General features: G+C 38.2%; 1 protein-coding gene across 1 annotated transcript; it reads left to right on the top strand.

Annotated features, from left to right (window-relative positions):
- The first annotated feature begins 32,717 nt into the window (after positions 1–32,717).
- Positions 32,718–61,037, top strand: TMEM47 (transmembrane protein 47). The gene is made up of 3 exons (XM_027533262.1): positions 32,718–33,482; positions 48,771–48,911; positions 57,706–61,037. Exons 1-3 carry the CDS (start codon positions 33,257–33,259, stop codon positions 57,882–57,884), a joined length of 546 nt encoding a protein of 181 aa, XP_027389063.1. The 5' UTR covers positions 32,718–33,256; the 3' UTR covers positions 57,885–61,037.
- Positions 61,038–72,089: the final 11,052 nt, after the last annotated feature.

The following is a 72,089-nucleotide window of genomic DNA, read 5'->3' as shown; positions in this document are numbered from 1 at the left end:
GTCATAAAGACGGACAAATAGACCAATAGACTAGAACAAAGATCCCAGTATCAACCTCCACATACATTATCAAATGATCTTCAGCCAGGGTGCTAAGACCACTCAATAGGGAAAAGACAGTCTCTTCAACAAATGGTGTTGGGTAATGGATATCCACATTCAAAAATGGAAAACGGACCTTTTTCTTACACTATATACAAAAGTTGAATCAAAGTAGATTATAGAACTAAACATAAGACTTATAAAACTAGAAGAAAACATTGGGAAGCTTCATGACATTAGACTTGGCAATGAGTTCTTGAATATGATACAAAAAGCACAAACAAAAAGAGCAAAAATAGACATTAATCTAAAACCTTTGTGCATCAATGGAAACAATCAACAGAGTAAATAAGAAACATCTAATGGGAGAAAATATTTACAAATCATATATCTGATAAAGGATTGATATCCAGAATATAGATAGAACTACAACTTGACAACAAAACATAAACCAATTAAAAATGGAACAGGACATTAATAGATATTTCTCAAAAGGGGATATTTTGTTGTTGTTCAGTAGCTAAGTTGTGTCTGACCATTTGCAACCCCATGGACTGCACCAGGCCAGACTTCCTTGTTCTTCACTATCTCTCAGAGTTTGCTCAGATTCATGTCCATTGAATCAGTGATGCTATCTAACTATGTCATCCTCTGCCACTCCCTTCTCCTCAATCTTTCCCAGCATCAGGGTCTTTTCCAATGAGTTGGCTCTTCGCATCAGGTGGCAAAAGTATTGGAGCTTCAACTTCAGTATCAGTCTTTCAAATGAGTATTCAGGATTGATTTATTTTAGAATTAACTGGTTTGATCTCCTGGTGGTCCAAAGGACTCTCAAGAGTCTTCTCCAGCACCATAATTCAAAAGCATCAATTCTTTAGCGCTCAACCTTCTTTATGGTCCAGCTCTCATATCTGTACATGACTACTGGAAAAGTCCATACCTTTGACTATACGGACTTTTGTCAGCAGAGTGATGTCTCTGCTTTTGAATAGCAGAGTGATGTCTCTGCTTTTGAATACATCATCTAGGTTTGTCATAGCTTTCCTTCCAAGGAGCAAATGCCTTTTAATTTCATGGCTTCAGTCACTGTCAGCAGTGATTTTGGAGCCCAAGAAAATAAAATATGTGTCTGCTTCCACTTTTTCCCCTTCAATTAATATTTACCATGAAGTGATGGGACCGGATGCCATGATCTTTGTTTCTCGAATGTTGAGTTTCAAGCCAGCTTTTTCACTCTCCTCTTTCACCTCCATCAAGAAACTCTTTAGTTCCTCCTCACGCTCTGCCATTAGAATGGCATCATCTTCGTGTCTGAGGTTGTTGATGTTTCTCCTGGCAATCTTGATTCTAGCTTGTAATTCACCCAACCTGGCATTTCACATGATGTACTCTGCATAAAAGTTAAATAAACAGGGTGACAATATATGGCCTTGTTGTAGTCCTTTCCCAATTTTGGACCAGTCCGTTGTTCCATGTCTGGTTCTAACTGTTGCTTCTTGACCTGCATACAGGCTTCTCAGAAGACAGGTAAGGTGGTCTGGTATTCCCATCTCTTTCAGAATTTTCTACAGTTTGTTGTGATCCACAGTCAAAGGCTTTCATGAAGTCAATGAAGCAGAAGTAGATGCTTTTCTGGAATTTCTTTGCTTTCTCTATGATTCAACAAATGATGGCAATTTGATCTCTGGTTCCTCTGCCTTTTCTAAACCCAGCTTGTACATCCAGAAGTTCTCAATTCATGTACTGCTGAAGTCTAGTTTGAAGTATTTTGAGCATAACCTTGATAGCATTGAAATGAGTACAACCAGATGGTAGTTTTGGCATTTTTTGGCACTGCCCTTCTTTAGGACTGGAATGAAAAGTGACCTTTTTCAGTCCTGTGCTCACTGTTGAGTTTTCCAAATTTGCTGATATATTGAGTGCAGCAGTTTAATAGTGTCATCTTTTAGGATTTCAAATAGCTTAGCAGGAATTTCATCACCTCCACTAGCTTTATTTGTAGTAATGTTTCCTAAGGCCCACCTGACTTCACACTACAGAATGTCTCACTCTAGGTGAATGACCACATCATTATGGTTATCCTGTTCATTAGGATCTTTTTGTATAGTTCTTCTGTGTATTCTTAATCTCTTCTACTTTTATTAGGTCCTGTTTCTGTCCTTTATCATGCCCATTCTTGCATGAAATGGTCCCTTGATAATTCTAATTTTCTTGAAGAGATCTCTAGTCCTTCTCATTCTATTGTTTTCTTCTATTTCTTTGCACTGTTCATTTAAGAAGGCCTTTTTATCTCTCCTTGCTATTCTCTGAAACTCTGCATTCAGTTGTATATATTTTTCAATTTCTCCCCTGCCTTTCACTTCTCTTCTTTCCTCAGCTATTTGTAAAGCCTCCTCAGACAACCACTTTTCCTGCTTGCATTTCTTTTTCTCTGGGATGATTTACCGCCTCCTGTATAATGTTATGAACCTCTGTCTGCAGTTCTTCAGGCACTCTATGAGATCTAATCCCTTGAATCTATTTGTCACCTTCACTGTATAATCATATGGGATTTGATTTAGGTCATGTCTGGATGGCCTAGTGGTTTTCCCTTTTTTCTTCAGTTTAGCCCTGAATTTTGCAATAAGGAGCTCATAATTAGCTCCAGGTCTTGTTTTGTCTGACTGTATAGAGCTTATCCATCTTCAGATGTAAAGGTGCATATATAAATGGCCAAGTATGAAAAGATGATAAACATCACTAATCATTCAGGAAATAGAAATTAAAACCACAATGAGATATCGCTCCACATTTCTTTACTATCAAAAAGGTAGAAATAACATGTGTTGGAGAGGATGTGGAGAAAATGGAACCCTTGCAGATTGTTGTGGGATTGCAAAATGGTGGAACTGCCATAAAAACCAGAATGGAGGTTTCTCAAAAAATTAAAACTATAACTACCATATGATTCAGAAATCTCCCTTCTGGATATATATCCAAAAGACTTGATAGCAAGGTATCAAAAAGATATTTGCACCCAAATGTTCATTGCAACATGATTCACAGGAGCCCAGAGATGGAAGAAACCTAATGTTTGTTGAGAAATACACAGATAAATAAAGTGTAGTATATACATACACTGGAATATTATTGAGTCTTAGAAAGAAGGAAATTTTGTCACATGCTACAACATAGATGAACTTTGAGGATACAATGCTAAGTGAATTAATCCAGTCCCCAAAATATAAGTACTGTATATTTAACTTAAATGAAACATCTAAGTAGTCAAATTCATAGAAACAGAAAATAATGGTTTCCAGGGGCCAGGGGAAAGCAGGAAAGGGGAGCTGCTGATTAATGGGCATAGAGTTTGAGATTTACAAGATGAAAAAGTTCTGGAGATCTGTTTCACAATAAAGTGAATATACTTAATGCTAGTGAACTGTGTCTTAAAAATGGCTAGGATGGTAAATTTATGTTATGTGTTTTTTTACTGCAATTAAAATAATTATAACTAGATTAGTTCAACAAGAATATTGTCAATTTTATTTGTTCTCTTAAAAGAGAATATATAGTTGACTCAAACAACATGGGAGTTAGGGGTGCTTAGCCTCGCAGTCCAAAATCCACATATACCTTTACAGTTGGCACTCTGTATTCATGGTTCTGTATCCCTGGATTCAACCAACCATGATGGATTGTGTAGTGCTGTAGTGTGCACTTATTGAAAAAAATCCATGTATAAGTGGACCCTGACTGTTCAAATTTGTGTAGTTCAAGGGTCAACTGTAGTTCCTACTAACATTTAACAAGTTTCTCCTACAGCACTCACCTAGCCTGTGAAATATATATTTTAGAGCACTGATCTGAGGAAATGTACTTTCAAACAAAGACTGAATGGTAATTACCTTCAGTCTATACAGCAGAACCACAACAATACTCATAGTGATTATTTGGCTGTCAGTAGCACCAAAAGTAATATTTAAGATCAAATTCCATATAATTTCAGCCATCTTAAGAGAAAGAATATTGGAGTGTGGCCATCTTTGTCTTTATGAAATATACTTAAAATTTAAATCCGTGTGGAATGATCATTACAAATAAGGCTACTAATCTTATTCATGTTGCTGCTGCTAAGTCAACTTCAGTCGTGTCCGACTCTGTGCGACCCCATAGACAGCAGCCCACCAGGCTCCCCTGTCCCTGGGATTCTCCAGGCAAGAACACTGGAGTGGGTTGCCATTTCCTTCTTCAATGCATGAAAGTGGAAAGTGAAAGTGAAGTCGCTCAGTCGTGTCCGACCCTCAGCGACCCCATGGACTGCAGCCTACCAGGCTCCTCCATCCGTGGGATTTTCCAGGCAAAAGTACTGGAGTGGGGTAGGTTTGCTTTTCACATTGTGACAAAAAATAAGCCCTTCCTACATACAGGACCATTTTCCTAGGTCAGAAGACTCTACCTGCCAAACTGCCAGTAAACAAAATACTATTCTGTCATTGAACTATTTCATATTTTAGCTCTTTGGATCCAAGTTTCTTGGAAGAAATTAGTGTAGTTCAGGGATTCATTTCTTTTATTACAACCATAGGGATAAAATAAACTCCAGAAGCTTTTTGTTTTTGTTGTTAAATGTCTCTTAGCAACATTTTGTGCAATGAAGAGTTTTCTCTTTTAAAAATACTGCTTATAAATGTGCATCTAACCTTTTACCTATGGTAGAAATGTTAGAGTCATCCTTCACATTTTCCTTTTCCTTAGAAAAAAATCACCATGATTTGCTTATTTTATCAAATAATGTAAACAAATCTATTCTTTTGTTATCAACAGCCAGTGTTGAGCTTATTAAGAATGTAAACTCTGGAACAACATATCCTGGGTTTATTCCAAGCTCATCTAACTCTTAAATCTGATCTTCAACAAAGTACTTAAGCTTTCTCCATTGTGGTTTCCTAAAAATGCACATAATAATAATTTCCGTTCATATGATATTTGTATTAAATGACTTATTACACTAAAAATTATATATTTGGCACATTTGTTGTTGTTGTTGTTTAATTGCTAAAGTGTCCGACTCTTTTGTGATCCTATGAACCTCTCAGGCTCCTCTGTCCATGGGATTCCTCAGGCAAGAATACTGGAGTGGGTTGCTATTTCCTCCTGGGATCTTCTTGACCCAGTAATCGAACTTACATCTCCTGCTTGGCAGGCAGATTCTTTACCACTGCACCACCAGGCTGACATCTAAATAATGTTAACTTTTATCAGTATTATCTCTGTTACCATTGTCATAGTTTCAACTCCTGTGGTCTCATCACTGGAGAGCTATAACAATCACTGAATTGTTCCACTTCAATTCCATTCTCCAAATACCATCTAGAGTGACCAGTCTAGAGTACAAATCTGACCACATCACTTCTACACTTAAAATCCATCCACAGTTTTCTACCACTGACAAGACTGAAAGACAAAAGGTCCTCATATGGCAAAGAAGAGCCTCCATGATTGGATGCCATGTTATCTCTTCAGCTTTATATGATGCCTTATAGCCTCTCACATGACACTTCCCAGGATATGGCATGTTGTATTGTGCCTTCATAAAAGTGAAACCATGCTGTGCCCACCTGCATTTCTTTGAGAGTTTTCTCTGACCATCAAAGCCCATTTTCTCACCTGTATGTCAGGCAGAAAGTGCTGGGAAATCAACACCTCCCAGGAGAAAACTTTAATCAATGACTAACAGAAGCTGGTGCATAAAAACTCACACTCCCATCATCCTCTAGTAATCACTTAGGAATAACTCTGAAATGCATAGTCCATACTCTCCTTCAGAATTCTCCAGCAGGATGAAACTCAAGCTACCCATAGCAAATACTTGAAAGCAAACTTTTTTATTAAGACCATCTCCTCACCATCTTGGGGCTTCCCTTGTAGCTCAGTCAGTAAAGAATCTGCCTGCAATGCAGGGGACCCGGGTTCGATCCCTGGGTCAGAAAGATCCCCTGGAGAAGGAAATGGCAACCTGCTCCAGTATTCTTGCCTGGAGAATACCATGGACAGAGAAGCCTGGTGGGCTTCAGTCCATGGGGTTGCAAGAGTTAGACACGACTGAGTGACTAAAACATCACCACTACCACCTCACCATCTTACTTCCTCACTGGTGTGTCCTGGTGTCACCTGCCAAATAAACCACTCCTTCTCAAATCCCACTGTTGGGATCTGATTTGGTGGATCACAAATTATGACCTTGGTAATTAACGTTACCTGCAGCTATAGCCAGATATCTCATAACTAAACACATTTTTTTTTTCACTTTTGTGAAGTCTAATGAAGACTGGTCAGACCTTCTCCATATTGTTGCCACACCATCCAGACCACACAGGCTAGGTCAGCAGGAAAAGCAGGATGAAAGAGGCACCCCCACTCTTGACTGCCTTAGCTAAGTGGAGACTTACACTACTTTCACGCATTGTCCATTTACCAGAACCTGTCTACAGCCTAACTTAATTACAAAGCAGATTATAAATTATAGATGGGATAATTGGTGAGTTCTCACCATTTCTCCCCTACTCAGTTTCTCATTGTTCTACAAAGTACATCATGGTTCAACACTTCAATCCTCTGATATTAGATCAGAGATATTTCCCATGTGATATCTTAATGCTTTTTATAAATGCCTATTCATTATACCAATGTAATTTATGTTTATGTTGGTTAGGCTGAACAACCACCCAGTGAGATCCTTGAATATAGAGATAATACTTTGCTTTTCTTTACTCCAACCTCTTAATAGAAAATAAGCTTCTCTTTGTCAAGGAACTTATCATCAGTATTTTAAAAGTTTCCAATTTTTGATAATCAAATTCCATAAACTTTTAAGTATAAAAAGTTCCATAAGCTTTTAAGTATTCCATAGTTGTTGAAATAGAAATTAATGTCTAGGGAGAAATCAGAAAGAAGTTAAGGGTAGTGTATTCTCCATGTCTCTGTCACATTACTTGTCAATTTCCTGGTATATTCAGAGAAAGTGAGAAGAAATCTAACCTTAAAATAGAGAATAAACTGAGTGGTTTTTACCTCTAGTTTTCAGACTATCAATTTGAAAAATGGTTGTCCACATTTTATACTAATAACTATGTTAATACTTTGCTGATTTCTAGTAGACACAGATGAAAGTATAATTGGATATTTTCCCGTGACATACTAAAATATTGTTTATCTCTAATTTTCACAAAGAATTATCAAGTTAAACTTATTACCACAGTTACCTCTTTCTTTGTAGGGTATAATCTTTTGGCAGGGGATCAAAATGAAACTATATATTTCATATTTACATATGAAATACATAAAAGAGAAAAACAATATACAGATAGAGAAGGAGAGCATCTGTGAAGTGGCTTTTATTTGAAGCAATATGACAGACTTGAGACCTTGAACATTCCTTCTAAGGAAAATAAGAAAAAGTAGCATAGAATATAAACATCTTTTTTAAACGTTACCACTGATCTAGCAAGAAATAAAGAATAGACAAAAGACAAAAAAGGTAAAATGAAATGAAAATAGAATTCCCAAGATGTAAGAGAAATAAAGGTAAGATTTATCCTCAGGGCATCTGTAAACCTTGATGACCTTGAACAGAGCATTCTCTGCTGCTATGAAAGTCACAGGGACAGGAGCAGAGCCTAAGGCTTGCCCAAGGCTGGAGTCTAATACAACTCTCAGGTTAAAGCTAGGATCCAGAAAGGACAGATGTTCCACATAATGGTAATGAGAAATAAACCTGGCACACCAAAGGGACAACAAGTAAAGTTGTCTGTGTTGACATTCACCTTGTATGGAGGGGGAATACAATCTGCCCTGAGAATATTTAACAAAAGCACTCCTCACATATGTCTGTAGCCCAAATTCACATAACCAGAAACTTCAAGAGAAGCCTTTAAGATAGGCTCTGGACCCCTAGATTACTGGCAGAATAAAAAAAATCCTTCTTGGGGGAAACAACTGTAACCCAGTCCTCAAATAATTCCCAAAAATAACAATCTAAGGGACATGAGATCACAGAAAAAAAAAAAATACAAAAGCCACAGAAACTAATTACCATAATTAAGAGGCAGAACCCAGTGTGCAAAGAATTCCAATATTGGAATTCTTAGAAACAGAATGTAGAATAACTATGGTTATATATTTCAAAATTGGGCTTCCCTGTAGCTCAGATGGTAAATAATCTGCCTCCAATGCAAGAGACCTGAGTTAGATCCCTGGGTCAGGAAGATCCCCTAGAGAAGGGAATTGCAACCCACTCCAGTATTCTTGCCTGGAGAATTCCATGGACAGAGGAGCTTGGGAGGCTACAGTCCATGGGATAGCAAAGAATTGGACATGACTGAGAAACTAACACTCTTACATATTTCAAAACATGAAATAGAGGTTTAAAATTTTAAATAAGAAATAAAGAAAAATAAAAAATAAGAATGCAGATCTAAAATAGAATCAAGAGATTTGTAGAAATGAAAACTAAAATAATTAAAATCAAAATTTTGATGGTGAGTTAAACAACAAATTAAACAGCTTAAGAGAAAAGAAGAAATGCAAGATGGATCCATAAGAATTCTCCTGAAAGCAGCTCAGAGAGACAAAGAGTTGGAAAATGTGTAAGAGACTAAATAAAGTATGCATGTATAAGTAGCTTGAATAAATACCAAAAGAAATAGGGTATTATATCTAAAATAGTGAGCAAAATTTGCTTAGTCATGTCCGACTCTTTGCGATCCCATGGATTATACAGTCCACAGAATTCTCCAGGCCAGAATACTGGAGTGGGTAGCCTTTCCCTTCTCCAGGGGATCTTCCCAACCCGGGAATCGAACTCCGGGAGTTGGTGATGGACAGGGAGGCCTGGTATGCTGTGATTCATGGGGTCGCAAAGAGTCGGACACGACTGAGCGACTGAACTGAACTGAACTCAATCTCTGAACTGTACACAGGTTGTTTCTTCTGTCAGGTTCCTTCCTGTAGATATTTTAACACTTTCTCCATCTCCCTGAAGTCACCTTACAAATATTACTTTTTTCACTGAGGCCTTCAACACTGTATCCATAACTCATTCTTTATCCCTTTTCCCTACTTAATTTTTCTCTAAATCATTTCATGCCATCTAAAACATTATTTATTTTATAATCTCTCTCACTTCACTAGAATGTAAACTCCTGGAGCGTGTAACCTTTACTCTGCTTTATTTATTGTCATATGGTTAGTGACTAGAGCAGTTCCTGGTATTTTGTGACAAATAATGGTTGGATGAGTAAAGAATGAAAGAATCTGGAGATTTAAAAGTATTTTTTAATATAATCTTTAAGTCAGAAAAAATCATAATAAAATTATAAAATATTTCAATCTATATGACAAAATTACACATACCTAATTTGCAGAATATAGCTGAAGTGGTACTTAGAGGAACTTTATAGCCTTCAGTATGTTTATTCAAAAAGATGAATCATTTAAAAATAATTAACCAGGCATCCAACCTAAGAATAAAAAAAGAATGACATAATAAACCTCCCCAAAACAGTGAGGAATACATAATAAAGATTATAAATAAATAAAATAGGAAAAGAGAGGCCAACAAATCCCCACAAAACAATTATTTGAAAAGACTAATTACTTGCACAGATCTCTGATCATATTAATAAATAAAACAAAATAGAGGAGGCAATATTAGGAGTGAAAGAGATGACACAATTACAGATACAATTACACTGTAGAGTGATTAAAAAGATAAAACCATGTTCTGAATAATTTTGTTAACAAATTTAAAATATTAGGTGAAATGGGAAAAAAAAGTTTTTAGAAAAATGTAACCTATCTAAACTGGTTCAATTAGACAAACAGAAACCCATGAAATACAAAATCAATAGTTTAAGTTATCCTATCAGAAAACATACTAGAACCAAATGGCTTTGTAGGGAAGTTGCAGAAAATGTGAAATAACAAAGAATTCCAATAATCAAATTTTCCAGTAGAGGAAAAGAAGGAATATTTCCTCCAGTTTATTTGGTGATAGCATAATAACCTTAATAGCAATTTTTAAATAGTGTATTAAAAAGTTATAGAACTGGGCTCATTGGAGAAATAGCTGATTCTAGGACTGGGGTCGAAAATGTACACAATAAACCATTTAATACCAGAAAGAAAGTGTTTGAAAAAACAATGAAACAAAACAAAATAGTTCAATGGTTTGGGTATGCCAAAGGAACACAGAAGCCAGCATTTGAGTAACAAAATAAATAACATAGTATTGAATTATAACTCAAAATATAAAATAAGTATACATGAGTCCACAGTGATATTAATAAATAAATAATTAGTGAATTCCTTGGTGGTCCAGTAGTTAGGACTTGGCACTTACAATGCTGTGGGCCCAGTTTCAATCCCTTGTTGCAGTAACTAAGATCCTGCAAGCTGCAGGGTGTGGCAGAAAAAAAAAAAAGAAAAGTTAAGGGAGAATAAAAAATCTTTTGTGCAGAATTCCAAATAATTTATGTAAGTCTTCCTCCTTTAAGGAGGGAGAGCGTAAGTCTCCACTCCTTAACTGTGGACTTGCATAATAACTTCCTTCCAAAGAGAACTCTATGAAAAGTTATAGGAACAATTCACGAATGAACATGGACGCACTACTCATCAACAAACTAACAACAATCTAAATATAGTCTTGTTAAAAAAATCGTCATTACCAAATTGGTATTATCCCAAGAGTTATTTTAATATTACTAAAAATGCTAATAAAATTTACTACATTAAGAGACTATAGGAGAGAAAAATGGTCGTATAAATAGATCAACAAAACACATTTGATAAAATTCAGCATCCTTTCCTAATAAGGATTTTCCGAGAACTAGAAATAAAAGGAAATCACTAACCTCTTCCCTGGTAGCTCAGTCGGTAAAGAATCTGCCTTCAGTGCAAGAGACACAGGTTCAATCCCTGGGTCAGGAAGATCCCTTGGAGAAGGAAACAGCAACCCAATCCAGTATTCTTGCCTGGAAAATTTCATGGACAGAGGAGCCTGTTGGGCTACAGTCCATGGGATCACAAGGGTCAGACATGACTTAGTGACTAAACCACCAACCATAATTAACTATGGAAGGCAGATCAGCAATTGCTAAGGCCTAGGTGACAGGGGTAGGGGTGGGGTTGGGGTGAGGAGGGATTGACTGCAAAAGGAACATGAAGGAACATATTGGAGTGATGGAAGTGTTTTATATCACAATAATGGTAGAGGTTACACTAATATCTGCATTAGTCAAAAGTCAGATCAGTGTTTTCATGTTCTTTGGATAAATACTCACAAGTGGGATAGTTGGAGATAGATGCATGCCTATGTTCATTGCAGCATTGTTTACAAGAGCCAAGATATGGAAACAACTTAAGTGCGCGTCAACAGACGAATGCATAAAGAAGATATGCTGTATATACACAATGGAATACTTCTCAGCAATAAAAAAGATGAAATATTGTCATTTGCAACAATGTGAATGGACCGTGAGGGTATTATGCTATATGAAATGTCCGATGGAGAAAGACAAATAGTGTGATTTCACTCATATGTGAAACATAAAACAACAACAACAACAAAAAATGAACAAAGCAAATGTATAGCTATAGAGAACACAGGAGTAATTACCAGAGGGGAAGAGGGAGAGTGTAAAATGCATAAAGTGGGTCAGCTCTAGTGAAGAGGGGAAACTAAATTTTTGGTGGTGAGCACACCACAGTTTATATAGAAGTAGAAATATAATGTGGTACACATGAAATATATAATGTTATACACCAATGTTACCTCAATAAAAATAAATTTTAAAAATCATCAAACTGCACATTTAAAATTGGTGAATTTTACTTTGTGCATATTTTACTTCAATAAAGCTGACAAAACTAGAACAGGAACTATCAACTTGATAAAGGACATCTACAAGAACAACAACTTACAAAAATTATAAAACTTCTTGTGTGTTAACTCTTATTTTGTCTCCTGCTTCAGCAACCACTTCCATGCTGCTTCTAATGAGTTTGTTCACAGTTACTTTCAGAAGTAACTTCTCCTGGGGCTGCATCCTCTACCTGTCCCTTTCTGGAAGGGGCTGGCCAGGGTTACATGCATGATCCCACTTGCACTTATACATGTAAAATGTAAAAATACAGAGAAACTAACACTAAAGTTGAGTTCATCTTGGCCAATAGTGCAAAAAAAAAAGAAAAAGATATATCAATCAGTGCTTTCTTACTTCTTCCCACAGCTGAACACTTTTGATGTGTTTTTCCCAGGTTGCCTCAGAAATTTCAAGCACTCATGAAGAGATGGAGCAGTAGAAAATATATTTCGTTTTAGTTCGCAAATGGGACCCTGTTCACAAAGGGCAAAGAGAGACTGAAGGAACTGACCAATCCATACTGGTAGGCGGCTGCAAGATGAGCAGATCTCTGCATTCAACCACCAGAATCTGAAAAGTCTACACCGAAGCTTTAACAGGGTTTAGTCACATATACCATCCAAATGATCTCAACGACACATTACTATCTCAAGGCTGTCTCCTTGAAACAGCTCCTAATGTGGGAACAGTGGGCGTAAGTCCAAGGACACTAGGAGTCGGTGAGGAGTCTTTCATTGAACCGGGTCCAGCTTGCAGGTCAACCAGTAACCATGTCTGGGTTTTAATGCATACATTAAGGCACTGCTGGTAAAAGTACAAATCCAATAAAAGTAAACAAGTGCATACTCAACCCACAGTTCCACTCCTTAGCACATTACACTTGCACATAGGCCTTAAGCAGTGCTTACAGAATGTTCTGAGCACTATTCTTAAAGTCAAAATATGAAGCAGTCCAAGTGGTACTCCACAGAAGAACAAATATTCATTCATTGTATAAATATGCAGTGGAATATTATGCCAGAGAAAAAAATGAAAGAATAGCAGCTACATGCATTGGCATTCATGCAGTTCAAAAAAAAGTCACAGAAAAAGACATGCTGTAGGATTTTATTCATATAGCACTAAATGTGATAAAGCTAAATACTAGATTATTTGTGTGGTAAAAATATAAAGTAAAAGAAAGAGGATAATATAAATTTTTGGACCATGGTATTTAGGCTGAAGAAAGGAAGAGGAGATCAGTGAGGAGCATACATGGGGCTCTGAGTTGCTACTATTCAATTCTAAATATGTGTTGTTGTTGTTCAGTCTCTAAGTCATGTCCAGCTCTTCTCGACTTCATGGATGGCAGCATGCCAGGGTTCCCTGTTCTTCACTATCTCCTGGAGTTTGCTCAGATTGATGTCCACTGAGCTGGTGATGCTATCTAACCAAGAAGAAGTCACCTTCTTTTTCTCTTTCTTTCAATCTTTCCCAGCATCGGGGTCTTTTCCAGTGAGTCGGTTCTTCACATCAGGTGGCCAAAGTACTGGAGCTTCAGCATCAGTCCTTCCAACGAGTATCCAGGGCTGATTTACTTTAAGATTGACTGGTTTATTTATTTATTTATTTACTCTAAATACGGTGTCAGGTAATTTGCTACTGGTTAAATTGATATACCTCCCTTTTGCAAATATGCTATATTTCATAATAAAAAATGTGACTATGAAGAAAAATAGTTTTACAGTTGGTACTTTGCTCAGAGGTAGACTGTAAGATGTAGACCTGCTTCTCTAGAGTACAGGAAATAGTTTACAATATTTATGGTCATTTGGACAAAACCCCTTCTAGGGACCTAGTTAAACTGAGCTCCAATATCTATCCTCACCTCACCCATGCTCAGTAGTGTCTCCACAAAGTTAGAATAATGTACACAAACTCAATGGAAACTGAAAAATATGTTTTTAGCTGAGAAATAATCCATGAACTTTAGGCCATGGAAGAGCCTATGAAAGCTCTTAGCCTTAGTTGGTTATCCATTTTACATACAGCAGTGTGTACATGTCAATCCCCAGAGAAGGCAATGGCACCCCACTCCAGTACTCTTGCCTGGAAAATCCCATGGATGGAGGAGCCTGGAAGGCTGCAGTCCATGGGGTCGCTGAGGGTCGGACACGACTGAGCGACTTCCCTTTCACTTTTCAGTTTCATGCATTGGAGAAGGAAATGGCAACCCACTCCAGTGTTCTTGCCTGGAGAATCCCAGGGACGGGGAAGCTTGGTGGGCTGCCGTCTATGGGGTCACACAGAGTCGACACGACTGAAGTGACTTAGCAATAGCAATTAGCGACATGTCAATCCCACACTCCCTAACTATCCCTTCCCCCTAACCTTCCTCCTGTGGTAACCATAAGTTCATGTTCTCAAAGTCTGTGAGTCTGTTAATGTTTTATAACTAAGTTCATGTGTGTCATTGCTTTTTAGATTCTGCATATAAGTATATAAGGGGTATCATAATGATATTTGTCACTCTCTGACTTACTTCACTCAGTATGACAATCTCTAGGTCCATCCATGTTGCTGAAAATGGCATTATTTCTTTCTTTTTAAAGGAAACCCTTCTACACTGTTTGTGGGAATGTAAACTGGTACAGCCACTAAGGAGAACAGTATGGGGGCTTCTTTAAAAAAATAAAAATAGAGCTACCATATGATTCTGCAATCTCACTCATGGGTATATATCTGGAGAAAAACATGGTCTGAAAGGATTCATGGACCCCAGTATTCATTGCAGCACTGTTTTCAATAGTCAACACATGGAAGCAACCCCTTTGTCCATCAATAGAGGAATGGATAAAGATGTGGTACATATGTACAATGGAATGTTCCTTAGCTTAGCTTTTTAACTACATATCCTCATCATTTTTGTGATGCAGAAAACAAGTAACCTGGATGGAACTGAGTGTAAATATTGGTCCAACTGCAATATCAGAACAATAAAGTTAATATTACAACTATAAAGAATTTTTCTAGGATATGTACCTCTTAAGTGAAATTAGAGTGAGCTGAGGTTACTCTGTTCATGGGGTTCTCAAGGCAAGAATACTGAAGTGGTTTGCCATTCCCTTCTCCAGTGGACCACATTCTGTCAGACCTCTCCACCTTGACCGTCTGTCTTGGGTGGCCCCATACAGCATGGCTTAGTTTCGTTGAGTTAGACAAGGCTGTGATCCATGTGATCAGATTGGCTACTTGTCTGTGACTGTAGTTTCAGTCTGTCTGCCCCCTGATCCCCTCTCTCAGTGCCTACCATCTTACCTGGGTTTCTCTTACCTTGGACACGGGGTCTCTCTTCATGACTGCTCCTTACCTCCGATGCAGGGTAGCTCCTTTGGGCCATGCTCATGCCCGTCGCAGCCGCTGTGTTTCTGCACCATTGCAGCTGCCATGGCACGTGTAATCATGATGGTATGATCATTCACCTAGAGCCAGACATCCTGGAATATGAAGTCAAGTGGGCCTTAGGAAGCATCACTATGAACAAAGCTAGTGGAGGTGATGGAATTCCAGTTGAGCTATTTCAAATCCTGAAAGATGACACTATGAAAGTGCTGCACTCAATATGCCAGCAAATTTGGAAAACTCAGCAGTGGCCACAGGACTGGAAAAGGTCAGTTTTCATTCCAATCCCAAAGAAAGGCAATGGCAAAGAATGCTCAAACTACCACACAATTGCACTCATCTCACACGCTAGTAAAGTAACGCTCAAAATTCTCCAAGTCAGGCTTCAGCAATATGTGAACTGTGAACTTCCAGATTTTCAGCTGGTTGTAGAAAAGGCAGAGGAACCAGAGATCAAATTGCCAACATCCGCTGGATCATGGAAAAAGCAAGAGAGTTCCAGAAAAACATCTATTCCTGCTTTATTGACTATGCCAAAGCCTTTGACTGTATGGATCACAATAAACTGTGGAAAATTCTGAAAGACATGGGCATACCAGACCACCTGACTTGTCTCTTGAGAAATCTGAATGCAGGTCAGGAAGCAACAGTTAGAACTGGACATGGAACAACAAACTGGTTCCAAATAGGAAAAGGAGTATGTCAAGGTTGTATATTGTCACCCTGCTTATTTAACTGCTATGCAGAGCACATCATGAGAAATGCTGGGCTGGAAGAAGCACAAGCTGGAATCAAGATTGCTGGGAGAAATACCAATAACCTCAGATATGCAGATGACACCACCCTTATGGCAGAAAGTGAAGAACTAAAGAACCTCTTGATGAAAGTAAAAGAGGAGAGTGAAAAAGTTGGCTTAAAGCTCAACATTCAGAAAACTAAGATCATGGCATCTGGTCCCATAACTTCATGGCAGATAGATGGGGAAACAGTGGAAACAGTGGCTGACTTTATTTTTCTGGGCTCCAAAATCACTGCAGATGGTGATTGCAGCCATGAAATTAAAAGACGCTTACTCCTTGGAAGGAAAGTTATGACCAACCTAGATAGCATATTAAAAAGCAGAGACATGACTTGGCCAACAAAGGTCCGTCTAGTCAAGGCTATGGTTTTTCCAGTGGTCATGTATGGATGTGAGAGTTGGACTGAAGAAAGCTGAGCGCCAAAGAATTGATGCTTTTGAACTGTGGTGTTGGAGAAGACTCTTGAGGGTCCTTTGGACTGCAAAGAGATCCAACCAGTCCATCCTAAAAGAGATCAGTCCTGGGTGTTCATTGGGAGAACTGATGTTGAAGCTGAAACTCCAATACTTTGGCTACCTGATGTGAAGAGCTGACTCATTTAAAAGACCCTGATGCTGGGAAAGATTGAGGGCAGCAGGAGAAGGGGATGACAGAGGATGAGATGGTTGGATGGCATCACCGACGCGATGGACATGGGTTTGGGTGGACTCGGGGAGTTGGTGATGGACAGGGAGGCCTGGCGTGCTGTGGTTCATGGGGTTGCAAAGAGTCGGACACGACTGAGCGACTGAACTGAACTGACGTTACTCTTCATTGTGGCATTCAGGTTTCTCATTGTGGTGGCTTTCTTTGTGGCAGAGCGTGGGCTCTAGGGTATGCAGACTTCAGTAGTTGCAGCTCATGGGCTCGGTAGTTGCAGCACGGGATCTAGAGCATGGGCTCAGTTGTTCCATTGCAAGTGGGATCTTCCCTGACCAAATCTGTGTCTCCCACATTGGCAGGTGGATTCCTAACCACTGGACCACTAAGAAGTCTGGAATCTTAATTTTTTACATTTGCAAAAAAACAAATATTAAATAAATGGATTTCTTGTCTTGAAAAGATAACTAAATCATTTAATACTCAATCTAAAAATATCTCCTAAAATGAGGTTTAAAGTTTACGACCTTTTTCAGTGCATTGGGACATAAACAAGTTTATATCTCTTATTTTTCAAAGTGATTGCTTAAAACCTCACATCTTTTTACTAGCATTGTGTCCAATTTTTCCCTTTTTGGGGCTTTAGCTTGCATTAATCAAGAAAAGGAGAATTTACATGGTCAGTTCTTTTCCCAGAACCAACCCACACAAAGAGCTGGAGTCTGGTTCTAATACTATGGTGCTGTCGAATGGAGTCACAGTTGGACTTGGGTTTTCTGACGTCTGATGGTTCTTAGTCCTCTACTGAGGTGACGCCTTTGGTGATTTGGACCCTTTGTGGGACAAAGAAGTATCCTGGCCTAGGGTTCCAACTTTATCATTTTGTGTGTATGTATGTGTGTGCACATGTGCATGTATTTTTAAGGTCACACTCACATTCTCAGCCCTTGTTCTTCCAAATAAAATGGGATCTTCTCATAAAGGAGCACCTATTTACCAATCTTGGGGTATAGATCCAAGACATTTCCTTTGAATAAGACTCCTTATTAGAAATCTAATAACACCTTTCAAAAATATGTGATTATGTGGGTTATATTTTTGGTTTTATTTTAAGGAGAAAGAGAGCTTAGACACTTAGGAGTTATCCTGGAGTTGAATTGCAGCTAGAATATTGTTTAATTATTTTCAGTTTTTTACCATTGCTTCTCCCATAGTTAATTTGACAATTACCAAAATGTGGGCAAGCACCATAAACAGGTATCATAACCAACAAATAATTATTGGTAAACACCCATCTCTACAATGAGTGGGGCTATAATAGAGTAACTTAGTAGCTCTGAGTCTTGAGCATGCCCTGGGCATCAGTTGGCCTGCTTTATCAAGACAGTGGAATGTGTGCCTGTGTGCTCAGTCACCAAATAGCGTCAGATCATTTTGCGACCCTATGGACTGTAGCCAGCCAGGCTTCTCTGTCCATGGGATTCTCCAGGCAAGAATACTGGAGTGGGCTGCCATGCCCTCCTCCAGGGGATCTTCCCGACCCAGGGATCAAACCCATGTCTTTTATGTCTCCTGCATTGGCAGGCAGGTTCTTTACCACTAGCGCCACCTGGGAAGCCCCAGACAGTAGAGAATGTTAGTTAATTTGATTAGCTAGTTAGTTGAATAGAAATCGGTTTCTTACATGAGATCATGATACATTAAAATGACATATAGGTAATTCCCTGGTGGTTCAGTGGTTAGGACTTGGCATTTTCACTGCCAAAAGCTTGGGTTCCATCCCTGGTCGGGGAACTAAGATCCCACAGCTGCCCGTGGTGTGGCCTCCCAAAAGTGACATATAAAGTACAAAAGATATATGAACTAGGAGTCACTGTGACCCTATATATTATATTTCACCTAAGATGACATCATTCATCCCTGGTTAACACAGTAATCTTATACATTTTTGACTTGTATTGGTATTCGGATCATGCTTTGCACAAACTGAGCTTGGTGTGTGTTTTTTATAAATACTACTTAGTCTGAAAAACTAAATCTCAAATTGGAGAAAAAGGCGACTAGAAATGCCAGAGGAAGAAAAAGGGTGAATGATTGGTGGTGTGTAGGGGAGCGGGGGTGTCGGTCCTGAGCTGAAATCTACTAGCGGGAATAGAACCAAAAGCAATTAGTAGTGTTTGTCAACTTTTGTTCCTTCAGTATAATGTAGCTTTAGGCCTCCTTCTAAAAAAAAAATTAGTTGGGGATAATGAAGTGATCTTGATGTTCTATCAATTTCAGATGATATAAGAAAAAAATTTCAGCTTTACTACTTAACTGCAAGGCCTTAGGTAAGTAACTCAAACTTCATGCAACTCAGTTATTTCAGCTAAGAAGCAGTGCTGTCACCTTCCACTTTGTGTGATTGTATTCATTTAAAAAATTTTAAAAGCATGGGTAAAACACCTAGAAAATGCTAGCAATTGATAGGTGCTCAAAATTATAATTAACAATAATATTAATAAAATGATGTGTAATGAAATCTGATTTGGAGCTACCTGTATTTCTCACTTACTAGGTATTAATACTCATGTGTCACAACTTTTAAGTCTTTGATAGTCCTTGATCAGTCATCAGAGTGATGTCCACAGTATTTTCTCTCTTTCCCAACCTACTAGCCAAACTTGACAGCACATTGTAACAGGGTCTTATACTGGAATTCTCCTTCCCTCAAACTTAAATGAGATACCAAATAGAAAAGATATTGGCATGCCAGAGTGAGAGTGACAGAGACACTTTCTTCCAATTACCTATTTACAAAGAATAAAGTAGAACCAGTTCCATCTCCTGAAACTCTCATCCTAATCAGCAACATAAAAACAGATGTAGACTAGAAGTAGCACCTCTTTATAAAACAGTAGTTTTGTACATCCAACCTGTGTGTGTGTGTGTGTGTGTGTGTGTGTGTGTGTGTGCTAAGTTGCTTGAGTCATGTCCGACTCTTTACAACTCTATGGACTGTAGCTCCGCTGGCCATGGGAGGTCCGACCTACAAACAAACAATGCTAAATGAAGTTTGGAGTTTGATTAATACAGTGTAGCTGGGCCTTCTAATCTGAATCAAAACTATATTTGCCACCTAAATTGACCATGTGCTGTGCTGCACTGTGCTTAGTCACTCAGTCGTGTCTGACTCTTTGGGACCCCATGGACCACAGCCTGCCAGGCTCCTCTGTCCATGGGGATTCTCCAGGCAAGAATACTGGAGTGTGTTATCATGCCCTCCTCCAGGGGATCTTCCTAACCCAGGGATGGAACCCAGGTCTCCCACATTGCAGGTGGATTCTTCACCAGCTGAGATACCAGAGAAGCCCCAAATTGACCAGACTCTCTATTTATTACATGAAAGTGAACAGAAATCCATGAACTCTATAAGAGTTTTCAATGAAGAGTGGAGGAAGATTCAGTTCAGTTCAGTTCAGTCGCTCAGTCGTGTCCAACTCTTTGTGACCCCATGAATTGCAGCACGCCAGGCCTCCCTGTCCATCACCAACTCCCGGAGTTCACTCAAACTCATGTCCATCGAGTTGGTGATGCCATCCAGCCATCTCATCCTCTGTCGTCCCCTTCTCCTCCTGCCCCTAATCCCTCCCAGCATCAGGGTCTTTTCCAATGAGTCAACTCTTCACCCCAGACTAAAAATGTTTAAAGAGACATTTGAAGAAAAGAAAAGAAGTTGTCTTTTGTTTCTTTCAATTTTTCATAGTAGTAAAATACGCATAACATAAAGTTTACCATTTTAACCATTTATTAGTGTGTGGTTCGGTGGAATTAAATTCATTCATAATCATGTGCTACCATCAACACTATCAAACTCCAGAACTCTTGTAAAACGGACACTCTAAACCCAGTAAACAGTAACTCCCCATTTGTCCCTTCCTCCCAGCCCCTGCCAACCACTATCCTACTTTTGTTAGTTGTCTTTTGAATATTCTTTTTCCAAACAGACTTGAATGGTAGAATCTTTCAAATATTCACTCTTTAATATCACATATCTAGGTTGCTTCCAAACAAGCTTTGCATTTTTCTTTCTATGTAATGCTTTTCCAGACTTTTTTTTTTCTTATGGAATTGTTGTCAAATTATTCAAAGTATAGTCAATACTGGGCTTCCCAGGTGGTGCTAGTGGTAAAGAACCCACCTGCCAAGGTAGGAGACATAAGAGACACAGGTTCGATCCCTGGGTCAGGAAGATCCCCTGGAGGAGGGCATGGCAACCCACTCCAGTATTCTTGCCTGGAGAATCCCATGAACAGAGGAGCCAGGTGGGCTATAGTCCACGGAGCCGCAAAGAGTCAGACACGACTGAAGCGACTAAACACACAGGCACACACGCACACACGCATAGTCATCTCAACTTAATCTAGACAAATATCTCTATTTCTGATCTCTTTCCATTTAAAGTACCATTAATGATTACCACCCCCTTCATGAATCAAAACTTTTTTGTGGTGAAGGGGCTTGTGTAACTCAATGAAGCTATGAGCCATGCCATGCAGGACCATGCAAGATGGGCGGGTCATAGTGAAGAGTTCTGACAAAACATGGTCCACTGGAGGAGGGAATGGCAAAACATTCCAGTATTCTTGCTGCAAGAACCTCATGGACAGTATGAAAAGATATGACACCAGAAGGTGAGCCTCCCCCACCCCCTCCAGATGCCCAATATGCTTCTGGGGTAGAGTGGAGGGTAATTACTAATAGCTCCAGAAAGAATGAAGCAGCTGGGCCAAAGCAGAAATGGCACTCAGTTGTGGATGTGTTTGGTGGTGAAAGTGAAGTCTGATGCTCTAAAGAACAATATTGCATAGGAACCTGGAATATTAGGTCCATGAATCAAGGTAAATTGGATGCGGTCAAGCAGGAGGTGGCAAGAGTGAACACTGACATCTTAGGAATCAGTGAACTAAAATGGACAGGAATGGGTAAATTTAATTCAGATGACCATTATATCTACTACTGTGGGCAAGAATCCCTTAAAAGAAATGGAGTAGCCCTCAGAGTCAACAAAAGGGTCCAAAATGCAGCACTTAGTTGCAACTTCAGAAACGACAGAATGATCTCGGTTTGTTTCCAACAACATCAACATCACAGTAATCCAAGTCTATGCTTCAACCACTAATACCGAAGAAGCTGAAGTCAAACGGTTCTACGAAGATGTCAAGATCTTCTAGTACTAACACCAAAAAAAGATGTCCTTTTCATCATAGGGGATTGGAATACAAAAGTAAGAAATCAAGAGATACCTGGAGTAATGGGCAAATCTGGTCTTGGAGTACAAAATGAAGTAGGGCAAATGCTAACAGAGTTCTGCCAAGAGAACGCACTGGTCATAGCAAATACCCTCTTCCAACAACCCAAGAGACAACTCTACACATGGACATCACCAGATGGTCAATGCTAAAATCAGACTGATTACATTCTTTGAAGATGGAGAAGCTCTAAACAGTCAGCAAAAACCAGACCTGGAGCTGTGGTTCAGATCATGAGCTCCATATTGCAAAATTCAGACTTAAATTGAGGAAAGTAGGGAAAACCACTAGGCCACTCAGGTATGACCTAAATAAAATCCCTTATGATTATATTGTGGAGATAATGAATAAATACAAGGCATTATATCTGTAAGACAGAGTGTCTGAAGAACTATGGACAGAGGTTCATAACACTGTACAACAGATGGTGACCAAAACCATCTCAAAGAAAAAGAAATGCAAGAAGGCAAAATGGTTGTCAGAGGAGGCCCTACAAATAGCTGAGAAAAGAAGAGAAGTGAAAGGCAAGGGAGAAAGGGAAAGATAAACTCAACTGAATGTAAAGTTCCAGAGAATAGCAAGGAGAGATAAGAAAGCCTTCTTAAGTGAACAATGCAAAGAAATAGAGGAAAACAATAGGATGAGAAAGATTAGAGATCTCTTCAAGAAAATTGGAGATATCAAGGGACCATTTCATGCAAGGAAGGGCACAATAAAGGTCAGAAATGCTAAGGACCTAACAGAAGCAGAAGAGATTAAGAATAGATGGCAAGTCTACACAGAAGAACTGTACAAAAAAGGTCTCAATGACCCAGATAACCACGAGGGTGTGGTCATTTTGGCCTAGATCCAGGCCAAAATACTGGAGTGGGTTGCTGTGCGCTCTTCCAGGGGATCCTCCTGACCCAGGGATCAAACTTGTGTCTCTTATGTCTCCTGCATTGGCAGGTGAGTTCTTTACCACTAGCACCACCTGGGAAGCCAGTTTGATTCACTGCTTGCTTATTTCTTAAAAACAGCAGAATGTGGATCATGTGAGAGACTATGACAACAGCAGAAAAAGAAATAAAACGAGGGAAAGATTTTTAAAATGGGAAAAGGTAACTCGTGTATACATGCTTAAGAAATGCCTTTTGATTGCTTTAACCTCTCTCTTTCTGGGTCTGTTTTCCTCACTGGATTTAGGGAAAGGGAGTAAACACCAAAAACTATTGGGAAAACACCATGAATTTTAAAGAATATGAGAATAGAATTAAAATGCATGGAATAACAGAAGGGAATTTTGCTCAAGTCTATCAAAAATTAAAACCACACCCTTTAAAATAATTTCTATTTTAGTTTTGCCAACTCCAAAGGACAACTTTAATGTATTAATGTATTTATTTTTTCTTATATTATTTGACCCTACATTCAGAAACTTGAGCAAGGAATGAAAAGTAGATCTGGGTTTCCTCCTAAAAGAAAACCTGTTTCTAAGAAAGAAATGGACTCCAGGAAAGGCATGAGAAACAGCAGCACACGCTAATTTAGTCAATGAAAAAAATACATTTAAAAAGACTAAAAGACGCAAAGAACACACAACACACACAAAATATGTGCTCTCCCTCCTGGACACATGCAAAGTATTAAAATGTATGGACACAAACAAGTGTCCAGAGACTGAAGTGAAAGTGCCAGTGAATTGGTAAAATGACTCAAAACATGTTGAGAAAAATTGCAAAAGATATTGACTAGAATATATTATAAAAAAATGTACTTCTCTGAATGTGTTTAGGAATCTGCTTTATCTGTCTTGTTTTATCAAAATTGGTGATATCTTGTCAGGAAATAGTGAAGGGTTATCAGAGATCACAGCTTAGTTCACAGTAGGGTGATGACGTCAAAACATAGAATGGTGGCGTCAGTCACATCAATTTTACGCCAACTATGAAAAATTGGTTCCTACAAGCATTACTAGCCTGACCTTTAGTTTTGTCAACTCTAATAATCAAATCAATAATTTTTATTTATCTTCTATTTTTTCTCCTGACCTGTTAACTATTCATATATAATTGAGCTTTATATAGTTTTTAAAGGAAATTTTGCCTTTCACTTTCGTTTTCTCTTCATCATACTGAAAAATCCTGTGTCCATTCACTCTATACATCTCTACATGTCCCCTGGATAAACTTTCCTAAATGCTGTCTTTAGCTTACTTTCGACTCCACAGCCAGCTTATGTTCTCAACACTGTTAACTGGTGCACCACTTTTTGTTTGTCATTTCTTCAATTAAGAGCAGTATATGTGAGTTTCCCAGATCTAATAACTCGGTTGGCTAAAGAAGGAATTTAAAAAGAGTTTGGAGAGCAAATGTCAAAGTGGCCTGAGTTTGAAACTACAACAATGCAGCTTCATCTTCTTCCATTACTTACAGATATCATTTCCAGGTCTATGACTCTTTGTATTTCATGGTCTTTATCAGTGGGGATTAGCCACTCTTTTCTACTTTGTTTCATGAAGGTCTTTCAGATTAGTTGGATAATTGAACTTTTGCCTTTTACTTCTTGATCCCTAGTAGCTTATTTTGGAGAAGGCAATGGCACCCCACTCCAGTCCTCTTGCCTGGAAAATCCCGTGGACAGAGGAGCCTGGTAGGCTGCAGTCCATGGGGTCGAGAAGAGTCAGACATGACTGAGCGACTTCACTTTCACTTTTCACTTTCATGCATTGGAGAAGGAAATGGCAACCCACTCCAGTGTTCTTGCCTGGAGAATCCCAGGGACGGAGGAGCCTGTGGGCTGCCGTCTATGGGGTTGCACAGAGTCAGACACAACTGAAGCGACTTAGCAGCAGCAGCTTATTTATGTAATGTGAAGTTGCAATAAATATCTCAGAGTGAATTCACAAGAAGCCAGGGGTCATTCTTAGTGTACTTCTGTCTTAAAAGTTGGTTTTTAATGTGCAATTGAAGAAGCATCATCATTTGTATTCATCAGTTAATTAACATGTCCAACTCCTGGAATCGCACTGAGAATGATCGCTCTCAGAGGAGGGTGAAAAACAACAACCAAAAAGCTGACAAACAACTACTGACTCAGAAATGCACTGATGACCCTTAACGTACACAACACTGACTAATCATTGCCAATAAGATCAGAAATTAGTGACAATTAGAGCCCGCCATGAAGTGCACATGAATGAAACTCCATTCTCTTGGTCACCACATAATGCATTGAAGAGTAAGCAAGAAAAGGTGCTCTTAAAAATAATCCTGTTAGTAGCTGCTTTTACACAGCTACTTGCGATAGAGGTTGAGCTCTGAGAGACCTGAGTAGATGTAGACCAGGTGCTTCCCAAACTTTAATTTGTACACTAATCACTATGGATCTCATTAAACTACAAATTCTGACTCAGTTGCTTTGTGGGGGTGGGGGGGTGGGGGTGAGGTCAGGACCTGCATTTCCGGCATGCTCAGGTGACTCCAATACTGCTGGTGCCCGTGGACCACACTTTGAAGAGTAAGGATTTAGGGCTGTAGGGATGGAACCCACTGAATGAGCAGATGGAGAGAGGAGAAAGGGATGGGACAGAGAAGAGAGGATAGATGCAGGTTCTGATGAGGTAAGCAAGACGTGGAAGCTTTCCTTTTTACAGTGTAGCACCCTTTCCTCATGATGTCTCAAGCAGTCAGAAAACTTTCATAAATTCAAAACTATATAGTGCTATTGGATATGTTTTTCCTGGAATTTGGTGAGGGCTGATATTTTTGGTTAGGGGTAGAACTGAGCATTTGACTAGATGCAGAACCAGATACAGAGAAGAACAGAAGCAGTAAGGATTTAGAAAAGGATTTTGGATTTTGAAGGATCATGAAATTATAGTCAAACAAAGTTTACCTAAATCTCCTAGGGATCAGAAGGCTTTAAGCTGACATCTGGATAATGCTAATATAATAATTATGATTAGTGCTTACCATATGCTAGACATTACATATTATATAAATTTCCTCATTAATCCTCACAACAACTCAATGATATAGGTATAACCCTATTTTATAAAGGAAGGATCTGAGGTTAATGGCATTCCCAAATCCATATACTCAGTAGGTTCCAGAGTGATTATCTTAACCTTGGTCTGGCTGAATCAAACCAACACCTATTCTTGTTTACTGAAGACCAGAGAGCTCGAAAGGAAAGACAGGAAAATGTGAAACAGATAGGTTAAGGAAAAGTTTAAAAAAGTGATTCAGGGAATGACAAAAATCTGATCTTCATATTGTTCTGATATTTCTACCAATACCTGTTTGGCCCTGAATGAACTGACATTTTGAATTTTGACAGACTACTGATGAATCATGCAAGCAGTACTACTCACTAACTTTACAGGCAAAATTTAAAAGGTGAAATCTAGAGGTGAGAGTTACACTGAAATACAATTCCTAAGAGGATCTTTTTTTTCCCACTAGCCTCAATCCCTTAGCATTGCTGACATTTAAGACCACCTTTTGGAAATTCCAGAGAGAAATAGCTTAGCTGAATTTTTCTGCTTGGAAGTATGAATATAAATTGCTCCAGGTACCCTTTCTACTTAATCCTTTTTTAATTTCGGCCTTTCCTTCAATTAACTTTGAGCCATCACTATACTTAAGATGTATGAATTGGGGTTCATTTTTTTCCATCGTGAGTGTGAGTACTTCAGGCCACAAAAGACAGACGGGATCCACACTTTCTAATGAAAGAGAACTTTCTTATATAGTACCTATCAGGAGAGCATTTGGAAGTGTTTCCAGTTACACTTTTGAGACAACCTATGTTACACAAAATAAACACACGGGAGAGGATACAACAGTGCTAATCATCATGTATTATGAAACTATTTTTGAGATGAGAAACTGACACTGTTGCAGTCTAATTTGGGAGGGGAGGTTCTAAGCAGGCACTTCTTAAAATTTTTTCATCAAGTCCTGGGTATCTTCATTTAAATGTTCAAGAGTAAAAGATGTCTATGAAAACTCAGCAAGAAGCGCACAAAAATGACTTTTTTTTCCCTTAATTTTTTGGCCACACCCTGTAGCACGTGAGATCTTAGTTCCCTGAGCAGGGATCAAACCCACTGGACCACCAGGGAAGATCTGCACAAAGATGGCTTTAGACTAAAATCTTACATCCCAGAGAATGCTTAGCTTATGAGCTCCAAAGAGAGCAATGGAAAATTTGAACAATTTCCCAGGGTGATTCCTAATGATGATGATTTCATCTCTACTCTAATTTCCTTGATTTGTGTTTAAGCCAACACCCAAGTCATGATCCAACACTAATCCCCTTCAACCTTCACAAAGCATAATCTAAACCTGCTCATTCGACCCCAATATTTCTGAGGCTTCCATGGTTCCAATTTCAATTTAGTCCTCAAGTGTGGGGCACACCAGGAGAGATGTAGAAATGATGTATCCTGATGATGATGGCCAAGGGTAACTGAAATGCCACCAGGATGAGAATATGTGGGTAGGCATCCATTTGCTTCAGGGTAACCAAAAGGTTCCATTTATAGTTGTAGAAACAAAGAAACCAGAAGTTTAAAAATGCAGTCATATACACCAATAAAAACATTTTTTTTTAATGCAGTCCCCAAGTGGTGCTAGCAGTAAAGAACCTGCCTGCCAGTGCAGGAGACGTAAGAGATGCAGATTCGATCTCTGGGTCGGGAAGATCCCCTGGAGTAGGAAATGGCAACCCACTCCAGTATTCTCACCTGGGAAATCCTCATGGACAAAGGAGTCTGGTGGGCTACAGTCCATAGGATCACAAAGAGTGGGACACAATCGAAGCAACTTCACACAGTATGCATGAAGTACTCAAAGAGCTTATATTTGGTCATTTCTCCACAAAGCTCTGAGTGAATAAAACTAAAATATAAATATGCAGTAGGATTTGTGCCATAAGTGATTTTAAGAAAACGGAAGTTTGAAAAAGATGGAAGAGACATTTAACATTAATCCCACTGGGAATATTCTAATTTTCCCTGTATTTTTACTTTGCAGGCATCTGACACACTTCCTTCATTACGATAAACATATCAGTATTTGCTTTAAAACTAATCATTCTTTATTTCCAGGGGGTTCTTGTGTTTTCCTTTTCATGATTTATTTCCTTTCTTTGTGGGCAAGTAAATTATTATGGTCATAGGTACTATTATGAAATATGAAGTAGCTTGAAGTTAAAACATTCACACATTGCTGCCTGTTTTTCTGACTTGACTGTTTCAAACCTGAGTCTGATCACTTCCTTTACTTCAGAATCTGGGAATGACTCCTTCCTGCCTTTCTGTGGCTACATAACTCAGGCAAAGTTACATGTCAGAGTTCTGACTCCAATTTTCATGGAACTCCTAGACTGTGGAATAGAATTTGGGCCCTTAGCTTTTGCCCCTCTAGGGCCCAGGTATAGGGGTGACCATGGTGACATGATGCCCAAGCTAGATTCAGGTGAAAGAGGGGGTCTCTGGTGTCTGTGTAGCATCATAATGAAGGGCCAACAAAGTTATCACTTCTAACAATTCTCTTGAAAATTTGCCTAAGCAAGGGACTCTTTCTTCACAGTTCAATGTAGTCCCATTTCATTTCTCAGTATGGGTCTTTTTCAATTTTTGTTTCTACTCCACACACACACACACACACACACACACACACACAGTCTTTGGTTGTCACCTCCCATCTCACTTCCAGCCAGATATCTTTTTTTGGTAGGTTTTTATTCAGTGTTTACTAATTGATAGAATCCCTGCTTTACTATTTCCATTTTTAGAGTAAATGCAGGTCCACCATCCCAAATAATATAAAACTTTTGGGGCCAGCTGTGTTGAGAAAATCAGCCTTTTTCATATCATTGAATGATACTGTGGCTCATATGCTATAAATTAGACAATACCCAACAGGGTTTGCGGCTCCATATTTATTCACACTAAGTGGCATAAACCAAAACCATAAACAGCCTCACATCAGTTTGTATTTTTTTTTTTAACCAAATGAATTTGCTACAAACTTATGAAAAGGAAAAAAAAAAAAAAAAAAAACTTCCGTCTTGAGAGCTTTTTGTATTATGAAAATGAAGATTTAGGATTGTTGAGCTGTATTATACTCTGTAAATTCAACATAATTAAAAGAGGAATGGGGTATTCTAGGAGAATTTGGTTATTTGTTGTTTAAAATGCCTTCATTTTTTTTTAACTTTTGAGAGAGTACAAAGACAATTTCATAGGTGGTATAATGAAGGATGGAGTCACTCAAGTAAGCAGTTGAGACCAAGCCAGAAAGAAAAACGAAGCAAAAGGAGCATGGGGTTTAGGGGGCTGAGGAGGGTAGAGAAAGAAGAAAGCCCAAATTAGATGGAACAAAGATAAAGAAAAATATTGGCTGACTGGGAATGGAATCCCTAAAGGGAAAGTGATAGAACTTGGAGGAAAAAAGGTAACTTTGACAGCATAGTCAAGAAATATTCTTAAATATTATTTTCTTTTTAAAAATATTATTTTCAAATGTACACTTTAAACCTGTGAACAAACAACAGACTGGTTCCAAATAGGAAAAGGACTACATCAAGGCTGTATATTGTCACCCTGCTTATTTAACTTATATGCAGAATACATCATAAGAAACGCTGGGCTGGAGGAAGCACAAGCTGGAGTCAAGATTGCCGGGAGAAATATCAATAACCTCAGATATGCAGATGACACCACCCTTATGGCAGAAAGTGAAGAAGAACTAAAGAGCCTCTTGATGAAAGTGAAAGAAGAGAGTGAAAAAGTTGGCTTAAAACTCAACATTCAGAAAACTAAGATCATGGCATCTTGTCTCATCACTTCATGGCAAATAGATGGGAAAACAGTGGAAACAGTGGCTGACTTTATTTTTCTGGGCTCCAAAATCACTGCAGATGGTGGTTGTAGCCATGAAATTAAAAGACACTTGCTCCTTGGAAGGAAAGTTATGACCAACCTAGACAGCATATTAAAAAGCAGAGACATTACTTTGCCAACAAAGGTCCATCTAGTTAAGGCTATGGCTTTTCCAGTAGTCATGTATGGATGTGAGAGTTGGACTGTGAAGAAGGCTGAGCGCCGAAGAATTGATGCTTTTGAACTGTGGTGTTGGAGAAAACTCTTGAGAGTCCCTTGGACTGCAAGGAGATCCAACCAGTCCATCCTAAAGGAAATCAGTCCTCGGTGTTCATTGGAGGGACTGATGTTGAAGCTGAAACTCCAATACTTTGGCCACCTGATGCGGAGAGCTGACTCATTTGAAAAGACCCTGATGCTGGAAAGATTGAGGGCAGGAGGAGAAGGGGAAGACAGAGGATGAGATGGTTGGATGGCATCACCGACTAGATGGACATGGGTTTGGGTGGAGTCTGGCAGTTGGTGATGGACAGGGAGGCCTGGTGTACTGAGGTTCATGGGGTTGAAAAGTGTCATGTATGGCACTTTTCAACCCCACGTATCGCTCACAACTGAGCGACTGAACTGAACTGAATAGAAAAATATCCCAGGTCTGGTCATCCCTATTAATCATCATTGTTTTTAATTTTTCAGTGTTCCATTAGGAACTATTTTCAAGGATAAGTATGTAAGATTATTTCTCCTTGGAAAGATAGTAGGCCAAAAAGCCTGTTGGAAGTTAGAAGTTAAGGGGCTCAGAGTGCTCTAGCATTCTTCGTTAAGGGCAGTAAATATCATGACAGAGAGGTAGGGGGAAGTTGCCAGTTCTCTAATTTCCAAATGTAAGAAAACCATGGGTTTTTATTTCACATTGGATTGGTTCTTATTCTTAAGCCATTTGACAGGGGAGCCTGGTGGGCTGCCGGCTATGGGATCGCACAGAGTCGGACACGACTGAAGTGACTTAGCAGCAGCAGCAACTGTTTCTTACATTCAAATTGTTGCTTCAGTCAAAATGTAGTCAGCTCTACGGAAAAATGTGTAAGAAGAAAAGAAACTGTCAGGGCTTCCCTGGTTTCCCTGGTGATCCAGCAGTTAAGACTCCCGAGTTTCCAATACAGGGTACATGGGTTGAACCCCTGGTCAGGGAACTAAGATACCATATGCCTCCCAGTGTGGCCAATAAATAAACAAATAAAATAAAAACAGCAAACAACAAAAACCCAGTTACCCATAAAAAAGTAACTCCTGCAGTGGGAAAGGATGATGTTTCATTAAAAGAGAGAAAGCATTTTTTCCATTCTTCCTATTTTTTTTTTAAAGTTATTGATTTTAATTGGAGGCTAATTACTTTACAGTATTGTGGTTGTTTTTGCCATACATCGACATGAATCAGCCACGGGTGTACATGTGTCCCTCCATCCTGAACTCCTCCTTACCTCCCTTTCCACCCCATCCCTCTGGGTTGTCCCAGAGCACTGGCTTTGAGTGCCTTGTTTGAAGCATGGAACTTGCACTGCTCATCTGTTTTACATATGGTAATATACATGTTTCAATGCCATTCTCTCAAATTATCCCACCCTTGCCTTCTCCCACATAGATCAAAAGTCTGTTCTTTACATCTGTGTCCCTTGTGCTGTCTTCGTCTTTCTAAATTCCATATATATGCGTTAATATACTATATTGGTGTTTCTCTGAGTTACCTCACTCTGTATATCCAGTCTTCCTTTCTTAACCAGTATTTTTGGGTTTCTCCCCAACTTTCCCATATAGTGAAAGATCTGGGATCATCCCTACCCCCAACGAACTATTCAATAAATTGTTTCTTTTATAGGAAAAAGGGAAAGTAGTTAAAGAGATACAAGAGACAGATAACCTACCATTACAAGCTGAACCAATCAATTACAGAATTGCAAATTCAATTTCAAGGTGAGTCTATTCCTCCTGTGGGGAGGCGGGCTGCGGGGGGGCGGGGGGCGTCTCCTTAAAAATCCAGTCAAACCGGATTGAATCCTTAGCCCCAAGCACACAGTAAACGCGGATAGACTGATTACTTAAAGATATCCTACTTTTCCTATGCCAGGCCCTGGGCCAGGTCTTCCGGGCACAGGAAAAGGTTAATGCCATTTACAGACTCAGATCCAACTTGGCATAATGTAAAGCCCAATGAATAAAGGTTTTAGACAACGCGCGAAGAACACAGCAGCCGATAAGCAAGTAAGGTTTACATCACATTTTGTGGAAGCTCTCCTTCCCATTTTAGCTCCTGCGTTCGTTCCCTGAGCAAGCGCCCTTCCTAGGGGGCGAGAAAATAGGCGAGCTCAGAGAATAGAAACGCCGGTAAGCTGGCGGGGAAAGTTAGGAAATAGGGAAAACTGGGGGGTGGCGGGGAGATGACTTGCTCCAAGACTAGGTTCATCCTGAGTTTGAAAAGAGAGTACTTTTGTTACTTTTCTCCATGTTCCAAATCCCCGGGATGAGAAATCGGCGGGGCGGGAGGGGGCGTGTTACATCCCTGAGAGACCCTCCCTTGGCTCCAGTGGCCACATCCCAGGAAACCTAGGAATCTACAGCTGACGCCTTCTAGAAAAGGACCCACCCCAGCTCCCTAAGAAAAGGAAACCCACGTGACGGGAGGGGGCGGGGGCGGGAAACCAGGCGACCCCGGAGCAAGCGCGGCCAGGGGCGGGGCCGGGGCCCCGCTGCTTCGAGGAATCGCCCGGCACAGCGGTTCGAGGGCGGAGGGATCGCACTGGGCTCTGGGATCGCAGCACACGAGGACAGATGACTCGCTGAGCGCGCACAGCGCACGCGGGGCCGAGAAAGAGGGGTTTCGCTCTGCTCGCACCGGGCACGGGCGGGGCGGACGCGAGCCTCTCGCGCGGGGAGCCGGGAGCCGGAGCCGAAGCCTGACGCCGCCTGGGTGCTGACCGCTGCCCCTCCCCGCTCGGCACCGCCTCCCGCAGCCGGGGAGGGGCCGGGGCGGAGCGAGCGAGCCGGGCAGCGCCGGGGCGGAGCGGGCGCGGGCAGAACGCGGCGCGGGGCCGGCTGCGAGGGTCCGCGGCGGGATCGGCGTCGCTGCGGCTGTCTACGACCCGGTCCCCGGCCGCCCGTCCCACAGACCCACCTTCGCGGCGCGGCGAGAAGCGCGCGGAGCTCCGAGGGAGCGAGTCCCCGCGCGCGCGGCGGCTCGGCTGCTTCCCTCCGTGGGAGGTCAGGCTCCCGGCTCTCCGGACCCGCCAGGCGTCCTCGTCTCCCGCGGGGCGGGCCGGCTGCGGCGCCCGGGGCATGGCTTCGGCGGGCAGCGGCATGGAGGAGGTGCGCGTGTCGGTGTTGACCCCGCTGAAGCTGGTCGGGCTGGTGTGCATCTTCCTGGCGCTGTGTCTGGATCTGGGGGCCGTGCTGAGCCCGGCCTGGGTCACGGCCGACCACCAGTACTACCTGTCCCTGTGGGAGTCCTGCCGGAAACCCGCCAGCTTGGACATCTGGCACTGCGAGTCCACGCTCAGCAGCGGTGAGGGCCCGGCGCGCCGCGACCCCTGTCTCCCGCCCCGGACCGCCCCGCGCCCCGCTGCCTGGACGGCTACCTCCTCTACCTCCCACCCCCTATTCTGTGTACCCCGACCCTAGTCCGTCCCCTTCATGCTGGCCCTTCGCGGATTCTCGGGCTCCAGCCACCTCTCCGATCCCCACCCCTCCCCTCTCCCCAGTCCGGGTCGCCGAACCTAGTGCGATGCCCCACGCCCTCTCCTCCGTGGCCATTCCTCCGGCTCTGGAGTAACACGTATGCTATTCTGGGTAATTGTTATCATTTCAGGCGAGAACCGTGTGGTTGTGTTGAAAATGAAACGCCTTCCACACCCCCGTTAAAAAAAAAGTAAAAGCGCCCCAACTCCACCGGGATGCTGTGGGCTCTCTGCCTTCCCCACTTTCCTCTCTCTAGGAGAAATTTGCCTGAGTTTACCTCTTGGTGCCCGGGTTTCTGTCTGTTGTCCTCCTCTTTATCTGGCTTGTCCCCGATGAGTTTCGGTTTGGATTTTAGTTCCTTAAATTTTTGAGGGATGTGGAAAGTTGGGAGAGGGACAGGCTTTAATTTCCTTTCCTTTTTTGGTGACACGGTCCTTGGTTAAGAGTTGCTCTTCCTTCTTTCCCACTCCAAATGCCTTCTCTGTCCTCCAGATCTTTCCCTTCTGCGTAAGGTACTCACAAGATGCCTGGAAAGTTGTGGCTTATTCAGGCAGTACTGGAAGCTGCAAAGGGATGGGGTGGAGGATGGAGAAGGTAGTCCCCAGGGGAGGGGGGCGGCTTTACTGCTTTACTCTCTCCTTGAGCCCCGGTTGCCTTCCCCTGCACTCCAGTTACGCCCTTAGCAGAAATCTGCCAAAATTCGGATTTCTTCCTGCAAACCGCTATTCCTTGCTAATCTTGATTCTTCAACTGCTGGTGTCAGTGCAGAGAAAGGGGAATAAAAGAGGACCTGGCTGTGATTTTACACACCTACACGTGCACCCCTGAGAAACTCATTAAATTTCTTCGTGACAGTTTCATGTCTTCTCTGGGACTGTTTATAAAGCTTTACTGAAAACGTGTCAAGTTCTAGGCAAGTTAAAATAGGAAAAAAAGCCACAAAAATCAGATTTACTTTTGTCTTTCTTTTCTTGTTATAAGGGAAATTAGTTCACTTGCTTTAGTTTCTTCCATAAATTTGATTGTGTTTACTTACAAAAGGCTTTTTTCTTTGATATTACCTCAAAATTTCCATTGAAGGATTTTGCTTTGTTGCTTAATTCACTGTGGAGGGGACTGGTTGGCAGCGGGAGGTCAACATTTAGGTCTTTTAATTCTTTCAGGGTTGGTTGTTTACAACTAAAGATAAAATAAATCGGTAAAATGCCTTTCTTCAGTAACCAGGGGATCCAAATAAACTTTGGAGAGAATATCTTTTCTTTCTCTACTCCAGTAGAAATGGAAATTTATGTAGGAATGCCAGCTTCAGCACGTCTCCTTAGCAACCTGAATCGTTTGCCCCTTTCTCACTGTCTCCTGAAATAATAGCCCCCTTATTGCATAAAGACTTTTCAGATAGGTTAGAGAAACTAGCTTCAACTCTCATTTTCTTTTCAGGCCCTTTTCTCTCGACCAGGAATGTGGGGAATGGGGAGAAGACAGCTCGAGTTTGTTGAGCGTCTGCAGTGTTTGCTAATTTCCTAATTGCCTCCATACCCATTTATCTCTGCTTTTTTCCTCTCTAAGCATGGAAATAGGGAGACACAAGCTTAATGCAAATATAGTGATAATAGGACTCTGCAAGGTAAAAATCAGAGACTGGTACAGTTTCTGATTTTTTTCCCCCTCTGAGCCCGTTATTCTATCCTCTTGCAGAAAATCATACTCCAGCATTTATTTCTTTTTTCGTTCCTGAAAATAGTTTTTATCCTAGGAAAAAAGTATACCTCAGAAGCGAACGGGGGTGGTGGAGATGGTTTGGTTGGAGGCTATCTGAAACAAGTTCTTGACTTGCTTTATGTAGTAGCAGTTCGTTTTTCCTCCCCATGGTGGTGGGTGGGAAGGGTGCAGGAGGAAAGGAAACACAATATGGAAAATTGCTCCATCTCGCCACTTTACAAAGTCTGTTTTCTTATAGTGTTTGGTGGACTTGAAGCTTCTGTTCACCAGTATTCTGAAACAAGGGGGGAAGCTTGAAGTGAAACGAGCAGTTCTTTTCTTGCCCGTTCCAAAGGGCAGGCAGCTTTTCTCAGTCTGTTTGCTGTGTTGAATAGCAGGGAGGGCAATGTCTTCTCTGAAGATTTTAAGAGATCCACTTCATTGTCTCTCGAAATGAATTACCTCAGGAGGAACCACCAAGGACAGTTTTACTGAAGGCCCTTTACCAGCATCTTCAGGGCTTAATTAAAAACCTTTGTCTTAATTAGAACTAAAACTGCCGTGAAGAGGCAAGCTTGTAAATACAGAAGGGAAATTTCAGGCATGTTTCTACTGATGACGGTGTGTCCTACTTAGGCCCAGTTTTTACAGAAACTTTCCTCTCAGCCATTATTTTTACAGGTGCGTTTTTAATTTTGGTACCAAATATGCGTCGTTTACTGCTTATAACCTGTTTTATGGTTTTAAGCAAAAGCAGAACCATGCCTTTTTTGTCCTGGTGTATTGAAGGTTGCGTCAGCACTTCTAGTATGAACCAGTTGGTGTCGGTCAACCGGAATGCTTTTCTCTGGTGTCCCAATTCTGTATATGGGGGACTGCCCAGGCATTCATCTTTAAGCTATAAATTTCCCAAAAAGACCAATGAGAAAATGGCTAATAGACTGGCATTCACAGTGAAAACACGAAAAGAAAAAAGAAAAAAGATAAAGTATGTTTGTTAGGAAGTTTAGAATAGGTAGTCCTCACATGGCTGTCAGCCACAGAATTTCTAAGGATGGTTTTCCCCACTTCTGATTTTGGCAGTGTTTTAATGCATCTTAAATATTTCTTTTAAATGATAGTAATGTTTTAGACATTTGTTTAGTCACATTTAATTTAGATAACTTTTTTTCTAGAATATAATTTGTATAGAGTTTCACAGCCATAGCAATTACAAGAGAAATCCTTAGTACAAATAGGATTACTCAGTGTATACAGAATGCTGATACCCTAAACTTAACTTCAAACATGCTGTATAACCTCTTTGGGTGATTTTATGTTTCTTTTATAAAATTTATAAATACATAGCTATTTCATATAAATCAGATTGCTTTTTTGATGTCTGTGTTACTTATTGACTAAGCAAAATGCAAGTATGTGCAGATGGCCAAATGAACACAATTTACTGAGAGTAATTTTGGAATATAACAAGTGGCAATTATCTATCTTTCTATCCACAAAATACTTGATCAGATAGTGCCTTTTTCATACAATATTGTTAACATCATCCATGCACTGTCCTAAAAATAGCTATATTTATAACATGAGTCACTAGCAGTTTTGAAATGGCAGTGCACTGTATGCTAATGACAGGTGAATATTATTATTTTCAGTTGACAGGGGTTCTTTTAAGAGTGCTTTGTATGTAGCTCATTTTTAAAAAACTGATATAAAAATCCACTTTAAAAGGCATTATAAGAAAACCTGTCTAAACACCTGCAAATCTTAGAAAACTTGAGGTACAGTGGTTCTGAGTTCAGATGTGTATCATGTATGCATATTTTGAATCCATACTTTAATTGGGAAACTGGATTTCCTTGGAAAACTTCACAATATGATTTACTTCAGGGAAGGTTCAGCTTGTTGCTTGAAATGAGTTGATACTGATGCATGTTTACAAATAGCTCGGCAAGCCGGGGAGGTCATGACAGTTATGCTCTATTCTGGCTTCCTAAAAAAGAACGAACTAGAACAAAAGAATTTATTTAACCTATACAGTGTAGACTGATGGAAAATTATTCAAAGAGCAGCACTTAGCATTGAAACTTTCTTGTTTAATAATCCAGAGAAAACGAAGTATAACATTTCAAGATCCTCATGGTGATTTTCTTTTAAGGTCTCCTAAGATTCTGAAGTTCCCCAGATTGACTTTTACAAAGGACATTTTAATTTGTGGGTAGATATAATTCCTCTTTTGCTCACAATCATAGAATGATTGTAATCTCCAGGGGGCCATTTAGATCAGTCTTTGTCATCTAAGGGATTTGATGAATATGTGAGAAGCCTGGCCTTTCATAAAACTTTTCAAAACCAAACTGAAACAAACAAAAGCATATTTCAAGCAAAAGATTTTGCCTGCTGTCAGGAATAAATTTGAAGGATCACTTTCAAGTTTAATAGTGAGTAAGCCAGGGAACCCTGGAGTATTGTAGTCCATGGGGGTCACAAAGAGTCAGACACAACTTAGTGACTAAACAACAGCCACAACAACAATCCTTTTCACTAATATATCTAGTACTCCACCATTTCCCTAAGTGGGCTTGGTGGTGGTGGTGTTCAGTTGCTAGGTCATGTCCGACTCTTCGAGACCCTATGGACTACTGTTCCCAAATAAGTCCCTGGATTATATAACTTGAATATCACAGCAATGTTTGTATGAACTATCCTAAATTATAGCATAATCCTGTAAGACGGCAGAGTAGTGTTGTGAAGAATACACGAGGGAGGCTTTGGATTCAAACTGCCCTGAACTTGGCCACTTCCAATCATATGACCTCATAAAACTTACTTAACATCTTCACATGGTTTGCCATGAAGATTAAACATACATACATACCTGCTCATTAGGGTTGCATTTCTTCCTTATTGTATATTCAGAGAAGCAAACCCAAAATGATATATTCTTTTTCATTAATTGAGGACTTTTTCTTCCTTAGGTGGTAAGCTTTTTTTTTTTTTCACACCGAATGATTAAATATGTTGTTCATCTCAAATTTAAATTTTGAAAGGTACTACTCAGCATTTAACAGTGCTCTTGGTTGATCCTAATCACAAAATTATTACCTACTATCTGCCTTTTATTCAGTACTATTCCAGGCCAGACATCTCACTTATTCCCAGTATTGAATAAATTTGAAATGTAGGTAATGCTACCCCATATATTATTGAGAAAGTGAAAGTGAAGTGGCTCAGTCGTGTCCAACTCTTTTCGACCCCATGGACGGTAGCCTACCAGGCTCCTCCGTCCATTGAATTTTCCAGGCAAGAAGGCTAGGCATTTTTGTACATTTACCAAGTTCTCAATCGGTGGTAGAGAAAGGTTTTTTCCAAGAGTGTTCCAGTTATTAAAACTGGAAAACAAACCACCTCCAAAGTTAGTGGTGTCAAATAACATTTATTTTATAATGTCCATGACTTTGGTGGGTCAGGAATTAAGATAGGGTGTGATGAGGATGGCTTGTCTCTGCTCTTGGATGTCTGGAGCTGGGGCCCAGGGTGATTTGAATGGCTGGAAACTAGAACATGCAGAACTGCAGGATCCTCTTCCAAATGGTTTCACGAGCTTTGACACATTGGTGGGAATGGCTGGGAGGCTGGACTCAGCTGGGACTGGCCTGTCTAGCATGGTGGTGTCGGGATAGTTGACTTCTTACAGGATGAGTAGTTTTCCTGAGAGCAAGGGTTGGAAAAGAACCAGTCTCCTTTCAGAACCAGCCTGGGAAATCAGAGGAGCCATATGTACAGCCCAGATTCCAGGGGAAGAGAACTGGGTTCTATTTCTTGATGGAGCAGTGGCAAGGTCACATTGTAGAAAAGCATGTAGGATAGGAAATGCTGTTGGGCCACGTTTGCTAGTCTGGCACTAGAGTCTAACTACAAATCTGCCTTCTTTCTTTATTGCCTCTGAAGAACAAAGACAACTACATAGCTCCTTTCTTTGAGAACTTTGAATCAATTCTATAAATAATGTTTGGCTGGGGTAAAAGCTGCCCTCAACCAACACATGGCTTTAATGATTAGTCACTTGTATGGGATTACTCTGGATTTGGAAGGAAATGAACTCAAGAACCTAAATTGCCTACAAACAGACAATGCTTTTCTCTGTCTATATATAAACACCTTAAGTCATTTTTGGTTTACAGTCTCAAAAGGATCAAACTGATTGAGAATGCATGTGTGCATGCTCAGTTGTGTCCGACTCTTTGTGACCCCATGGACTGTAGCCCACCAGGCTCCTCTGTCCACTGAATTCTACAGGCAGGAAAACTGGAGTGGGTTGCCATTCCCTTCTCCAGTGGATCGTCCCGACCCAGGGATCAAACTCATGTCTCCTGCATTGGCAAGTTGATTCTTTACCACTGAGCTACCTGGGAAGCCCCCATCTGGCTTCTTAATTTGATACTTTATGTTGCATGATAAAATTTTTGCCATTTTAGAAAGTTTTGTATGAGTCTGATGAAATGGTTTGTACATGAACACTACAATGTTACAAAGTTAAAAATTCCAGACAGTAGTTAAATTTTATAGTGCTAGAAAGGTATGAGAGTTGCAGAGGTTTTTTGTTTGCTTGTTTTTTTTTATTTTAATAACATGATTCTTTTGATAATTGCCCATATGTTGAATCACAGAATCATAGCACATTTGGACTAGAAAAGATATTTTTAAGTAATCTTGCCCAATTGAATTTATTGCATAGATAAAAAAATGAGGTGAGACAAAATATTAAAGACTCAACAGAGAGATTGTACTTAGCCGTAGTATTTTTGCAGGATGGGTTTTCAGAATTTCCAGTGATATTGCGGATAGCTATCTCTAGGTGTGTGAAGGTTTGTTGACTACCATCATGTATGGAAGGGCTTCCCAGGTGGCACCAGCAGTAAAGAACCCTTCTGCCTACGTAGGATACATAAGAGATGTGGGTTTGATCTCTGGATCAGGAAGATCCTCTGGAGGTGGAAATGACAACCCATTCCAGTATTCTTGCCTGGAGAATCCCATGGACAGCGGAACCTGGGGGGCTACAGACCATGGGGTCGCAAAGGGTCGAACGCAACTGAAGCGACTTAGCACACACAGCACATCATATATGGAGCTTTGGTGAAGAAGTTAAGGAGTACTGTGAAATAGGTATCTACTTTTTACAAGATTATTTATCATCCAAGATTTCATTTTCCTATGGAATTTAAAGAGTTTTCAAATAGACTTATATATGTTTATCATCATCATGTTTATTTGTTTATCATCAAAATTTACAGTTGCTGTGGCTAGTCCTTAAAAATCAACAAAAAATTGTTTTTCTTTAAATTTCTCCACAATCGTCTACTTTAAAACAACTGCTTAATTTTAAGTTGAAAACCACTTCCAAAAAAGCCTTTGGAAGCCAGCCATGCAAGTTTCTTAAATTGACTATATGCAAATAAATTTTACTAGATCAACTTCTTACTGCATTCTGCTTTTATTTTTTTAAAGATACACTTATTTATCAAGTGACAGATTTTTCCTTAAGCAGAATTTCATCCTCACATGTCAAAGGTCATGGACAGTTAAATCTTACCAGTCTTTTCAAAGTATTGAATCATCTCCCTTGAAAATTAGACAAGGACACCTTCTTTACCCTTTTCAGCTGCTATATTTGTTTGGGAATTTTGAGACACTAGTAGACCATCAATTTTCTGTTCTATTGTAGTGTTGCTTTTGGCACCAAAGACTCTCATTAATGAAACAATAACCCCAACAAAAATGAAGCATCCATGGTTCCCAGAAAACCAGGAAAAAATACATCTAGATTATTTTGTCTCTAACAGCTTATTAACTGTTGTGAGATTTTAAATGATAGTTTAATGAGCCATTTTTTCAAGATAATGTCACATATATTGATTCTATCTTTATAAAATATATGTTAGGCAAAACGATGATACAAAATAGAAGTTAGGACCTCAAGTCACATAGTCTCTATGCATGAAAAAGCACACCCACGAAAGAACTCAAATTTCCATCGGAGGATTTTTCTGTCATGTTTTAAGGTCCTTAAACCAAATGTTCATTGTCATGCGTAGCACTTTGTGAATGCAACCTGGAGTCTATCCCTAGCACTAAGAGGTGACTTAAAGGGAGAAATGTCCAGGGAGGGTCTTTCCTATCTCCTCTAATGTATCCAAGGAGTTAACTTCGTTGAAACGTATTCATTGACTTCCTAGCAGGGAGTGGGCTTTGTCCTGGTACAAAGTCAACCAGTCTTTCTGGTGGTGAGAGCAAGGTGATTAATGAAACAAACGGCTTCTTTTAAACAAGTTGACGAAATAATATAAAAGTACGAAGTAGTATGAAGGAGAAAATAAATATAAATTCACCTTTTGCAGGGGGACAAAGAAGGGCCCTCATCTAAAGAAGCTTGTTGACAGGGAACTGGTAGGAGCACTAGCTTGCCAAACTTGTCCTTCCATATTTACTAGGGGTGTCTTAATACTGATCGTGGGTGACTGGCTGGCTGTCATCCATCTGCTCTTTGATTATTATTAGCCACACTAAACCCATCACAAAAGCTTTTTAGTTGCTTGGAGGCAGGTCACCCACTCTTAGTCTTGGCATGGATTTTCTTCTTGTTGTTTTTCCAAATAATGAAGTTATTCGAATTGTAACTTTCTTAGGTTTTTTCCAAAGAATGGAGAAGGAACAATCTTTGATGTAACAAACACATCACAAGTTTATGTACTATGATTAGTAATTACTGTTGAGAAATACTGCTGCTGCTGCTGCTAAGTCACTTCAGTCGTGTCCGACTCTGTGTGACCCCACAGACAGCAGCCCACCAGGCTCCGCTGTCCCTGGGATTCTCCAGGCAAGAACACTGGAGTGGGTTGCCATTTCCTTCTCCAATGCATAAAAGTGAAAAGTGAAAGTGAAGTCGCTTAGTCGTGTCTGACTCTTTGCGACCCCATGGACTGCAGCCTACCAGGCTCCTCTGTCCATGGGATTTTCCAGGCAAGAGTACTGGAGTGGGTCGCCAGTGCCCTCTCCATTGAGAAATACTAGTACCCATTAATATTAGTTACCATCAAATGCAGATGTAAGCTTTCTGATATAATACTTGGTAAGAAACAGCACTCATTAGCAGTAATGGTGTCTTTCTTTTTTGTCTAAGTACTGAAACATACTCTAATAGTAGGGCTTTTGCTAAGCACTGTATACAATGGTTTTATTTGGGGGAAAAAAACACCATATGATACGGTGTTTAGAAGATAAATCATATTTCCTCCAAATTCTGTGAAGCAGCTGAGCTGAAGTGCCCCTTTATAAAGGAAAAAGAATGTGTGTTCATCAAGCATCAACACAAAACAACTCAAAAGCCTTGAACGTAACTGTCACAGATTGAAAATTGATAGCCTGTTTGGCACTCTTAGACCACCAGAATTACCACCAAAATGTTAGTAAAATTGACCTGTACTTTGAGCATTAGAATTGTTGTATTTTGTATTTTGATGGTTACTTGGGGTCATTTATGTGTTTAAAATCAGGTTGGTACTGTACTTTGGACCCATTTTTTTTAATCCAAAGATGGGCCTAAAGAGTAAGACTTAAATTGTATTGTTGCCAACTTGATTAACATGAGTTTTAAAGTAGGTGCTTCTTTCTGATGTTCCACTTAACTTTCTGCAATCCGCTGCACAGTGTCTAAACTCTGTCATTTTATGAAAGACACATAGTTATTGGCCATAAATATTTGTTTGCACGTGAAGAATGTTAGTTTTGATATTAGTTGTTTGAGAAAAGAGATGGTCCTTTTAATTTTTGAAGTTAGAATCCAGACTCTTCTTTTGGCTGCCTTTTTTTGTATCTCATGGAACAGTGGAAAATTAATGCAATGCTGACGGATTTAGGTCAGGATGCAACTTAGCCAAGAAAACAAAGTTTAAAGTCCCTCAGTAATGGTTCTGGTTTTCCATTTCATCTGCCAAATGCAGACTAAACTTTAGGGAGAACTTTTGGATAACTTGTGAGGCAGTGTCAAGATCATAGGAGAGAATACTCTTCTAGGTTGAAGACGGAATGATTTTTATTGCAATTATAGATACTGTTTTGGTTAATATTCTTCTGCAGAATTCAAAGGTAAATATATAAGTGCCTGTCTGGCAAATTTGAATGTAACTATAAAAGTTATTAAAATCAATATTTTACTTTGTGATGAGAATTATAGGAATAGTGAGAATCGTGCATTAAAACATTAGAATACACTTGGGGAAGTACTACCCAGTCCAGCTGTGGGAGCTGAATTTATAAGGGTAAAAATCTGTTTCTTCATTACTTTTTAATTATATCTAATTTGCTAGAGAAGTGACAGTTGTGTGCTCAGGGATTTACATATGTAGAACTCATCTTAGCGTATAAACAATACCTACAGAATTAAATAAATTAGCCAGTGTTTGATGAGGTAAAGGTTTTGAAATAAGACAGGTGAAGGAAAGCTTTAGGCATTGGTGTGGTACACTGACCTTGGCTCAAAAAAGTGTGGAAAATGTATCATCATTTAGATTTTGCCTTTCCCGAAAATCGGAAGTAAATTTTGACCATGAATTCCCCAAGGGAATGTGAAGTCTCCAATTTGGCAGCTGTAATGTGGCCCATAGAATTTTCATAATGCAGTAGCAATTTCAGGCCAGTCTCATGTATTAGACTGTTAAGTAAGTCAGCACAATTCTGCAGAATACTAAAGCATTTATAGACATTGGAGGTTCTGGCACCAGCTAATAAAAATACCTTGAAAGAGGATTTGAATTTAATTCCTGAGTTGCATATTAATGTTGGACTTGATGTTATGATATAAGGACTGCCCAATTTTTATTCTTTTACTACAGGGAAATTATAAAATTGTGTGTGTATTTTATATATATATATATTTATTATTTTTTCCTTTTCCTTTTTTTTTTTCTTTTAGAGAAAGCTCTCATAGGGAAGTGCATACTTATCTTAAGCCTTGACTTTGGTAGGGGCAGTGCCAATGCCTCCAGTGTGTCACTGTGTCAGTTTTGCCAAAATACTCTTAGGTGGAAGTACAACCTGAAATGGCAGCCTCATTTCAGGTTGTATTTCCATTTCCAAAACATCGCTTCCAGCCTGTTTGAGACCTAACCAGTTTATGGACCAAGGCTATACATTATTTCCTCAAAACCGATTATCACTTATTTGCTCAGGTCTTAGAAACCAGACTCAGGTTTCAAATCAGCTGGCCTGACATTGAACAATGACCAGTTTTAATTGTACGGAGCACTGCAGTTTGTGAAACAGCACTATGGCCGCTGATGTTCTGCAGAGCTGGTTTATGTTCACTGCTCCACTACAGTATCAGTTTATCATTTATAGAAATGTATAAAACTAATGCAGAGTAATAAATCTCTAAGGACTCTTAACACTTCATCTGATTAAATACTGTGGGGGCTATAAAATTGGGGAACTAAGATTGATACAGAAATGAACCAATTATGAGAACTTAAAATAGATGATTTTTTTGAAGAAATGGAGCTGAAAATTGAGAATTTTATGATATTTCAATTTGTTTTGTAGATACTGAACGTGGGATAGTATTTGTGGCATGCAAACCTTCTAATGGAAAAAGCAATTCGCATAGAGATTTTTGGTCATTTATTATGCTATTAATGTAAAATTGGCCAAGTCCTATAGTATATAACAAAACATTTTATATGTATATATCCTTATTAAATCTACATTTGCTAGGTAAGTAAATATATATCTTTGTAAACAGGAATCCCAGCCTATTAATTAATGGCCATTAGTAGTTATCTGTAAGAGTATTTTTGATTTGTTTTATTCCCCATTTCCTAGTTTTGTTCAGTTAAGAAAGAGGAAAGTGGTATCAGACCAATCTACATAGTCCCTGACTTTACCTCTGAGGCAGGTCCTAATATTTGGACACTGGATTCTGTTGCTGTTTACTGAAAGCGACACTGGTGCTAAACCTTGAAAACTGCCCTGAGCCTTCTTAACTATGGTAGCCGTATCAAACCACTTTTTCAACCTATTGATTGATACTCAGCTGGTCAGTGAGTTAAAGCTTTGGTCCTGGGCAACCTGCCTGAGTGATTCATTCTGAATGGTTATAATGACAACAATCCCCAAACTTGGCACTGTCCACCAGGGATATAACCTCAATACTTCAGTCTCAGCCTCAGCTTCTGGCCAGGACAGTGGCAGACATATGTGGCCCACTTCTAGTCTAGTCTCTCTCGGAAAATAAAAATGACTTTTCTGCTTGAGTCGGCATAACTACGGTTGTGGCCCAAAGGGAAGAGTAGCAATATCACAACAGTGGAGATGCTGGATTGGTGCTCTTTTTTCACTATGTCTGAAGTGACTTTCTCATTAGCTACAGCCTCAATACTCGAAGTGAATATAGGACATATAGAAGAAAATCAGAACTGGTTGTATTCATTTGCTTTTTAAAACTATTTCCTATGCTGTAAGAGGTTCTCTTCCTTCTCGTAGCTTCTATTGTACTTTATTGGCTTTCCATATGAAATAAAGTATTACTGTGTTAAGGAAATTGAACATTATGTGAGATTAGGATTATTTTTGCAGTTATCTGTTGCTATACTGGATAAGCACCACTTTGTACTCCTGTACTAGTCTGTTTATCAGATTGACTTCATCTTGAAATTATTGTGTCTGAGAGGCCTAGAAGAAAGTTTAGCATTTTAAAATGATATACAGACATAGACCAGAGGTCAGTAAACTATAGTCTGAGGGTCAGAACCAGCCTCCCACTTGTTTTTGTAGATACAGTTTTCTTGGCACAACCATGCTCATTTATTTACATACTGTCTTGGGCTGCATTCACACAGCATGGTAGAGTTGAGTAGTTATAACAGAGGCCATGACCTGCAAAGCCGAAAATATTTAATATCTGGCCCTTTATAGGGGAAAGTTTGCCAGTTTTTTTTCCTTAGTCTTGTTTTTTACAAAATGCAAATAAATAACATAGTTTTACTATTTGAGGATATTTAAAGTAGAGAAAAGTGATCAAAATTCCTGTTTTATTTCGGATTGAAAATTAGAAATAGTCAAATGTATGGCAACTTATGCCTTTGGGGCTATTTGAAAGAGCTTATCAGAAAAAGACAATCTGTTGTGCTTATATTTTTAAGATATTTTTTTAAGTGAGTGAATATTTAGTTGTATCTTGATTTAAACAAAATTAATACTTTAAAAATTCTTATTTATTTAAAATAAATTGGAGAAAGTTACTAAAAGCAATAATCTTTTTATGAAAATAATATTCCAGCCAGAAAATTGGCTCTTAAAGTCTCCAGGGATTTGATTGATGTCTGGGTAGATTGATGTTATTATTTTCTTTGTACCTCAAACTCTTGGATAATCATGAAAATTTGATTTATTATTCAGAAATTTCAACTTTCAACTTTTCAGAAGGAATTCTCTTATGTTAAAGTACAATAAAATAGTGCTATGAATAAACTTTTTCAAAGAAATTTAGAGACTTCCAAATGTAAGAACTATTATTTTTTTTTTTTTATTCAAAGCTACATGATGCTTTTATGGAACAATAGCAACAACAACAAAAAATCCCCATAGTATGGCTATCCTTTTAAACTTTAATTGAAAGCCAGATATGCTTTTGTTTGAAGTTATATTGCTTTGTTACAAATAGATGGCATAAAAAATGCTCTGCACTCTCTGGTGATTCATCTTTATATTTTAAGGAGTGTGGATTTGTTCTGTTTTCCCCTTGTTTGTTTGTTTCTTGAACGCTGTGCAAGTTCTAGTTCACTGCCAGCTATATATCCAGAATTTACTAGGAGGAGAGGATATGGAAGAGGATGCTTGAGGAAGGGTTATGTAAGTGTAAATAAAAGAAGTAAATCTTAGGGGATTGTAGGTTTCTCTACTTGCCCCTTATCCTGCAGTGGCAAAGGGCGTACTTTGTAAGCTTTCTGGAGGGATAATTTCAAAGTACAGCATCAAAATATCATGAGTTCTTGACTTTAGATAGACTGTATTGCAATTTAACCACGGATTAAAGTCTATTTTTCTTTCTTGCACATACATTAAGGTGAGGGTCAGAAGAGGAACTTCCAAACAAATCCCACAGAAGAATGTTCACTGTATCATTTTCTATGATGCTTCCTAAGCTGAGTGGTGCTTTTATATATTCATTCTACTTCTTAGCAAACATTCTACCCTTGTAAAATGGAAAATGGGCCAGTTTTCTGTCATACTCATTCTAAATCTATTGTATAAGAAGTGACAAATACATTTCAGCGAGGTTTATGTTTCATTCAGGGCATGGTAGACTCTTAAATCTGTACAGAGGCCTGCATGTAGTAAGTGGTCAGTATATGCTTACTGTTAATATGTGTGAATGAAGAAAGGAGCCAGGGAACTGTTTAGAGTCCATTCTGGCACCTTGGGAATACTTACTTTCAGAAACCATCCCTATGGTGGTAAATGTAACAGTAAGATTAGAATGAAAGGAAAGAGAGGAGGAAAAAACAAACAACAAATCTTCCTGATGCTAATTTGCTGGGAGAGTTGTTTCCATGGGGGGGAAAGAAAGGCAAATAAAAAGTTGAGAGGTGGGGATTCAATGCAAAGGAAGGATTTCTAAAAGAACAGCAAAAAAAAAAAAAAAAAAGTACTACAACCACTGCAACAACATCGATGAGAATCAGAGACATAAAAGCCAGACACAAAATAAATATCACAGAGTTAAAAGCCAGACATAAAAGTGTTGATAGCATTTACATAAAGTTTAAGAACAATCAAATTGAATACACAAATAATGTTGGTTTGTCGCCCAGGTGGGAGGGTGATTATTGACTGTGGAGGGGCACAAAAGAACCTTCTGGGTGGTAGAAATGTTTTATATCTTAATCTGGATGTGTTTACATGAGTGTGTACATAAAATTCATTAAGTTCGCTATTTTCTGTACTTAATAATTGTGTACATAAAATTCATTAAGTTCCCTACTTTCTGTACTTAATAATTGTGTACATAAAATTCATTAAGTTCCCTACTTTCTGTACTTAATGATTTGTGCACGTTATAGCTCAATAGAAAATTTAATAATAATGAAAATAGGTTGTAGAAGGGGCATCAAATTTAGTCTGAATGCTTAATAGAATCCTTGGAAGAAAAGCATGGCAAACCCATGGTCTAAAAACTGCTTAGCTTAACATAGGAGACTTCTGAATAAGGACATTTATAGTAATTTTTGTTGCAAAACATTTCAAATCCCAAAGGATGTTTAGTATGCAGTAAAATCGCATCTATTTAGCTGTAGCAAGGTGACTGCTGCTGAGCATAGTTTACTGCTTTAAAAAAGCAATGCTTTTCTCTTTTTCTTTGCAGACTGGCAGATTGCTACTCTGGCTTTACTCTTGGGTGGTGCTGCCATCATTCTCATTGCATTCCTGGTGGGTTTGATTTCCATCTGCGTGGGATCTCGAAGGCGCTTCTATAGACCTGTTGCTGTCATGCTTTTTGCAGCAGGTAAATATATTCATTACTTTCAAACCAGTATTAAAGTTTCATGAACCTTTCTACCATCCTTCCCTCTCATGAAGAAGCAATATGTGGTTGCTATATTTACCTACAGGTTCAGAGGCATTTGTTATATTTTAGGGTAAATTGGCTAAAGCTTATTATAGTATCAGTTTTCAGTGTATTAAAGCATTTCACATAACACGGTGGCAATTTCTAAAATTCTAACTAAAACGTGAATAAATAGTGTCTCTTGCTAGGGCTCTTGCTTTAGGAATTACAGCAGGTGTATTTACCAATAGTCTTTCTTCACATATATTTTTTTCTTCCTTTTACTGCCCCCATTGATGATCTTCAGGCAGTGTTATCTTTTTTTTCCTGACATAAAGCTACAAAAGAGAAATCCAATATGTGTCCCCTTAAAGGTACACATCTGTTCTGAAATAAACACAGTTACTCTGAAAAATCATGATGTATAACATGAACCATCAGGCAATTCAGTTGTGTGAGGTCAATGGCATATTCATTTAGCAACCTTCTTTCCGTGAAGCACAGCTTGGATCAACCCAGGTAAAATCAAAGTTTTACTAAAAGTCAGGGGCTGTTTAGAAAAGGGGCTTATAAAGCTAAAAGCCCAGCACATTATTTGATATGGGTTTAATTTTCATTTATAAGAATCTTCTTAAATATTCTTAAAAATGACTCCAGCTGAAATATTCTTGTGGTACCTTCAATTTACCCTGTCAGTCATGTCTTATTTGAAGACTGCAAAATAAGCCTCTGTGACTCTCAATAATGAAGACACTGACAGAACCATCTAGCCTGTTAGATGGATTTTTTAAAGCTGTTTAAAGATGGGGATAGCTGAAATTTCTCAGGATTTGAAGGGTCATTGGATCAAAAAGTATAAAATCAGAAGTGTTCTGCTGCCCCCTGCTGTTTGTGTTCGTCTTCTTATACCCATAAGGACTTGTCAGAATGCAAAGGTCATAAAAAACAAACCTCCACAGGACTGAAAGAATGTAGAAATAGATCTAGTTAAAATCTCTTAAGTGACTTGCTCAAAATCACATAGTAGTTACTGGTGGACCTGGGGCCAGGAGGCTACTGAACCTTAAACTGGTGGTTCATTCACTAGTGAGTCCCTCATTCATTCAGTCACTGTTTATTTGGTGCCTGTTATGGACTGTTCACTGTATTGTGACACCTATAAAACTGGCTAAATAGCATGGCAGATACTGTCTAATAGAGTAGAAAACGCTATTACAAAAAATATTTTGAATTCTTAGGCAGATACCGTAGTATCATTATTTTGTTGATCTCATGTGTAATAAAGTTCTCTATTGTGAACACCATGAAGATTCTCCTAAAGATTCTACCACTCTTCTCCACTTTATTTCTCAGTTCATGGATTTACCAAGACTCTTTTCCTATTATTAGAATAAAACAAAGTAGATATTTTAATTGTAGTATAAGTTTATCTTTGCAGCTAGGATTTATTAACAGTGATTAGAGAGTCGATCATAATAGTATTTGATAAATTTTTCTGAAATGATATGATTCTCTAAAATGAATTATGTTTTGAACAATTTTTAGAATACTCATATGTTTCTGATTTATGAAGATCTTAGAGGCATGGTAGGCATTATCTTGTAAATATCCAGTGTTATTGTGCTACTTAGTTACCATCCCATTTAGCCTTCAACTTACCCCATAATGGCATACGCAGAAACTAAAGAAGTCTGTTGTTTAACGTACCTATTATAAACATTCTTACAGAAATAACTAGAAGTTCCAGTTTTTTCCTCAGAAGTTCTATATTTTTTTCCACTTACAGCAAAATTCATGAAAATGTGAAAGTACTGGTTGTAGCAGAAAACATTGTAAATGAATATAAGTTAAAAGTAATGGATTTGGTCAAAAAGTTTTTGCTTTAGCTCTCGCTGCCACAAGTATTAGTAAATTATAAAATAGTAAGACAAACTCCTACAGCAGTATTCATATGTTATTCTACCTGCTGAGACCTAAAATGATCATTATACTGCTACATTTTGAAAATGTACATGTGCTGAAATTTAATTTTACTCATTCTCTTTTGAGACTGTGCTTATAGAAGCTTTCTTTGAAATACCATTAGTTTAGTGTTCACTTTGCATATAAGCAAGGTAGAACTTACTGTTTATTTGAAACATGTCATGGAAAGGTTTCTCTCTCCCATCTGCAAAAGCTATGAGAGTTGCCTGTAGGTGATTTCTGGAAAAGATATTTATTACACATAATAATGCACTTACGATTTGGGTGTTAAGATTAACAAAGTTGGAAAATCTGCCTATTTGAAACAATGCTAGCTAAAATCACAGTTGTTTATCTTACTTGCTTCTTATGAAACATACTTAACTCTAGTGGTTGGCTTGTCTCACCAGTTTAGTGATTCTTTGTAAACGTGTATTTGGGGCTGTTTTCCCTTTTTACTCACTGTGGTCTACTTGAAAATGGTTTGTGTTTCTCTGCTTTTCTCACAACGTTTTCTTCTGCAAATAATATTAAGCCTTATCTTGGTATTCACACACATAGGGAATGATATTTACCTCAACAAAGAAGTAATTCTTTTTTTTTTTTTTTTGCTTCTGCTAAGACATGTAGTACATAAAGTCAAAACAGACATAGCACTACCACTTGGAAACATCTCTACACAGAACTGTATCATGAATTCAGTACCATATGCAGTGCCTGGTACTCGGGGCACTCAGGAAATAGTTGAATGAATGATGGAAAAATGATTGAGGTGTGTGGCTTATAATCTGATAGGAAAAGACAGGCATGAAAACAACTAGCTAACTGTAAATCAGTTTTTCTTAATCCATTGCTGTCTTGGGAATTTATGAAGCAGCAAGTTTCCTATGACCACAGATTTAAGACCAAGACAGCTCAAAAAGTAATAGTTTGGAAATTATTTTTCATATATTCATTTTTCATTCATTTATTTAACAAATACATGGTGGGTGCCTATAGTATGCAACTACACTATCCTGGCCTTAGATAATATACTCTTAAAGGTTTTTACTAAAAGCTGGTGATTAAGTCTTATAAACACAGGGAAACAAATTGTAAAGATTTTCATCTTCTCTTTTTCTCTGAGGTCCTTGGTTTAGGGTGGGCTTGTACCTACTTGAATAATGGCTAGAAGAGCTAAGAGCTAGTCATTGCTGCAGCCCATCTAAATCATCTGTGTTCTACAACTCTTCCACTTTTTGGTCCTACAAATATAGAGTTCAGAATAATATATTATTTATAATAATGCTGTTGATAATGATAATAATTAACTGGGCACCTACCTGCTAGACCCATGGCACATTCCTATCTCTGCTATAACAGTCTTAAGATTAGGTATTTATTTTCTCTATATTATCAGTGAAGAAGCAGGATTAGAACGGTTAAGTAATTCTCTGGAGTTGTCCAACTAGTAAGTCACAGAGCCAGGGTTTCAATTCAGGGTATCACTCTGATTTGAGAGCCCAAGTGAAGTTTCACAAGTCATCTGTTTTGGGGTATGTGTAACACGTAGAAAAACAAGAGCTGAATCAGCCTTGAATTTTTCAATTCATTTGTCAACTGTGTACTGTGGTTGGGGTCCATCTTATAACTCAAGTCACTTCATCTTCTTGGGAACAATACCTGAAGGACAGCAGCAACTCCAAGTGTTATAAAGATCACAGACTAATCAGTCCAGCATGGCTGAACCCTGGTACATCCTGGAAACTGTGCACATGTCCAGTACAGTTGACTTAGAGCATGTTTATTTTTTGTGTAATTGATAGTGACAGATAATGCATGATGAGATTCTGATACCTGACATCTAGTTCTCACTAAAAACTTAGTGCAATTAGAAGGGTTGCCTTTTTCTGGCCGCTTTTTTGTTGTCTGGTTTTGTGAATCTTTCTAGGCCCTGCCCTACTGGGAGTTAGAATGTGCTTCCTTCCTCACACCCCCCACCCCTGCCATGGCCTTTAAGACAAGTTGCAGAAATTGTGAGTCGTTCATAATCCAGATTTTAAATAACAGGATCCCCACTAATTGTATTGTTAAGGATGTTTCCTTTCTTTTTTTGATGCAGAAAGCCTCCTGTAGATGATTGTTCATGCAGGATGGGGATATTTTTTTGGGGGTGGATCCTGCACCTGCTTTCCATCTCTGACTAAAGGCTTGTGTTTTGCAGCCCTTCACACTGTCCTATCAGGAGCAGTGAGATGGCTGGAGGTATCTCAAGTCTAGATTTTGACAGACAAATCAGTGTCCAGCTTATATTTCACACTAAAAAGGAGTTCTTCCATTCGCAGATCTTTATCCATATCAAACTACCCTTTGGTTAGAACAATTTACAGTATCACCATCAATAATTCATTTCATAGGTACTGCTTACCTTGAAGTAGTAACAGATTAAATTAAAAGGGAAGGAAATGGATAGCTTCTTGTTAACCTTTCCTGTGTAAATGCTTTTTATTTTCCAAATGATTGTTTCCCTTATGCAAATTTGATAGAAGACTTGGCTGGATAGTCCAATCAATTCTGCTTTTAAATTATCTTCTAAATCTGTAGCTTTTTTTTAATACACCACCATTACTGCCTTAGTTGAGAGAATATCTCTTCCTCAAGTGGAACATCTCAGTTCCCAAATTTGAATCTCCCCCTAATTTGTTTTATTTTTCTGTTTACTTAAAACTGTTCATGTGAGTCTTTCCTTTCCCTTTCCTAGAATCCAGTTACTCGGTTTTTCTTTTATAGTCTTTCTTTCCCTGACCTTTCCCACTGACATTACCTAATCATCACTTTGCATAGGTATCCATGCCCAGACTCACCTCCTAGGAGCCTGTTCTTCTCCAGTTTCCTCCCCATTTAGTCTGTCTTGCACACAAACACATGAGGTATAATTCTGAAATACAAATCTGGTCTTATCATTTGCTCTTTTTGTTTCCCCAGAGGCAGAATCTAAGGCATGAGTCAAGTGCAAGTACTTAATCTGGGAGGTAAAAGAGCAGATATGAAAAATGAGACAGGGAAGAGAAGGCAGCCAATAAACAGTACATTATCAAACCAGTTGTTGCTGTAAGCACCTGGAGCTTCATCTTCCCGGAAAAATTCTGGAAACCAGCACAGAACATGCTCTTCAGAGTTACCTCACTGGAAAGACTAGGGAATTGGAGTATTTATAAACCAATTTTGATAGTCATTGGTAAGGGATGTTGATGATGATGATGGGGCAACAGTAGTGTTAATTCCCCAGAACACTGTGTCTGCCCCACAGTCAGACAAAGTAGCTTTAGTGGCCAGGGGAAAAGTCGGGCAAAGAAGTGTAGGTGCTGACACTTGGAAGTCAGGCTGACATGTAGCGGAATGATGAGAAGGAGAGTATATGGATAGGGTACCAACAGCATCTATAGTTCAAATAACCTCTGAGATGTCTCCCTATAAAAACCAGTCTTATTATTTTTTATGACACACTAAGCCTTTTATAGTCTAAACCAAACACCTCCATGTGACTGTACCCTTCATTCCATCCATGTGAATTTTCTATAGGCACACCCTCTTATATCTAAGTTTTATGGCAAGCTGTCTTTTCTTCCTAGAGGTCTTTTCATCTTTCTCTTCAAGAACAAGTTCAAATAGTGCTTCGTCTTTGAAGCTCCCTTCTTTCTCCAGGCAGAAGTGGTACTTGGAGTATCATTAGAGCTCAGTAAACGTGATGAATGGATTCTAAGTGAACATGCCCTACTACTACTGTAGAACGCATTTGTTTGTATCTGTGTGTCTGTATCCATGATAGGGTATGAAATATCAAAGGACATGGGCCATGTCTTATCTGTCTTATCCCTTTCACCTAGAATACAGTGGGCGTCCAATAAATATTTGTTGAAATATTGAAATATCCCCATGTTAGAGAACATTGACTATTTCAATAATGAGTGTTTTGAATATTTCAGTATAGAAAACATTGAAAAATACCCCCTTAAAGAAAACTAGAAATAACATAAGAACCTCTGAGTTCTTGTCTTGTTTCTGTCTGCACAATTTCATGGCTGGTAGTTTTGTTGCTTCTTTTCCAAAAAGTAGGGTGAGGGGATAAAATGAACCTCAAATTCCCTTCAAATTCTAAAATGCTACACAACTTTACTTTATGCCTCTGAGATAGAGCATAGAAAATACCATGACCAGCATCTGTTATGTTTCATTGGTTGGCAGTAGAGTATGGTGGCATTTTCTTCAGTTCTGGACTCTAGATTTGTTTGTTTTTTTCCTTTGCAGCTCACCAAAAGTCAAGGAGACATTTTAACCTGCATCTGTATATTGTATTAAATGAAGAAAATCATTTACAAATGCAGGCTTATATTTTTTCTCAGTTTTGCATTACACACATTTTTCTCAGTGATTCCAAAGAGAGTAAAAATAATTAAGAAGCATAAAGCATTTTAGGGTCATTTTCATCTGGCAAACAACACAAAATTCTGTCTCTAAGAAAGCTGCTCAGAAGAGTGGAGGAGGCCAGTGAAGCCTAATGGAGTTGTATTTTTTTTTTCCCACTAGAGGGAAACTATATCTTTGTATTATACCATGGAGGCCAAATATTTGCTAAATAAAACACATTGAAATGGGTATTAAAAGCAGGCTAGGTAAACACCTCACTCCAGGGACTGACTGACTGACAAAGAAGCAATATAATCCTTTTAAAATATAATTCAGATCAGTTATTACTTCTCTGCTCACACTCCTCTTGGAGCTGCTCATCACATTTAGAACAAAATCCAGACCCCTGACCATGGTTCACAAGACCACTCCTGAATGGCCTCCTGCTGTCTTTTCCATCCCATTTCATGTTGTTCCCTTCCTTGCTTTCTACTGCTGTACTGTATCTGCAGCATCCTTACTGATATTCCGCTATACATAATGTGCTCCTTCATTTGTTACCTGCCTGTGCCCTCTACCCAGGATCACTCACCTCCTACTGTATTGACCTGCACCCCTCACTTCATTCAGGTCTGTATTCTAATGACTCCTCATCCTTGTATCTGGTTTCAGAAAGGTCACGTCACTCCAAGTCTGAGCCTTATCGAAAGTAATGATTTTGAGGAATCATGCCCTCATGAGTCTTCTGTATTTCATCAGTTTTATGCCAGAGACAGATGACTGTTATGTAGACTTTCTAGGAACATTAATCATATTGGTAATAATGATATTTTACAGGTACTGAGAATAGATGAGAGTAGATTTTAAAGCACGAAATTCCAGTTTAATTAGACATGCTATCCATCCTGCTGCTCTTTTTTAAAAAATGTAAACTGAATCATTTTTTACTGTTTCAAAGTTTATTCTTGCCTCCTACCCATTATTCACATTTTTGTTGTTGCATTTTGGAATTTATGGTATTTTTAAGATGAGTTAAAGAAGAATCATTTTAACCCAGAATTTATGTTATATATTAGGGATGGGCAAACTTTTTTATAAAGGGCCAGATAGTAAATACTTCTGGCTTTGTGGGCCACATGGTTTCTGGTGCATCCATTCAACTCTGCCATGGTAGTATGGACAGTACATAAATGAATGAGCCTGTGTTCCAGTACAACTTTTTTCAAAAATAAATAGCAGACCAGATTTGGTAGTTTGCCAACCCATGTCACATACTACTGTATCTCAGAGTTTCCAGGGAAAAGGTTGTCACTTTCTTTAGAGTGGGAGCCATCATATAGTAGAGATGCATCTATGAGGCAGATGCATCTTGTAAATTCTTGTTAAATTGATTGAAATAAAAGAGAAATTATGTAGCAGTTGTAATGTTACATAAACTAGAAGGTTATGATTTTGAATGGAAGATATCTTCTCTTATGTAATCCAGCATCTCTCATATAAATATTTTACTAAGTATGACTCATCACATTTCCGTTAGCCCTGACTCAGAATTAAGATTTAACGAAGAGGTAAGAGCTAAGTTTTGTGTCCTGTTATGATAGACATCATTAGCTTAGGTTTTCTAGTCTGATTATGTTCCGTGCCTTCAGAGACTTTATTCTTTTTTGAAAATAAGTGACGTATAAATATATAAATGTCATCTATTATATCTAATAGGGTATGAGTCGGTGTGCCTTTTGACAAAGATGACTTTTGGACCCATTTTAAGAGATGAGAGGTATAAACTAGATGAGAAGAAAAGACTAAAAATAGTAATATAAGTAAGGACATCAAGGTAGGATTTTCTCGAATATTGGGCTGAGTTAGCTGATAGTGAGAAGTGACAACAACAAAAGTACATCTTGAATCACAAGTATACCAGTTTAATCAGTACAAATGAATTCAGATTCCCTAATTTCTCAAGAGTATAAATAAATAACAAAGGTTTTTAGCTGGTATTTGGGGTCACTATTCTTGGGAAGCTATTTACAAGTTTTATATAGTAAAACAGTTTACCTAAACTAGTACTACTTACTTGCCATAAGAGTGATAATTATATGTGTTTGTAAACTGAGAATCACTACTTTGTATGTTCATATAAATTAGTATATTACACTATTTCATCAAATACTATTATAGTAATTTGCTATTTATTAATAGAGTAATCCTTACTGTACTGTGAAATAGTGTTAAACAGAAAAAGTTGTCAGTATTTTAAAGTATACCATCTAGAATAAGCAATGCTTCCAATTTTTGACTTTTTTATTTGATTAAAGTGTAATTCTCATACATATGTATATTTGTATATCATTTTATTTCCTGTAAATAACATTTTCCTAATTTTGATTTGTTTTTCTTCTTTCAGTTGTTTTACAGGTTTGCAGCCTGGTTCTTTACCCAATCAAGTTCATTGAAACTGTGAGCTTGAAAATTTACCATGAGTTCAACTGGGGTTATGGCCTGGCCTGGGGTGCAACTATATTTTCATTTGGGGGTGCCATTCTTTATTGCCTGAACCCTAAGAACTACGAAGACTATTACTAGAACCAATAGTCTCAAATTAAAAAAAAAAAAAATCAACCATCCAACAAAAGGATTACGTCTGCATTTTTTCTAATTCATCATTTTCTAAAACACTTGCGGAGCATCAAACAATTTGCTCAGTTGATTTAATATCTTTTGCCTTTTGGCTGTCAACATCATAACCAGCTTTTACATCCATTTTAGGGACCTGCACAAATTAAGAGAGCTGATTAGATATAGGCAAATGCTGCAAACTTCCAATATATTCATGTCACTTTTCTTGACAAGCGAAGGGTCTATATGACAGCAACTATTGTGAGAAACTAGTTGGAATGAGAAATGCCTGAATCTCCTATTGCCTGCAGGGGAACAGCTGGCATAAACAACATTTAGAAGTTCTTTGCGCTGACAAGGATTCCACTGTTAGAGTCCTTATCGCCTGCTTATCCCATCTAGTGACTATATTGGTTATTTGCTTGAGTGAACTCTTGAAAAGTAAACTTCCCTTCAGCATCTAATGGGGGTTCTGAATGTAACTGGGTTAATGATACATATTCCACCTACGTTTTAATGGGAGGTTATGCTTTGGCAATGAGCATCTCTATGGGAAGGGAGTCAAGATTTGGAGACATGTGCATTTCATTATGTGGTTAGAAATTGTGCCTCAGCCATATCTAGAATGAGGAAAAATTGAGAATCTCTGTTTTCCCTGGGGCAACTAGAAAGAAATATGCATGATTGCTTTTGTCCTAAGTACCCTTTAAATCACTTACCAAACATTACAGCAAACAATTGTGCATATGTAACAAGCTTAAGTATTTTTATAGAAGGTGAGCCGTTAGTATAAATGGTAATAAGTTGTTCCCTAACCCTACACCTGCATTTGCCTATTGCACATAAAATTAATATTTGCTCTAGTGAAGTGATTTGAACACTAACCTTGTACACGTTGTTAAGAGGCTTAGATCGGTATTCACACTTATTTACTGTACAAAAGTGCATATAAAAGCTTTTGCTCTATGTTCTCATTGGAAAGTGTTAAATAGAATTGTATAAGAAGAAAATCGAAATGGTGTTAATCTGAAAATTAATGATTCTTTTGTAAGCACTGTAGTTCAAAAGAGTGTAGCAATTAGGATGATCATTTTGTTTAAAAGTCATTAAAATAGAAGGCTTCTTTTTCCCCAAGTATTTTAAATGTCTTCATTAAAAAAGGAATAGTGATAGATTTATATAATTGTCAGTAGAGGAGTAGAATTCATCTGGTTTTCATCTGGTTATCACCTGGTCCTCTGAAGTTAACTAATGGGCTAACTGATTTGTGCACACAATTAAGATGGATTTGTGGTAAGGGAATCATTTATTGATTGTTCAAATGGAAGGAAATAATAGGGAATAAGTTTGCAGCGAATCTTACACTGTAAACTTGTGTTAATCCTGTTTAATATACAAATTTGGATAGTTTAATTATAAACATATTTTTATAGCAAATATACAGTTCTAATATAAAAGTTATAAATAATTATTTTTGTTAACAAGGACACTATTTGGCCCTCTTGCAGAAAGCATTGGAGAAACCATTTAAAAAATACCTATATTCTGTTGTATTGCAAAATCCATTAAGAACAGGACTACATCAATAGTGTTTAATAATTTGCTTTACCTCCCAAAGCAGAGTTCTGCTTTCAGCTTGTCTTAAGAACTGTTGCCAAAAACAACAGGAAAAAATCCACTATTTTATTATTCAAATGCTTAAAACCTCTTATCTTGTGACTTTTCTATGGAATCATGAAGTAAATTTGAAGAACCGGGCTTATTTTAACAATGACAGACAAAACTAATTAAGTGCATTCTAAAGAGAAAACTTTATAAAAGTAAATAATCCTGTATAGAATCTATGAGTGAACATTTTCCAGAAAGATATTACTATTATAGAATCTTTTGAAGCAATTTTCTTGAGAAATAGTAAAATCTGGGCCAGACTGTCTTGTAGTTAATTGCATATTAGCAGAGCAGCATGGGAAATACGATATTTATTGGATAGGGATTTCAGCTACTAAACACTCTCTGTTGTGAGAGAATCTTTTTATTCCTGAATAATGGAAGAACAGTACTTTGGTGCTGACATCAATGAGGCACTTTTCTTAGTCCTAGTGGAGGATGCAGGGTGCTGTTAGACCAATATCACATCTCGAGTCTTGATCAAATTTTCATTCTCTGTCAATTTGAAAAAAGCCGGAAATGACAGAATATGGTATAGCCAAGGCACACATATTTGCAGTTTAATGAAAAGTAGATTTCTTATATTACTTTTTTCCCCTTTCCAGTGAAGAGCCCTTTGCTATATTTCTACCATCACTAATAGTTGAAAGTGTTTCATTACTAACAAGTTCAGTACAACATGAAAGTTATCATGGCTCATTTGAAATACTGTTTTGTCTATCAGAATAAACACAAGTGAATTTTTCACCCACAATAATATTATGTCTTTGCAGCTTTAGGTTTGTTTATTGTTTTCTTACTAGCCAAACTATTAACTCTAATCCCATTGTTTGTCAGGGAGAGAGAGAGACACATGCACCTACATATAGCATAAAGTACTCAGCAGGGCTAGTTATTTGGATTTCTTGCACAGCAATTTAGCTTTTTGTAAGTTCAACATGTAAATTTTAAAGACAAATATAGAGAGACCTATGTGTTTGAAATATAAATGATATATATGGATTAGCATGTAACTGTATATTATTAAACATGCAATGAGCTGACTGGTAAGTGACGTCTAATTGTATGGCTAGCAATGTAATTTATTCAGACTGTATTTTTGTACAGAGCAGCACACACTAACCTATGCCTCTGTGTCCTCTTTAATGCCTAAAACTGTGCCTAGAAATTTCATCTGTCTTAAAAATAAAATATACTCCATGCTGTTTATGCTATTAGTTTCTCTACTGCTGTTCTATATTTATTATTTTAAAATATATGACATGTTTACTACTTAAATATGAATTCATGGTATTCTGGTTATTTTTTTAACAGTCCGTTGGGGAGATCCTGTTTATCAATCCAGTGGTTTTTGAGTTTGCAGTTTCACGATTAGTTCTTCATTTCATGATTTTTGTAGCTGACATGAAATTATCTATGTGGAAAAAATAAAAATAAAAGTGGCTTCCCTGATGTCGTTTGACTTTGTGTCTTTTCTACTGTGTGGACTCTTTTTAGGGTTTCTAAATTATATGTCTTCATTTTCTCTTTTGAAAATATATGTTATTTAGAAAACATAGCTTGATATGACATATTCATTTTGTGTAAAAATTTTTTAAACTTTTTTTGTTTCAAATTATCTCCCCAAATCCTTTCTGTCCTCTGCAGCTGAGTTATGTGAGCAATAAAATAAAGGATATTAAATGTCTTTTTTAAAACTTTCATTTTAAAAGGCACAGACAGGAGATAGAGTATAGGTTATCCTTTTTCCTACTCTTATCGCACAATTAGAGTAGTGAAGGATTTGATCCTCTATTTTGATTTTCGTTCAGTTTTCAATAGTTGCAGTGTACATTAAAGAGTTTCCTGTATTATTTCTGTTTTTTAATTAGACAGTTAAAATTTTCAATGTGTGTATGTGTATGTGAAGAAGTTCATAAATTGTAAGTCCAAATTTCCTGTCACCCTTTGTACTAAATAAATTGTGAGTATACTTGGAAAGGAACTTATATTAGAGCAAAAAAATTACTTGTATGATTGTCAGAAAATTTTCTGGAAGATAGAAATACAACCATATATAATTGAGCAAACTTTCTGTGTTGATAAAATCAGTTTAAATAAAAATACAGATTTTTGTCATGAGGACATACATCCTTTATGTCTCATATGAACCCTCAAATCTTGACAGGTTCACAGTTTATTTTTCTGCTGAAAAATTATAAATCATTAGTAGATCTATGAGATATTTAATATCAGATGTTCAAAAGTATGCATGTTTAAGTTATAATGGGTTGGCCAAAAAGTTTGTTCAAGTTTTTCTGTAAAATGTTATAAAAAACCTGAATGAACTGTTTGGCCAATCCAAATAAATTCTAACACTTTCACAAATTTTCTACCATTGTAGAAATTTTCCTTTTCAATGACCTTATTCTACTTTGATGGAGTAGCATCATTCATTAGATGTATTATATTTTCAGTATAAAGTACTTTCATTTTCATACAGAATTCTCATGTACAAAACACCTATACAAACATGTCTGGCCTTGTAATTATCCATGACCCAGTTTCTATGAATTTGGAAGGCATGGAGACCTAACTTCAGTATGATTTGACAAGGGAAAATTCACTGCCTTCAGAGATTTCACTGTGAACATGAAATAAGAAAACAGTTTTAATTTGCTTTGCCATAATGGCCATATAGTCAATTTGTGGTTTGTTTTATTGTCAGGCCCATGCTTTGTCAACAAAACGTTCCATTTTGGTAGTTTTTTAAGTCATTTTGGTTAGAAAATTAACTGATTGTGAAATTATTTGGTATTCTTTAGAATAATCCACTGAATACCTGGATTTTTAATTTATTGATCAAATTTTCATGTTATGACCTGTTCATAGCTTTTTAGAAGTGCAGTCTTAAATGAGATAAGATTAAATGAGCAAATAAAAATGAAAATTAAGCTCATAGTATTTTCACAGGAAGCACTAATTTATTTGAATAATTTAACTTGAATGACTTCTGTGTCAAGTATTGGGGACACAATGTCATAGATACTTAATGTCAAAGTTAAAATCAGACTAAGTAACAAAACTCCATGTAATAAATGCCAGCAATTTTTCTGATTAAATGCAGGTTTGCAGACTGTTCAGGAAGTCCTCACATTTTTAACAACTACTAGATGTTGCTATGAGCAGAGGATCCATATAGCCATACTTGGAAAATCTATTTTCAAAGAGTCACCAGCTAGGTGACTCACATTGATATTCCAGCCGTAAGTCTAATGGTTCTAAAGTGTAACCAAGAGAACAGGAGCTGAACTGTTCAAGTGGGAAGGATAATATGTGGTGTTTCAAAGCCAAGATTAACAGCACACAAAGAATGGTGTTCTTTGTAAAACTAAAACTGTGTTGAGTGGTTCACCAGAGAAACTCAGTTTTGGCAAGCAATTATTTTCAAGTTGAATGACTTCATAGAAATAGTGATTATAAAAGAAGCTTGGAACAAGTACTGGAAAATGTCATCAAACCAGCAAAAACCTTGAACAGTTCAGTTTCTGCATGTGACATAGATCAATGAAGAAAATAGTATCTACACTATATATGCATAGTATATATATATACTATATATATAGGTTCAGTTCAGTTCAGTTCAGTTGCTCACTCGTGTCCGACTCTATAGGACCCCATGAATCGCAGCACACCAGGCCTCCCTGTCCATCACCAACTCCCGTAGTTTACCCAAACTCACGTCCATCAAGTTGGTGATGCCATCCAACCATCTCATCCTCTGTCGTCCCCTTCTCCTCCTGCCCTCAATCTTTCCCAGCATCAGGGTCTTTTCAAATGAGTCAGCCCTTTGCACCAGGTGGCCAAAGTGTTGGAGTTTCAGCTTCAGCATCAGTCCTTCCAATGAACACTCAGGACTGATCTCCTTTAGGATGGACTGGTTGGATCTTCTTGCAGTCCAAGGGACTCTCAAGAGTCTTCTCCAACACCGCAGTTCAAAAGCATCAATTCTTCGGTGCTCAGCTTTCTTTATAGTCCAACTCTCACATCCATACATGACCAATGGAAAAACCATAGCCTTGACTGTCTAGTCAAGGACCTTTGTTGGTAAAGTAATGTCTCTGCTTTTTAATATGCTGTCTAGGTTGGTCATAACTTTCCTTCCAAGGGGTAAGTGTCTTTTAATTTCATGGCTGCAATCACCATCTATCTATCTATCTATCTATCTATATAGCTTATATATATATATACTTTATATAAGTATATAAAGTTTATATACCGATTTTGGCTTGAGTGAGGATGTTCTGTGGGTGACCTGAAGGCATTTCTTATACTACAAAAGAGACAGGCATAGAGTTAAAACACTTTACATATGTGTGATGATGGTACTCAAGACTGCCCCTTGGTTGCTTTGAATTTATCATCATAAAGGTAAAACAATATCATGTAACCTATTTCATTTTTTGGTAAAAATATAGTTCACAATGAAGAGTTCAAAGAAATTGTTTTAAACCTGAAGAGAAGACATTTCTCTTAAAATTATTATGAATGGGGAATTATATTCAGTTCAGTTCAGTCAATCAGTTGTGTCCAACTCTTTGTGACCCCATGAATCGCAGCACACCAGGCCTCCCTATCCATTACCAACTCCCGGAGTTCACTCAAACTCCTGTCTATCAAGTCGGTGATGCCATCCAGCCATCTCATCCTCTGTCATCCTGTTCTCCTGCCCCCAATCCCTCCCAGCATCAGTCTTCCAATGAGTCAACTCTTCACATGAGGTGGCCAAAGTACTGGAGTTTCAGCTTTAGCATCAGTCCTTCCAATGAACACTCAGGACTGATCTCCTTTAGAATGGACTGGTTGGATCTCCTTGCAGTCCAAGGGACTCTCAAGAGTCTTCTCCAACACCACAGTTCAAAAGCATCAATTCTTCGGCACTCAGCTTTCTTCACTGTCCAACTCATATCCATACATGACCACTGGAAAAACCATAGCCTTGACTAGATGGAACTTTGTTGGCAAAGTAATGTCTCTGCTTTTTAAAATGCTATCTAGGTTGGTCATAACTTTTCTTCCAAGGAGTAAGCGTCTTTTAATTTCATGGATGCAGTCACCATCTGCAGTGATTTTGGAGCCCAGAAAAATAAAGTCTGACACTGTTTCCACTCTTGGCCCATGTATTTCCCATGAAGTGATGGGACCAGATGCCATGATCTTAGTTTTCTGAATGTTGAGCTTTAAGCCCACTTTTTCACTGTCCTCTTTCATCAAGAGGCTTTTTAGTTCCTCTTCACTTTCTGCCATAAGGGTGGTGTCATCTGCATATCTGAGGTTATTGATATTTCTCCCGGCATTCTTGACTCCAGCTTGTGCTTCTTCCAGCCCAGCATTTCTCATGATGTACTCTGCATATAAATTAAATAAGAAGGGTGAGAATATACAGCCTTGACAGTTGTTCCATATCCAGTTCTAACTGTTGCTTCCTGACCTGCATATAGGTTTCTCAAGAGGCAGATCAGGTGGTCTGGTATTCCCATCTCTTTCAGAATTTTCCACAGTTTATTGTGATCCACACAGTCAAAGGCTTTGGCATAGTCAATAAAGCAGAAATAGATGTTTTTCTGGATTATATTATCAAGTGTTAAATGGAAGAGAAACACTACTTCACTTGACTTTGATTATGTGTTTTAACAGAAGATAGAAATAATGCTATCATGCTCCCTCTCCCTGAAAAACTTGTGGATCAAACCATTTTTGGAGAGTAACTTCCTCTTTGTGGCCATATCACTACTCAGTGGTTATAATGGCAATTCTTGACATCAAGAACAAGTTTTCCAATTTTTAACTTTAAGGTGATTGTTCTTACACATTATCCAACCATTATGTCTATGTTAATTATTTGAGTCATGGCGTGTATGAAAGAAGCAGAATGAGATGTTGTGACCCTATGTTGGACTAGGCCACCAAGCTCCTTTGCCCATGCAATTTTCCATGCAAGAATACTGGAGTGGGTTGTCATTTCTTACTCCAGTGTCTTCCCCACCCAGGGATCAAACCCGCATCTCTTGTGTCTCTGCATAGACAGATGGGTTCTTTACCACTGGACCACCTGGGAAGCCCATGTAGTTGATTTGCAATGTGTTAATTTCTACTGTACAGTGATTCAGATATAGTGATTCATATATATATATATATATATTTCATATTCTTTTCCATTATTGTTTATCACAGGATTTTGAATATAGTTCCGTGTGCTATACAGTAGGAATGACAAGTATGCTTCTCATTCAACTCCAAGTTATGGGTGCTATTCACTATGGGAACAAATTTGCATGAATTTGATATAGAAATCCTCATAGAGGCACAATGTTTCATATAAAATTTCCAGTTATATTTTTCATATAAACTTTTCAGTTACATTTTTAAATGCTTCTTAATGAAGCAGAATTTTGGAAAATCCATTCTCAAAATATTTCTTTGCAAACCTCAGTATTTAGCACATCTTTCTAGCCAACTTGAAAGACACAGAAAATTCTGAGTTTCTTTTCCACATTTTTTTCAGACTTGGGTATAATTATTTTTTCCCTATTTGTATCAGAAAGTCAATAAATATTAGTGTGTATTGGGACAGGTATTTAAGCTTTAGGAAGTTCAAGTATGATCCTAAACAGGGCAACCTCCTCCTGCTGCTTCTGATTGCATAACATCTTTGAACCAGAAATGTTCTAAAAGTTGAGTCAATTAAGACTTCTTATGTCCATTCAAGTCAAAAGCACTATTTGATTTCAGTTAGGCTTGTTTGGCTATTGCGCTCTTTGGATGGCAAAAACACACGCACACATGCAGCATGCTGTTTTCCTAAAGATAGGCTCATTTCGATTTACAAGCATAAACACAAATTTGTGCTTTTTTTATATTTAGAATGTTTTGGACATATATTTTTTATTTTGAAATAAGAGCATTCTTAGAATTATTTACAATCTATGGAAATATACAAAGAGAGCATAAGAATTGGAAAAAAATATACGCAGGAATAGGAGATCTAACAGTTGGATCTTCTGGTTTTTGCTATTTAGTCAAAACTGTGTGGTATAAGACTGTGCAGTTTTATGAGGGTAGAAATCTGAAAGGCTGATATAGTTGATTAACTTTGGAGTCTAGGCTCCACCTATGATGATTTTTCTGAGAACATTAGAGGGCTTGGCAGGCAGCCATATTTGCACCACATGACCCTGAACCCCTGGTCAGAGGTGATTACATACATCAAGATGGTTCCTGCCTTAAGCTAGCCCCCTCTGTTTCTCTTGCCCATTAATTTGGAATTGTTCTCTGCATGTAGCTAGTAATAAAATGCATAAACTACAGAGTTTGGGGGTATATGCAGGGATGCAAAGACAAACTGCAGAGAATAAAGGAATGCAATAGATATGAACAGAGAAGCAGTCAAGAGGGACCCTATACGATGCAGAGAGAAGAGTGAGTGGCCCTAGTTCTTAGTAAGGTTAAGCTGCCTTGTGTTCCATGAAATGTTCCCGTGTTCTTTCAATAATTTTCTGCTTTGATTAAACTAGTTTTAGTTAGACCAATAGAACCTTTTGTTAGACAAAGCACCCTTTGTTAGAGGATTCAGCATTCAGGTTGTGCTAAATCTCAAAAAAAGAATTGGAAAGTACATGAAGATTTCTTGACACACTTCCCATCCCACCCCAGGGTGCCTTAACACTCTAACTTCCCCACTGAAATTACTCCCAGTTGTCTCGGCACAGTAAAATGTAATGAAGTGAAAATATTTTAGTGTAAACACTCCCGTCTGTGTGTATATTTTCCCCAGGATCAAAGTCATATGCTAAGGGGGAAAGATCAATAATTATTAGATGACATGAAAACTGTCCTGGAATCTCTAGAGCCACTCATGGTAATTTCTCCCTCTTATATCTCAAATGCAGTGGCAATCGACCTTAGTCCACAAGAACTGTCGTGCTGCACAACTCTGCAGAACACCATTCACATGTATTTTCCAAAAATGTTAGTCCTGCTGACTTTGCCTGTTTCTTTATACTTAATTGATTCCTTTGAGGATTTCAGAGTAATACCTCACACTCACAACACTATCAACCAAGGTTTCAATTGCCTCCACTCTGGTTCTGCTTTGCGTGCGTGCGTGCTAAGTCCTTTCAGTCTTGTCTGACTCTTTGTGATCCTATGGACTATAGCCTGCAAGGCTCCTCTGTCCATGGCATTCTCCAGGCAAGAATACTGGAGTGGGTTGCCATGACCTCCTTCAGGGGATCTTCCCACTTTGGCTTAGGTGAATCAAGACCATTTAGGATCAAGCATGCTGGAGTGAACTTGTTAATTGTATTTGGTAAAAGAGTCTACTCATCCAACTTTTCTGGAGACTTGATCTATATGGCTGCTTAAGTTAACCTAACAGTTTCAATTATTCTTGGATCATCCTTTGGCTAAAATAGTGGCTTCACATATGAAAAAAGCAGTTATACACAAACAACAACAACTGAGCCTAAGGTCAAGGACTTAATCTCCCCCACATTTGTGTTCCCAACTCAACTTGGGGTTAAATGAGATGGGAAGGAACCCTCCCTCCTGCTTCTTGCTATTGTATCCTCCCAAAGGCAAATGTGTGTGTGTGTTTTGAGAAAAGACCATTACTTGTTCTTGAAAATTCACTGATACATTATGTGTTTCAATATCAGGTGCACTATGACATAGAAAAATACCTTCAAAAAGAAGGTTATTCTTTCTTGCAATGAGTCCAAAAATGTTTATATGTTTAAATAATATGCTAGCATGATTTCTTTTTTTAGTTCTTAGAGCAAAGTATTGAAGGCTGACTATTACCTGTCATCTACACAGCTTTCATCTTGGGGCTAAGTCATCTAAGTCATTCACTTTCAGAAGGTTTTTTTTTTTTTTTTTCCTTTTTAATTTCAAAACAAAGTTTTATTGATAGATGTGGATTTTAGCTTTCACATTTTTATGTGATTCTGTATGACAGTAGATGGCCTCAAGCCCTTAAGAAAAATTGATTCATCACCAGAAGCATCTACTGGTATAACACAGGATCCTCGTTCTTTGTGAACAATACCTTCATATTGTCCAAAGAAGTCACAGGCACAGAGAACATAAAACAAAATCTAGTTCTGACAACTGGTACTATTGAAAGAAAAGTCACTTAAGACTTAATGAGTAGAACACTCCAGAGAGATGGTGTGATTTCTGGGTCATTTGAGTTGTTTCAGTATTTGATATCACTAAATATTCTGCATCATCATTTTCTCACTTGTTAAAATTTTCAGGCCTTTAAAGACCCTTAAACATATTTAACACCAAGTCCAATCCTTTAACACATTCTTTTTTCCTGTGCCCTGAGCAACAAAAGCCATTTGTTTTTGAAATACCAGGCAACTGTCACATATCCTGGGTTAAGGTAAAATGCATGCCTTATTTTCTATTCTTATTTGGATCTAACAATGCAAGGCAAAATAATTTTGCATTCCTGATTCCTTCATCAGGAAAATGACATAAGAATCCTCAGAACAAACATAGCATGAGGCATTTAGGAGTGCTGTATTTTACACACTATATTTAAATGCTGCAGAAATAAGAATAGAGTCTTAAAAATACATCCGGTCAGGACTCGCTTCCTCCTTTCTCCATTCTTTAAATGCAAACACATGCATATTGACAGCTCTTAGAAAAATAACCCTAATGAGAATTTCTCCCTTTCCCAAGGGGTGCCCTCTGCCAAGATCTATTTATGGAATAGTAGCGGGCTCCCTACTTCATTCTCACATTGTACGCTTAAAAGAGCAATTTCCACTTTTGAAGTATTGCTAAAAGGAACGAAGTCACCTTTTATCACAGTCAGGAAAGGTCAGCAAGTCAGTAATCCTCCATTCACTTACTGACAGAAATATCCTCTTTCCTTCCACAGCAGACCAGAAAAGTGATTTATTTGAGATTGGCATTAATACATAAAGTGACCAATGCACCTAGCTATGCCTGGGCAATCCCTTACATGGTCCAGAGGCTTCTTTTATTACCTGCTAAGGCTGTGAATTGAATCTGTTGGAGCAAGTATTGTAGATAGGATTCTCAGTCCCCTCCCAAGCACTCTTCCATAATATCTAATCTTGGCAAAGTTAAAATATTTTCATAATGAAGACCAACAAGCACGCTTTCTTTGATTCTGTGCCCAGATGTTAACTTTTACTTTGCATTCAGGTGTACACAAACACACACAGAGACACATACACACACGGGCATGGACACACAGACAAACACACAGCCTATTTATGAAAGTTGTGTTTGTTTCTTGCAAACCTCGTGTTGTTTTTCAGCCCTCCAAACTAAGTTTTACTGTCTTTAATATGGGCTCAGTAATGTGCAAGGCAATGAGACGTTAATAAACGTATAATCTGAGACTTCCTTGGTTGGGTCTTATAATTCAAGTAGGAAACACAAAATGTGCACATAGAAACAATAATTCTGCCTCACATGGTGATATGATTTACAGTTCTCAAAGTAAGTTCACTAATTTTAATTGCAACCTAATATTTTATTAACAATATAGAGTATGTAGCAAGATTCTGACCAAAATTAAAATGGTTAATGGTTACATTAAAATGGTTACACAGAAGAACCAGTCTGGGTTTTTCTGTGCACTCATAGGCTAAATATTTTCTTTTGGAAAAAAGAAAAAAGCAAATCTCTACCTGTATAATCTAAGATACCAGGGATTGCAAGAATTCATGTACCAATAAGAAAGGAAAAAACACACCAAGATTGGGTGGAGACATGGTGTAACAGGAGTTCTTTGAATAAAACTGGGTCACCAAAAGCTGTATTAGTTTCAGTTTAAAACTAAGCAACTCAATAGAGTGGCCACAGAGAAAAGAACAGCAAGGGAAACTTTAATATCTCAAACTTGGCATTGGGTGGAGAATTTGAACAACTAGTTGGTACTCATGCAAGTTTGAGGTCTGAATTCACAATTCCATGTGGTCCAAAAAGCTTCAAGCAGAGAATTTAATTTAAACTGGTCTCAGATGGGTAGTGCCTGAATTTGGCTGGCAAAAGTAAGTGAAAATTCTCTCTGGAAGACCTTAACTTTGATTCAGGCTGACAAAGATTGAGGATGCAGTTGATTATAAGATGGATCCTGATTTCATAGATGTGAGAAAATAAGTTTTAGGATTAATGAAATATTGCTATTACTTGTTTGTAAGTGAAGTAAATGGCTACCCACTCCAGTGTTCTTGCCTGGAGAATCCTATGGACAGAGAAGCCTGGTAGGCTTGGAGTCCATGGAGTTGCAAGAGTTGGACACGACTTAGCGACTAAACCACAACCAGCACCAAAAGATTTTCACTTCAGAATTAGCTCTTAGTTATGATTTAAATATTTGAGTTTTATGAAGACTTAATTGTCATATATCAGTCATTATTTTCCCATTTCTTTAATTTGGGGAGACTCATCTATATATATTCTGAAATATGTTTCCAGCCTAGCAATTCCAGGCTAACACATCATTTATTTACAAAATAATAATGGTGACAAATATTAGAGAAGACCTTAAGTAATTTATTTGAAAGATTTGCTCCATAAAAAAGCACTCATTAAAAAAGTATGATGCTTAATGGAAGCTTAGGCTAAAGAAATGGAGATGAACCAGATGATCTTATAGAGATGCTTCCAAACATGACATTCTAATTATAATTACTTGTTTGCTTGTTTAATCTTTTTCTATTATGAAATAAAATGCACACAAAAATGTACAAATATATAGACCTCAGTCATTTATCATGGAGCAAACAACCATATAATTATAGCCAAGATAAAAAAGCAGAAATTGCCAGCATTTCAGAGATCTTTCACTCTCCACTCATCACTGTTCACTTAGTTCCTCCCCCTAGAGATAATCATTTCCTTGTGCCCTTTTAAAAAGTAGCTTGAGCATCTAACTACTCATTGCTATCCATTAGTTTCATTTAGTCTGATTTTTGAACTCAGGAAAGTGAATTCATGGAATATTTGTTTTGTTTCTGTCTTACTTTGCTCAATATTATGTTCTTGATATTTGTTCAAATTGTTGCATATAAGTCATTCTTTGTTCATCTCATAACTGTATAACATTCCATTATATGAAGATGCCACTATTTATCCATTATACTAAAGCTGGACATATAGTTTGCTTTCAGTTTGGACTATTACAAATATTTTAGTATGATTATTCTTGTATATACCCCTTGATAAAACTTTGCACATAATTCTGTTGTATACTTATAACTTAGAACATAATTGATGGGTTGTAGGGAATTCACATGTTCAACTTAATTCCCAAGCAGTTTTCCAGGGCAGTGGTATTAATTTGCATGCCCAGGTGCCATGTAATAAATACAGTGCCAGTTTTTTTTTTTTTTCAGATTGTTTTTAGTCATCTTGCCTGTAGAAAACTTTTTCAATGATTTTTAAGAATACATAAAAATTTGCAAATAGCAT

The sequence above is a fragment of the Bos indicus x Bos taurus genome, chromosome X, assembly GCF_003369695.1.
Source record: "Bos indicus x Bos taurus breed Angus x Brahman F1 hybrid chromosome X, Bos_hybrid_MaternalHap_v2.0, whole genome shotgun sequence".
Lineage (NCBI taxonomy): Eukaryota > Metazoa > Chordata > Mammalia > Artiodactyla > Bovidae > Bos > Bos indicus x Bos taurus.
This window is presented reverse-complemented; position numbering and strand designations above follow the sequence as displayed.

Coding starts and splice junctions, on each gene's coding strand:
- TMEM47 (XM_027533262.1), top strand. CDS start 33,257: ATGGCTTCGGCGGGCAGCGGCATGGAGGAGGTGCGCGTGTCGGTGTTG. Junction 33,483..48,770: donor CGAGTCCACGCTCAGCAGCG/GTGAGGGCCCGG, acceptor TTTTCTTTGCAG/ACTGGCAGATTGCTACTCTG. Junction 48,912..57,705: donor TGTCATGCTTTTTGCAGCAG/GTAAATATATTC, acceptor TTCTTCTTTCAG/TTGTTTTACAGGTTTGCAGC.